Below are 72,089 nucleotides of genomic sequence, written 5' to 3'. Positions count from 1 at the left end.
TGAGCTATTTTACCCGCGGTCGTAGACCAGGGTTGCTTTTGAGCCATTTTTACCCGCGGTCGATTTAGAGATCGGGGTTGCTTTTGAGCCCTTTTACCTGCGGTCGATTGAGAGACCAGGATTGCTATTGAGCCACTTTACTTGCAGTTGATTTAGAGACTAGATTCCCAGAAAGAGCGTCCGTCCGCGGCCGATTTAGAGGCAAGGACAGATCGAAGATGAGGAAGGAACTTGCGACATGGAGGTCAGGTATGCTCCCTCCTACTCTTTACGTGTCTTTTACTTTTATATGTTTTACATTGCATGTGTTACGTTAGCAAAAAACGTTTTCAAAACACACACATCACTGTCAAAATAGAAAAGTAGGGGCAACTGTAGACACCGAGTCGGAGGACCTGTGACGAAAACCTGAAAACAAGACGGTTGAAGCGATTGATTCCGGAAGTTTTGAAAAACAAAAAAAAATATAAAGAATAATAAGCGTATAATAAGGAAAGAAAATTACGGCGGGTCGCTGTTGCCGGTAAGGTGGCTCGCGTATGCTTAGCGGCATGGCGCGGGTGCTTAGCGGCATCCGGCGCGCGGTCGACAATGGTCGAACGCCCGCTCGACGGCACAGGACGTGCGCTCGGCGTCCGTCGGACGCACGCGTCCAACCACGAGTGGCACGTTCTCGACGTCCGAGCAACGCCCGAGTCTGATAGCGCGGGGCACGCTCTCGTTGGCCACTGAGCGTGCGCGCCCGGCAGCGCGGAGCGCGCATGCGGCGGCCGCAACGTGTGAGCGTCTGACGGCGCGGAACGCGCGCTCGGGATCGCGGGGCGCGCGCGCCCGACAGCGCGAGGCACGTCTCGGGGGTTGTCGGACGGGCGCCCAACCACGTCGGGCAAACGCCCAACCTTGCGTTGGGCGCTCGCCCAACACCGTTGGGCGATCGCCCAACAAATGTTGGGCGGCCGCCCAACTTAGTGTTGGGCGGCCGCCCAACGACTTTGGGCGACGCCCAATTTTACTTGGGCGTCGCCCAAAGTTCCGGGATCCGTTTCCCTATATAAGGGCACGAATCCCAATGTAAGAGGGGGAGGATTTTTTGGAGAGAGCTTTCTCACTCTAAACATTTTTAGAGAGAGAGAGTGAATTTTTTTGAGAAAAATATTTTTTTTCTCAAAAATTCCAAATTTCCTAAAGTTCAATTTTTACTAAATTTTCATTAAAAACGGAGGATCGTGGTTCGTGGAATCAATCGGCTTCGACTGTCAGATACCGAATTTAAGGTATTATCCGAGGACTAGACTCTCTTTTATTTTATTTTATTTTATTTATCTTCTTCTCCTATTTATTTTTATGTGATAGTTTTTATTTATTTATTTATGTTGTCACATTTTATTTAATTAGCGTATTTATTTAATTTTCATTTCGTGTTGAATAAAATTCGGTTTTGTTTTAAAATAAAAAACCTCGTTTTGATATCCCAATACGAACCGTGAACCGATAAAAAGGTAGTTCGGGTATCGAAAACGTTGTAATTACAAGTTTTTAATTTAAAAGAAATTTCCAAATAATGATTTGAAATAAAAAACGTCGTTTAGGAACTTCCGTTTTCGACTATGATCCATTTTTTGTAGTTCGGAAATCCAAAACGATTGAATTAGATTTAATTTAAAGCTTTCGAATAAATCTGGAGAATATTGGAGTGCTGCTGTAATTTGTCATTTCTGTCACTAAATGCTGTTTACCGACGGATTTTCCGTCGGTAAATCTGCCAAAACGTAAAAGATGCCATTTCAGTCCCTTTTTCTTAACTTTTAAGCTTTTAATCCTTAATATATATATGTATAGTTATGTAATATATGTTTTTCAAATTATTTTAGACCTTTAGTATATGTAATTATTTTAGAATATTTGTATGCTTTTTTATTATTATTCTATTTTACAATATAAGTATATGTATATATATGTCTTTCTTTTTATCCATTTGGGCTCTATTAGATTCTATTTTGAAGATTATTTACTTGGGTATTTTGGGAAATAATTAATATATATTAGTATGTGTTATTTTTGATATTTAAAACTATAATAGATATGTATATATGTAGTTTTGGGATATTTGGATTATTTTAGTGGTTATTGAAGGAAATTATTTTTGGATGAATATTATTTTCTTAGTTATAGGATTTACTTACTATTTTCACATTTTTAAAGTATAGTATATTGTACCTACTATTTTTATATACATATAGTTTCTTTTGTATAAACTTTTATTTTCTTATTCTATTTTTTGATTTAAATGTATATATATATGCTAGAATTACTTTCTTTATTCCTTTGGACCATTCATGGGTCCATGTTTCAAATGGGCTTTATTTGAGTATGAGTCTTGGTTTAAATGGGTTTATTATTGCAAGTATAATAGGTAGAGAGTCCATTAAATAAGAGAGGAAAATAAATCACAAAAAGAGAGCTTTCAATATAATTATTTAAACTAATGAATTTTTAGAGTTTCCTAATGTAAGTAAATAGAGTTGTTTTTGTTAACATTTCAAATCATTTCTCAAAACACCACGTCTTAAAACCTTAGTCCGTTCCAACGGCAGATTAAGCGAACATTATAATTAAAATCGTTTTCTTTGTGAATAATAGAGTTTTAGAATCATTTTCTTAAAGGATTTGTACAACATGAAATTGACTTGTATGTTTAACCACGTTTTCTCATTAAAAGGTTTTTATCCTAACGTTTTCAAACACTCGAGTCGTTCCAACGGCGATTCGGGTAAAACTTCATCAAACGGGGTTTTAAAACGCACCTAAATCGTTCCAACGATGATTAAGGTGCGAACCATGTAAATAAACTCGTTTTGGGGAAAATAAGTTAGTGTAGAATAAACACACAGCGTGACATGTAAATGAAGTTGTAAATAAATCACTTCTTTCTCCCCCTCCTCTGTGTATGTATAACATAAATGGGTGATTCTTTACTAGTATGGCTTTCCAATAATATATGCTCAAAACGGTTTCTGAAAAAAGAAAGAAAAGGGTTTCAAATGAATTTTAAACTTAAAGAAGTATACGATTAGTCCGTTATCGCCTAACATGCTGAGTAGGAGGCCGGTGGTTCATAACCGGGCGATGTCGGGGTGCCTAGTAGCCTTTCTCCGGAAAGGAGCTAGCCTTCTCAGCTCGTACCTAAGTTTCCCGAACCCACACCGGTCTCCCGCAAGGGATCGGTGTTCATTTTCCCATTCGTGGGTGGCGACTCTTCCATATCTCCGAGCTCCGGTCCTGCCGAGCAGCTTGATTCCACGATTGGTTGCTTTCGGCGCCAATCACCGCTTACGTCGCCATGAGGTTGTCCACCCCCCGGTCCGCCCGGGAGATTAGCCCGCGGCACCTCGTCTAACAGCGTGCAATTCCATAAACTTAACCGTCTTTAATAATTGAGAAGTAATCTTCTCTGGCACGCCCGCACCCTAACCACACGTGACAAGATTGAAATTAGCATATTCGCAAAATATCGCTAATAATTTTTGGCACGCCCAGTGGGACCTTTGTTTTAGGCTTTTGCCAAAAATTCCAATACATTTTTTTTCTAACACGTCCAAATTTTTCACAACACTCTGTTTTTCACTTGTTTTTTCGCCCCACTTTACTTACCAAAATTTATTAGCTAAAGCTAACAATTTTTGGCACGCCCAGTGGGACCTTTTATTTTTTGTTTTGGCTTAGCCAAAAATTTGTAAGACTTGTTTTTTCATACCACGTATATATTCTTCACGCTCATTTTTTAACCCACTTGTTTTTCATGCCTTGCTTTTGTTCCGTTAATAAGCATTTATTTATTTCCTTCTTCTTTCTTTTTTCAACACTAGATTACTAACATAATTTCATAATTTTCACCCATAAGTACTCACGAAGAATGCCTCCTAGGAAGAACACGGGGAAAGATCCCATCCCATCGGACTCCGAGGAAAGTCAAAATCAGAACCGGGATCAGAGCAACGAACCCGGCATGCCTGAAGGTTGTGCGGCTGAGACCATGAACAATAGCGGAGGTGCAAACCAACAACCTCAAGGCCCACCCATATTCGACATGGCACCATTTTTAGCAAAACTAGAGAAGCAGATCGACCAATTTCTACATGGATTTTCGCAATCCATGAGAGAAAGTTATGAGGACGTGTGCAAGGCAATGCAAGCCAACAACGAGGTGGTGAACAATTCCAACAAGGGACCGGCTCTCGAGGAAAGGATCGTTGATTTAACCGGGGAGATCAGCAAAATCCCAGAAAAGTGCGCCGAGCTGTTCACACAAAGGGCGACATCTCAAGGACCGGTGGACGGTGGGAAGAAAACATCGACATTAGGAGCTGGGGAAAGGTATACCCCGCCACCAGCTCGAGAAGAGAATCTCAGGTTCAATGAGCGCGGTGACAGGATCAGCCCAGAACCTATTCAAGTCCCGCCACCTCAACAACAGTTTAGATCTCATACAGGACCTAGTAACCATGCCGAACATTACGAGGAAAGCTATGCTCGTAATGTGGGGGGAAATGTGAGACAAGCCAACTTTCACCCACAACGGACGACGCATACACGCATGGAGCCCACCAACAACTTGGGAGAGGCCCAACGCATAAGAAACATCGTCCAAGAGATCTATGGGCCAGCCGTGAGGGAAGTATACCGACCCGAGTTCCAGAAACCATATCCACGGCACTATGATCAGCTATACCCTTTACCTCACAATTTTAGAGTACCTGATTTCACTTTATTTTCAGGAGAAGAAGGACAATCTACTGTGGAGCACGTGGCACGCTTCACCTTTCAGTGCAGCGGTTTGAGCATGGACACGAACTTCGACATATTACGCTTGCGGCTATTCCCAGGTTCACTAACGGGACCAGCTTTCTCTTGGTACACCACCTTACCATCCGGATCCATTCATGGATGGGAACAAATGGAAAGGCTGTTCCACAACCAGTTCTATCGAATAGAGCCCGAGATCTGTGTTGCGGAGCTGTCCCGAATGACGCAACGACATGGAGAACCGGTTGAAAGTTTTATCAACCGATTCAAAAAGATGCGACATCGGTGTCGAATCAACATCCCCGAGGTCGAGTTCGTGAAGATTGCCCAACGTGGGTTGGAATTCGAAAATCGGAAGAAATTTCAGGGGATAGATTTCCGCGACTATTACGAGTTGGTGGCCAAGGTTTCAGAGTACGAAGAGTTAATGAGGGAAGATCATCGACGCAAGAAGAACTCTGTAGGAAGCTACCAAGGGGATGTACAAACGCATGAGGTAGCCATTGCCGACTTAACGAACACCGGGTCTCAAACATGTCCCGTGTTGGTAAAGAATCCCAAAGCACCCGAGGTAGTTAAAAGGATCCCAACCACCCAATATACGTTTGACGTCTCGAAGACGGAAGAGATATTCGACTACCTGCTAAAGGAGCAGTTCATCACATTGCCTCTTAGACATGTGATCCCATCCAAAGAAGAAATACACGGACGAAACTACTGTAAGTATCACGACAACTGGAGCCACAACACTCAAGCATGTTTTGGTTTTAGAAATGCCGTGCAGGATAGGATTAACCGCGGGATACTCCAATTCTCGAAAAAGAAGGAAAGCATGCTGATCGACGAGGACCCATTCCCAGTAGCCAATATGATCAATGCCACTTCACTAGTGTGGGGGGGCAAAGGGAAGCAATAGGGTGACGTGAGAACCCGATAGATATGGGTACCAAAAGCGACGCCACCAAAGTTGGAGGAAAGCTCAAGGCAATCACAGAATACGAAGATAAGAGACGTGCAACAACAACGGCCACGTTTCGTGACACCCTCGAGCACGTCACCCCTCAATCAATGGCAATTAAATAGCCACAAGAAATTCCCAAGGCCTCTCTCTAGGAATGCAAAGAGAAGATTAAGGAAAAGAGAGACAGAAAAGAGAAATAGTCAAAAGGAGTCATCCAACGTCAACTCCAACGATGCGAAAAGAGGAGGAAGAAACCAAGAGAAGAACCTCCAAATTCGGGTTGGAGATTTCATCATACGGGTAGATTGTGCAGCTACCTCTTTAATCTTACCTTAGGATTTTAGAAGCGAAGACACCAAGAAGGAATGCCCCAAATCCGAGCACAAGGAGCAAGAAGACACAGTCCCGAAGACACCGGGTGAAGAGGGCATGAAGAGGGTTTACTTTGACAAGCCCACTCCAAGGATGACTCGCCATATCAAACCTCTATACGTCAAGGCTCATGTAGATGGCAAACCAATCTCCAGAGTGCTCATCGACAATGGATCAACAGTTAACATCATGCCTATGAAGATGGTCCTAGCCTTAGGGAAATCAGAGGAAGATTTAATCTCATCAGAGGTGTCAGTTTCAGCCTTCACGGGAGAAATTGCAAAGACATACGGCGTCCTACCATTGGAACTCACCATTGGCTCTCACACCACCATGGCCGCCTTCTTCGTGGTAAATTCAACCGCGAGTTATCAGGCACTGTTAGGGAGAGATTGGATTCATTCCAACTCATGCATCCCCTCGTCATTACACCAATTCCTTCTATTTTGGAAAGGAGACGAGGTGGAAGTTGTTCGGGCAAACGAGAAGCCATTCGAAGCTTACTCCGATGTGGTCGAAGCCAGACTCTATGAGGAATCTGTTGGCCCAATCCGAGTTGGGTCCAATCACAAAGAGCAATCATGCGGCAAAGAGATCAAGAATATCCTAAGGCCAACGGCAATCGTGCCCCGTCGAAGGCCATTCCGTGACGAACCAATAATAGAAGAAATTCCATGACTAGCACAACATCGAGAAAAGAAGCGGTAGCTTCAGCCGCTATATCAAAACTGAATGCACAACAACTAGCGGAGAAACTACACCAGGAGGACGACATGAGGGTCTCAGAGATTGAAGCACTCAAAGGAATAGCAGAACTAGATCCTCAAGGAGAAGAAATCCAGTTTCAAGATCTGAAAAGGGCGAACCCGAAGCTAGAAGACGAAGGTTCCATGGCAGTCGACCCTCTAGACGAAGTGAACCTAGGGACAGAAGAGGAACCTCGGGTTACGTTTGTCAGTAGCTTACTACGCCCAACGTTGAAAGAAGCCATTATCACTTTGCTCCAGGAGTTCAAAGACTGTTTTGCATGGAATTATGATGAAATGCCCGGGTTGAGCAAGGACATAGTGGAACATAGATTGCCAATCAAACCGGAGTTCAAACCATTCAAGCAACCAACAAGGAGAATGAGCAAAGAGGTTGAAAGCAAGGTGAAGGAAGAGATAGAAAAGCTTTTCAAAGCTAAGTTCATCAGACCAGCAAAGTACGCTGTATGGCTATCTAACGCCGTGCCTGTAGTGAAAAAGAACGGTAAGCTACGCGTATGCGTAGATTTCCGCGATCTAAATTTAGCCACGCCAAAAGACATCTATGTGATGCCCATAGCCGACATGTTAGTAGATGCTGTGTCTAAAAATGAATTAATATCTCTGTGTGATTGCTATGCGGGATATAACCAAATCCCCATTGCCGAAGAAGACATTGCAAAAACGGCATTTCGATGCCCAGGGTCAATCAGCACGTTCGAATGGGTCGTCATACCGTTCGGTTTAAAGAATGCCGACGCCACATACCAAAGAGCAATGAATGCCATCTTTCACGATTTACTCGGCACCTCTATGGAGGTATACGTGGACGACATCGTTATCAAGTCCAAGCGAGAAATGGAACATGTCGGCCATTTGAGGAAGAGCTTCGAGCGGATGCGTAAGTACAACCTAAAGCTCAACCCTCTAAAGTGCGCCTTCGGGGTCAAAGCAGGGAACTTTCTCGGATTCTTAGTCCACCAAAGAGGAATCGAGATTGACGATAATAAGGCAAAAGCAATCAAAGAAGCACAACCTCCAAAGAACAAGAAGGAGTTGCAGCGGTTCTTGGGCCAAGTAAACTACTTGAGACGATTCATATCAAACTTGGCTGGAAAATCCAGAGCCTTCTCAGATCTGTTAAGACTCAAAGACGAAGAAAGCTTCAAGTGGGACGATAAGCATCAAGCGGCGTTCGAAGAGATCAAAACTTACTTGAGCAACCCACCCGTGTTGATGCCACTAAGGGAGGGTACTCCACTCAAGCTCTATATATCAGCAACCCACCCGTGTTGATGCCACCAAGACAATGCAAACCGTCATGAACAAGCCGTCTACTATCTAAGTCGAACATTGCTGTCGGCAGAAACGAGGTACAGCCTAGTTGAGAAGACATGCTTAGCCCTCTACTTCGCTTGCACAAAGTTGAGGCATTACTTGCTCAAAGAGAGAGTTTATGTGATTGCTAGCACCGACTTGATCAAATACATGCTCAACCAGCCTATCCTCTCAGGAAGAATAGGAAAATGGTCACTAGCACTGGCCGAGTTCACGTTAGTGTATCTCCCGCAATCCTCGATAAAAGGGAAAGCAATTGTAGATTTTATGGCCGACCACCCAACCAACTTTCAATATCCCGAAGAAGCAGAACTGCCAATTTATCTGACGCACAAAGAACCGTGGCAGTTGAAGTTCGATGGCTCAAGCACAGACAGTTCCAACGGGGCAGGAGTGATCATCACAGCCCCATCCGGGACTAAGACAATATTAGCGGTAAACTTGGATTTTGAATGTACGAACAACCAGGCTGAATATGAAGCTCTAATCATCGCCTTAGAAATCTTGATAGACCTAGGAGCGAAAGAGGTCAAGATTTTCGGTGATTCACAATTGGTTATCCGGCACCTAACAGGAGAATATAAATGCTCAAGTTTATCTTTGCTACCTTATTTCGCGTTTGCAATTCAACTTTTGGAAATGTTTGATGAGTTCAGTTTGGAGCATATCCCAAGAAATGACAACTGGGAAGCTGATGAGTTAGCCCAAATCGCTTCTGGAATGAAGATCTCCAAAGAAACAGCATACAAAGTTGTTATCATCAGAAGACAGGGCCATCCTTCCGTGGCGGATAGAGGCGTCCAGTTTGAATCATTCGACATCAATATTAACTTAGCTCAAGATTGGAGGAAACCGTTCATCGATTACCTCAATGATCCTTCCAAAAAAGTAAAATATTCATTGAGCATTCAATCTCGAAATTACATGTTCATGGCAGGTGATTTGTACCGTAAGAGCTACGACGGAATGCTACTCAAATGTCTCGGCTTCCCAAAAGCAATGGAAGTCATGAAGCAAGTCTATGAAGGCATATGCGGAGCTCACCAATCCGGAAGGAGAATGCGGTGGCTTATCAATCGCCATGGATACTTCTGGCCAACGATCCTACGTGATTGCATCACATATGCGAAGGGTTGCAAGAAGTGTCAACTGTATGGCCAAATCCAACGAGTCCCTGCAGAAGAATTACACTCAGTGGTGAAGTCGTGGCCTTTTAGAGGATGGGCTATTGATCTAATAGGGAAAATATTCCCAGCTTCATCAAAAGGTCATTGTTTCATCATAGTTGCCACAGATTACTTTTCCAAATGGGTGGAAGCAGCACCAATGAAACAAGTCGGCCAAACACAAGTGATCCGATTCATCAAAGAGAACTTGATTCATAGATTCGGAATCCCAGAATCCATCACCACGGATCAAGGAACCATGTTCACAGGCGAAGATATGAACGAGTTCGGAGAAGAGTACAGGATTAAGTTGATTCATTCCACCCTATTTTATGCACAAGCGAATGGTCAAGCTGAGGCGTCCAACAAGATCCTGATCCAAATCTTGGAGAAGATGCTAGAAGACAATCCTAGGGAGTGGCATAAAGTTCTCTTGGAAACGCTCTGGGCTATGCGAACGTCTAAGACACGAGCGACCGGAGTGAGTCCATTTTTCCTAACGTTTGGTCATGATGCAGTAATACCATTGGAAGTCATTGTGCCTTCATTACGAGTAATGCGCCAGAATGACTTGGAGCCGGACAATTATGTACAAGCCATGACCATGGAACTAGAAGATCTGGACTACGAAAGGCAGAAAGCGCTCGATTGCATGATGATCCAAAAGAAGAAAGTGGAAGACGTGTACAACAAGAAAGTAAAAAAGAAAAGCTTCAGAGAAGGCGAGCTAGTGTGGAAGCTAATTCTTCCAATCGGGACGAAAGATCGTGAGCTTGGGAAGTGGTCGTCCAACTGGGAAGGACCATTTCAAATCCACAAGGTGCTTCCCGGGAACGCGTATTGGTTGAAGAGCCTGGGCGGAGAACCACACAAGAGATACATTAACGGCAAATACTTGAAGAAATATTTCCAAAGTATGTGGGACGTAATTAACACAGGAACCGATGGGAGCGTCACGCACAACACGTGATGTGTAACGTGCGAAGTAGTCAGCCAACAAGGCGTAGAGGAAGCACATCCCGAAGGACAGCTCAAAAAGCCAAATACGCGGGGCGTCTTTATTTCACGCAGGGCGTGACTCAGGCACGCACGAAAGTCACACCCCAGAGGCTCATTTACGCGCGGCGTAATGCCAAAGACGCCACGCGTAAATTTCTTCTTTAGATGCTCCAAGATCAAAAGCTCAAATACGCAGGGCGTGTTTGACAATACGCGGGGCGTAAACCAGACGTGTGTAAAAGACAGCTCCAGGAGCACGAATACGCGGGGCATGCATTCTCATACGCGGGGCGTGCCCCAAAGAGGCAGGACGTGTATCGGACGTGCATAGAAGATGTACTCCAGTAGCGAGAATACGCGGGGCGTAAAACCACATACGCCACGCGTATTCATCATCGAGAAAGCGCTTCAGGATCATGAGCACAAATACGCGGGGCGTATCCAGGTACACGCAGGGCGTATTCGCTCTTTTTCTGGGCATTTACAATTTTTCAAAGCATTTGTATATTGTCTTCGCAAGTACTATAAATGTTCATCAATAAAAGAATAAGTGTGCCATGGCCACAAATAAAAAAAAAATATAGATGACCTAGCAAACGTTCAAGCGGCAATCAACTCACAAAATAATGTCCATTTGTGCTACACAAATAAATAAATGAAAGAATGAGCGTACAAACTCAAAACAAAGAGGGAAAGTACGGGCAACCCGTGAACATACCTCACGGAAACAAACAAAAATCAGGCTTTGGGTATTTTGCCCAAGATTCACAAAGTTTGGAGGCAGCCTCTTTGTGTTGCTCGCTCTGTCGGTGCCATGCCAGCATCTCATCATAATGATTGGCCAATCGATCTTTCTCACGGGCCAGCTCTTCCTCCATCCGCGGGAAACAAGCTCTAAACCCGGAACTGGCTCTAACCATTTCCGCTTTAGACGCTCGAGCTTCAGCCACCTCCTTCTCCAACACCAAAAGACGCTCCTCTACAGCCGCGATTTTGGCTAACCGTTGCCTATCCGCTTCTTCAACGTCAACCAAAGCATTAAATTTCTTGCTATAGGACTCGAGCTCCGCCATGTTTGATCTAACCCGAGCTGCAAGACCCACTGCCATGTTTTTCTCAGTAACATAGGACTGATAGCAAAACAACACATGGTTCTTGGCGAATTTCAACGGCTCAGTCTTGAAAGGATGAGCACACGCACCCATCATTAGATCAAAATCAGTCATTGCCCTTGCAATACGGGTGGGAGTCCAGGAATCAAGAGGTGAAGCAACGAGCTTCTAAGATTGGCACGAGCGTCACTCAACGAGTCATCACTAGGCAAGGATGAGTCAGCTGCATCAGTAGACGGTCCTTTCAAAAATGAAAAATCCAAACTGGCAAAAGGATTCCTGCCATATTTCAGCAATTCAATCAATCAATCTAAACAATTTATCTCAAACAGGACTCATAAGTAACAGATTAGCAAGATCATACAAACCTGAGACAATGGCGCAAGGACCAGTCGGTTCAGAGAAGACGCGGAAGGAAGATGGGTTCGTGCCGGAAGTTGCAATGGAGTCATAGCCACCTGTCATAGCCACCTCAGTCGAGTCCTCGTCCAGAGACAAAGTGCCGAGCGAAGACGTTAGGTTCCAATGTGCCCCTAGTTGATCCATCGTCTCATCCTCAAAACCGAAGTATAGGCCCTCGTCGGAGTCGTCTTCTTCTTCCATTTGTCTCGCGGAAGGCCCTGCAGCAATAGCCACCCGCTCTCCTTCATCCATCATGATTGCCTTTCCTTTCCCCTTGTCATTGGCGTCAAGCTCATTCGGAGCTAGGGAATTCGGATTGTTGTCTTTCCCTGAGCTACCGCTTGAGTCTACAAAAAAGAGATAAAAAATATAAAATAAAAATATATATATATATATATATAAAACAATAAATAAAAGAGCTTACCAACAGGAGGGATACAATGCTGAAAAACAGTCTCCCACCAAGCGTCAAACGAAGGTTGATCCGATCCAAGCAGAAGTAGGGCTGTAAACGAGCAGAGCCGCTCATGAGCGGCTCGGCGTTCGGCTCGATAAAAGCTCGGCTCGGCTCGATTTCTTAATGAGCCATTCGTGAGCATGATTTTTAGGCTCGATTTGTAAACGAGCCGAGCTTGAACAGACCAAAGCTCGGCTCGAAAGCTCGCGAGCAAGCTCGATTAGAGGCTCGTAAACAAGTTCATGAACAAGCTCGATAAAAGCTCGTGAGCTAACTCAAATATAATATTTATATATTTTAAAAAAATAAAGTTTAGTAATGTGTATAAATTTATATTACAAGTATACCTAATTAATGACCGAATTTGATATTATTTTGTTCGTGAACATCATAAATGAGTTGATAAAGTTTAGTTAAAGAAATTATTATAAGAAAAAATAGTTGAGAAAAAGAATTACTAGCAAAATGAATTGATAAAGAATAAAAAAAAATTAAATGTGTCCACTTAACAAATTATGAATTTTTGATGAAGTGTTGATTTTTTTCCAAAGGTATAATAGTAACTTTAATAATAATAATAATAAATAAATAATGTAACAGCAACATCAGCATATTTTTTCATAGTATTTTATCATAAAAAAATGAAAAGAATAAATTATTAGAAGAAACATTACAAAATAAAAGTGAAAAGAGAGAGTAAAGAAAGAGAAAGAACAAAGAAAGATTCACGTCTCTCACCGTTCATTTCAAGTACTCTAATACATCCCACATCGCCTAAAAACAATTTTATCTTCCAAGAACCACAGTATAAAATGAGGAGCAGTCTACACATCAGGGGCAAAAGGTTTTAAATGGTAAACCGGATTAATTTTGGTTTGCTGGTTTGATGCCAGTATACTGGTTCATTTTGGCCGGTCTGGTCTGATTTTAAAAGCCTTTGTGAGTAAAGTTTGTGAGCACAGTTCACGAACAAATAAAATGAGCTGTTCGTGAACAAGCTCGTGAGCTCGATAAACGAGCTCGGCTCGTGAGCAGCTCGTGAACAATTGAGCTGCTAAATGAGCCGAGCTCGAACAGCAAATTAAGCTCGAACCGAGCTCGAAGCTCGGCTCGAGCTCGGTAAGAAACTGCCGAGCCGAGCTCGAGCAGGTCAAAGCTCGGCTCGGCTCGGCTCGTTTACAGCCCTAAGCAGAAGTGGTCCCTGATCATATCCCGCATCCAGAACCGCAGCCGCTATGTCTTCATCACTAGCCCCACACCGCTGTGAAGGGGTAGGAAATGGGAGTTGCCCCGCTATGTCTTCATCACTGACGTACCCAAAGACAGGGTGCATATAAGGTCAAACCAGGGTTTGATGAGCGAGAGATTCTAGTTCGGTTCACTCCATGATGTAACCGACGTGTCGCACATACCGTCATCCACCATTCAGCACCTTCATGGGGGGCAGCGGACAAGTAAGAGAGAGCCCAAGATGGTAGACACGAGTTATCTTTTTCCCAAAAAAGAAACAGCTTGTTATGAGTAGATGGCACCAAAGTACAAAGAAATCTCACAACTACACTAACAGCCAAACTCGAAGAACTGTAGCAAAGGTCCACGCCAAGATGTCCCGAAGTCTCCATTGACGAGGCGGTGGCCAGATGAGGGAAATAAATAAAAAGCCACAGCTGCAGCAACCACAAACCGCCTCTAGGTTTTATGAATGGCCTATCCTCAACAGTAAGAGCTAGACGGTGGAATGTTGAGGCCAACAACATGGTGCCAAGAGCTAAACAACGGCCCGAAGATAGAGCCTTAGCAATGATCAATATTTCTGCAGTAGGTCTGAGGCCTAACGGCTCAAAAATATAATTGCTAAGCATCATCCACAGAAAATGCACATGATCCTCATTATCCAATTCCCTCTTGTCCAATTTCCTTCTGATCATTTAGACATAAGTCCCGGCCTCTTTGGATAAGATAGCCTTCACTTCAGGAAACACATTCGTCTCAACACAACTCGGGACCTCCTCTCCGATAATAGGCAACCCCGTCAAAGCCACTACATCACGTAAGGTGATAGACATGGGACCCAGCGGAAGGATCAACGAATTACACACCGACGACCAATAATTCAGCACCCCCTCCAGTACATTCACACAAGGAGTAATTTCATGACGGGTCAGACGAATAAAATCCCTAATGCCAACTTGGTTCCAAACACTCGCGTATCTCGGCTCTAGGCGATCTACAAGGTCATTCCATCCAACGTAACAGCGAGGAAATATCAGTCCTTTCTTACTTGCAGGGAATTGATAAGTTTTTCTATGGAGGGCCAATTCGGTAGAACTGTTCATGGGATACGGGGGTAAAGGGGAATTACTCGCAGCAACAGGGCTAATAGTAAAGACACTATCCTGAAATTGAAGTATAAACACAATCAATCAAAGCCTATGGATGCTACCTTCAAATACATGATCATGAAATTACAAAAATTACCTCCTGCAAGCCAAGGGTTATGCCTAGGCGAGAATCAGCGCGAATGGTGTCAGAATATGAGTCCGCAGCTGTGACAGACAGATGCAAATTTCAGCAATACAATTCCATCTCCACGTAATAACTCTAAAATTCTTATGTTTTATTCCAATTCAATTTATTTTCTCATAAAATGTGATTCTACACACACAAAAGCAAAAGAAAAATCAAAAAGAAAGAAATAAAGAAGAAAAATAGATTGCATACCCATGCTTGAGAGACTGAGAGCTTGATTCTGAGTGTTCTTGAGCTTGGGGAAAAGAAAATGGCAGAAACAAAGATAACAAAAAAAAAGAAGAAAAAGAAGAGTTGTAGATTGATTAAGATAGAGAGTTCCAAGGAATTCAAATTCTAAAATCCTGCAGGATTCTTCTCTCTATTATCTTAAAAAAAAAGTATTTAATAAAACTTCTTTTGTACATAAATTTTATTATTACTAATTCATTTATGCACAAAAGTGGGGGGCAATTGTTGGCCCAAAAAATAAAATAATTATTTTTATGTATATAAAAAGCTTGGGTTATGTTTTTAGGATATAGTTTATATTTTCTAGAAAATAATGCACGTGTAAGCTGACCTGCAACCCATGAGAGAGTCCGACAATACGCAGGGCGTATCCTCCATACGCAGCGCGTAAACAAGGCGTCCGGAGAAATCAAACGTCAGAAACTCAAATACACAGCGCGTCCTTCCCGTTACGCGGGGCGTACTTTCTTATGCGGGACGTACTTGCCAATACGTCATGCGTAAGATGCATCCGCTGAGTGTTCCAAGATCAGAAGCTCCAATACGCAGGGCGTATCCACCTATACGCAGGGCGTGCTCTTTCCTACGCGGGACGTAACACCAGAGGCGCCACGCGCAGATACCATCAACGAAATGCACAAGCTTCAGGACCTCCAATACGCAGGGCGTAACCAACGATACGCGGGGCGTATCGCCTCTTCCGGCAACAGTTGGAAGCAGTCAATGGAAGTTGAGGTAGTAGGGTGATGTGGCATGAAGGTAGTTGTGTTAGTTGGTTAATAATTACCAAAATACCACTGAATAATTACCAAAATGCCACTCCAAAATACTATAAATAGACCCCCTCCCCTTCATAAAAAATCACACTCAACACACATACAAACCCCTCTCTAAAGGTTACTCTCAATGCTCTCTTTTTAGTTTTTAGTTCTTAGCTTCTAGTTCTTCAAGTTCTTCCTTTCGTTCTTCGTTTTTCTTAGTTTTAATCCCTCATTTAGCTTCCTTTAGCTTCAATTCAAGTTTCCAAAGCCTTTTTTCAAGTTTCTCAAATCAAATTAGTGTTTTTAAGTCGTTACTCTGCTCGAGTTTTCAATTAGAGTTTCCTTTCTAAAGTAATTTTCCAGATTCGTCCATCCTTTTTCAAAGCTTAATTCTGTCCATCTAAAGTTATTTTTTACCTTCGATCCCTTCGACAAAGTTGTTCCTAACATCCTGAATTTCGATTTAGCCTTTTGATTCATTCAATTCCGTGTCCAGAAACTCCATTTACAAGCTGATCTTTATACCCCAAATTCTTGTAGCTATTCTGCCCAGATTTTTCCAGATTCAACTAGTCATTTTCAATCTTCAATTTCGTATGTTTACCATTCGTTTTGGCCTTCGATCCCTCATACAAAGTTATTCCTGACGTCCCGAAGTTCAATTTACACTATTTATTTGCCCAATTCCGTGTTCTTAAGCACTCCAACCAAGCTCCCCAAAGTCAAGATTAAATCTACCCCATTTGCCTACCAACGTTTAGTCATTGCACAAGGCACATACCGTACGGGCCCGACCGGTTGCAGTTCTCCAAGGACCTCACGCCGACACCAAAATTCAACATCAATCCGAGATAGCTATTGTGGCTCCGAGTTTGTTGTTGAATTCCAATTTGTTTTATTGCATTTCAATTATTCGTATTGATTTGTTCGTTCTAATTCAATTGATTGCCTATATGTTTAATATAGAGATTTCTCAATTGTAATTCATTTCCAATTTTATGTATTCAAACCTTTATTCATCAATAAAATACCAATTTTCACCAAATCTTGTGTCAATTTCGCATCTTTCAATTTCTTTATTTTTCACGTCTTCAATTTATTCACATTAGCTTAAATAAAACAATTTATCTAGCAAAGTTTCTATAACGGCGCTAGAGACCCAAGAGGGACTTTTTCAATCCTTGCGTCCCTCGCCAATCGCTTCGTTTAAGATTTCAAGTTTTGGCGCGCAATTCCATAAACTTAACCGTCTTTAATAATTGAGAAGTAATCTTCTCTGGCACGCCCGCACCCTAACCACACGTGACAAGGTTGAAATTAGCATATTCGCAAAATATCGCTAACAAAAACATTAGGCGCTAGTCGGGATGACATGGTCCTCAAAGATTAATCGAAGATTAATTGGATTTGTAATTTTGTTTTTTTATTTGTAATTAAACAAGTTTGTTATATAAATTCAATTAAAATAGACATTATACTATATAAAACAATGTATATTTGTATCATATCTATTATATATATATATAAGCTGGAAACATAAAGTACCTCTATTATGGTGCTTAATTTGTATTGTAATCACATAAGAATAGTATTATTCTCAGAAAGATGAGGTTTTGGCAATCCATGCAAGTTGAAGCAACTACAAGGTAATTAGATTGTCGGTTTGATGTTATTTGTACATAACTAGGTTCTCACATTTGAACATTGGATTATGACACTTCGTTTTGGATTTCTGGTTTCAGAGATTCTTATACTTACTAGCTTTGATCTTGTGCTATTTATATTATAAGTTTTTTTATTTTAAAACTATCAATATTGGAATATTATTAGATATATAATCTTGAATATATAACATGATACTATTTTTAATATTTCTAAATTAAGTGTTGTTTGATAAAATTGAAAATTAAATATTGAAAAAATAAATACCGAATTTTAAGTGTTAAATATTATAAGTGCTGAAAATATTAAATGGTGTAACCGTTTGATAAATACAAAAAAAAAATAGTGAATATAAAAAATTAGTTGATAATTTAAGATAAATATTTGAATTATCAAAATGAGTGATTTTTAATTGTAACCGGATAATTTAAATGATTAAAGAATTGAAGTTATCAAACAAACTTAAAAGAAATGAGTATTGAATTTATTTTTTTCATTTATTAAACATGATTAAAGGATTGTTGAATTTAATAAAATAATTATTTGATAATATGAAAGATCAAGATGGAGATCAGTAGGTGTTCTATTCACTCATAATCGGTAGAGATATCCAAGTCAAAGTTCTTTTCTCGTTCATGCCTTTGATTAATCACTCCAAAGTCACCTAACACCGAGCTTCACAGCCTTAATTGTGTCTCATACTTACTTGAAACATCTTCAATATATGAAATGTGCATGAAAATCTTTAAGATACAGAATTTGTACAAGAATTATTTACAGGGACGGAGCCAGTCTAGGGCCCGGGGCCAAGGCCGGCCCTGGGCCTAGGGCCCATGACTGTAAGGGGCCCAAATATTATTTTTATTAGATGGCTTTATATATATAGGGCATAAGTGTCCCAATGGTTAAAAAACCAATTGCCTTTCATATAGGTTTATGTTTCGACCCACTCCAAAAGCATATTTTTTTTTCTCAAAAAAAAATTACACAAATATTTAGCTTCTTTTGAAAAAAAATACAAATATTAATATTAAGAAATTTATATAAAAATTCACGTTTAAAAACTTATTCACAATTATATCAAATAATACTTTAAATTAGATCAAACTAATAAAATCATTATTTTTAATATATTTTAAAGATTAAAACATATAAATTAAGTGTCTAGAATATATTTAATAATGTTTAAAATTTATGAATTGAGATCTAAATTTTTTTAATTAGAATATAATATCATACTTTATTTTTTATATATGAAAAATAATAAAACATTGAAAAGTAATTTTGATGATATGATTTAATTATAATTTTGTAACCAATTGTGATATTCATGAAGCCTTAAAAATTATTTAGGTTTTAAAAGGTCTAAATAATTAATATTTTAAACTTAAAACAGGTCCGGTTGATTTTTTTAACATAGATTGATGGTTAATTTAAGAACTTTCGTACCTTGATATCAACCTCAAAGAATGAGTTGTTTCTTTTTTTGGAAAAAAAGATGACTAATTCCTACCACCTTTGTGCCTTTTCCTACATGTTTGCAATTGCTCATGAGGGTACTGAATGGTGGAGGACATCCTGTGTCACCTGAAGAATGCATCATGGGGTAAATCGGACCAAAAACTCACGATCATCAGATCCCGACTTGGTATTATATGCACTGTGTCTCTGGGCTCGTTGGCTAGGTTTCTTTCGGTCTATATAAAAAAATTCCAATCTTCATAAAAAAAAAGTTAAATTCAATTAAATTTTCATATTCATTCCATTTTTCAATACCACATGACTACACTATTTGTAAATTATAAAGGATAAAAGAATATAAAATGATATCACACTACTACCAAGGGGTACACGTGGATCAGATGTGACTTCACTTAAAAGCATAATCGCTAGACACGTGGCCTAATAAAATATAAGACCAATAAAGGACACACATACCCTTATTAACCTCTAGAATAAGCGGAAGCAATAGATACTTCCAAATATAACTGTAATTGATTCATCCACTAAAGCATTGTCATGTGGGAATCTACTAAAATCTAGGGTACACCTAAATCTACTATAAATACCAAGTACAACACTAGAAAAGTATTCACCCACTTATCTATTTCAGCTCACATAATCTTATATATCTCTCAGTACTTTCCTTTAATGACTTAGACATTGGAGCAGGGTCGCCGGTTCCCAGCTCCTCCTTTGACAACTCTTCTGTCTTATTTCAGACAATCTGTACGTCCATTAAGCTTAGTTGAAAAATCCAGACATTATAAGATAAACAGATTAAAAACAAGAAAGAGAATATAAAAAAGAAATGGGCCCATTAAGGTGTTCTATAGTTTATCCTAGGACACTTTAGATCTTCGCCATGTAATAAATTTTCTATCTAATGTCCAAATCATTGAAAACCATACGAAGAACATAACAACTTTCATTAAGACTTTTAAGGCTAATTCTAACACTAGCAAAAAAGTCAATATATGGACAAACTCAAGTTTGATTAGAATTTCTACATATTATGTCTTTTAGACCTGCAAACTAGACCTACTACATGGTGTTAGAAGCCCCATGAGGAGTAGTACGAATCTCGTGAAGACTTTGAAACTTAATTTGATCCCGATAAAAAAAGTCAACTTTTGATCATGGAGGGGTTTGACTATAACTTCCGCACATCATAACTATCTCGTTAGACCTCAAATTAGGTCTACTACATGGTGTTGAAACAATCACGAAGAGTAGATCTGGGCATGGGCCGGGCTCGGGCCGGACCTGTCGGGCTTTTAATAAAGCCTGATGAGCCCAAACCCAGCCCAGCCCGTAAGAAATTTAGTCGGTCTTGGGCTCGGGCTAGGCTCGGGCCTAAGATATGAATCCCAAACCCGCTCGTCTAAGCCCATCTATACATATTAAAAAAATATACAATTAAAATATATTATAATTTATTACAATTAAAAATACAATTAAAGTATATTATAATTTAGGCTTAAAGCTCATATTGGCCCTTAAACTATCTCTTGAAAATCAATTAGGTCCCCAAACAACTAAAATCTCCAATAAAACCCTTAACTTGTTCAGAAATCAGCAATTCACCCCTCCTGTCAACAGCAATCTAAATTAAACACATAATTAAATAAATTCTCTTTTACTCTTAGCTCGTTCCCGTTGTGCGAATATGACCTTAAAAATAAAAATTGAAAAACTCAAGTGAAGAAAAGCTAGCAATTTAATTGACCATGGCAATGGCCTTGTGTAAGACAGAAGTAACAGTATATTCTCCTCTTTTTTGAAAAAATAGAGCTCCAATAATTCAAAATTGAGAAAAATAACTGTGTAAGAGATAAAATAGCAGGAATTAATATTGATTTTTTTTTTTTGAAACTCAAACTCATTCATTAAACGATTGAGGCATTAATATCCTCTTCAATTACATTTATCAGCCAATCCGGTAGGTCAAAAAATGAATAAAAACTAGCATTGGAACGAGCCTGCCTACCTATTTGGTGTGCAGCTCTATTCGCTAGTCGCGGAACATAAGACACAGAAAACGTCTTTTTACTCAACAACTCTTTGCAATCTTCAATAATGTCTCCAAAATTTGATAAATCTGGTTCATTTGCTTTAATCCCTTTAACCACTAATTGGGCATCCATCTCAAATTCTACATTGTCAAGATCCACCTCCAAAGCCCAAAGTAGTCCTTCTCGCAGAGCTAGTGCTTCTACAACCCGAGCCGAGTGAACTCCTCTTACCACTCCACTTGCTCCTGCCATAAACTGACCATCATCCGATCTTACCACTGCCCCCCACCCGCATTGACCCGAGTCCGCAAAAATTGCCCCATCCAAATTACACTTTAGTCCGCCATTTCTCGGTCTTAGCCACCTCCTCACTTGCGGTTGGATCGAATCCCCTAATGACCCATGTATCGCTGCTGCTGCGTACTTCTTTCTGCAGATCTCGCGCCTTGCATCTGCTGCAGCTCTCCTGATCCTGGGTTTTCAATTCCGAGTTCTATCTGTTGTTCGGTACAAGGGTTTTCCTCCTCGGCTATCCTTCGATTCATCCCTCTACTATCCTCTGACCTCACTCTCCTTCCTCGGTCCTCTCTCCAGCCCGATTCCACCCCCGTGCTTCTTACCTGACGCCCCTCCTCCTGATTATCCCTTTCATTTCTACTCTCCCCATTCCCTTCACACTCCTCCCACTTGTCACTTGCCGCCATCTTCCTTCCTTTCTCCTTCGCCTCCTTCCATTCAGTTACATACTGATATGAGAATTAATATTGATTTTACTGGGAAGAAATAAAAAATTCTGGAACAGAATTAGAAAGTAAAGATAATTCAAACTTAGTAGTAATAATAATGATAATAATAAAAAGAATTCCCACAAAAGAGAAGGCCAAAGATGAAGAAAAAAGGAAGGAGTTGTAAAAGGGATATATCTTAATTTTTATATTATTATTAATTGTTAAAAAAGCTAGATCACTGTTGAATGGCTGGTGTGAATCGTTGATTTTTAAATAGTTTAAGGGGTTGATTGATGATTTTAGTAGTTTGGGATCTAATTGATTATCAAGATATAGGTTAGGGATCAACATAAGCTTTAAGCTTATAATTTATTGATTAAAAAAATAGATTATAATTTATTATAATTATATATAATTTATTATAATTTATTATAATTATAATTTATTATAATTTATTATACTTAAAGTTTGCTAAAAGCCCAGCACACACTTTAAGTATAAATAATTTATATTTATAAAAATATATATAAAAATATATTATAATTATAATATATATATATATATATATATATATATATATATCGGGTCGGACGGGCTCATCGGTCCATGCCCAGATCTAACGAAGAGTAGTATATGAATCTCATGAAGGCCGAGGGACCCAATTCGACCACCATCAAAAAGTTAACTTTTTTTTATTGTGTGGGGGTTAACTTTTGACTTAAATATTTTTCTCAATACACTTCTAGGAACATCCATTAATCCACTCTTGTTGGTTATTCCCAAGGCTCAAACTCCAGTATCTACATACCAGTATGTACATTTAGCATTCAATGAAATTTTATTCCAGTCAATAGAATCCAATTCATTTTCAAACTTTAAAATAGTTTTTTCATCAAACAATAGTTGTAGATATATGATTAGTTCTATGCTTGATCATGTACTTGTAGATATTTTATTTTGGCTGCTATAGAACTTTGCATTTAGAATCTAAAATAATATATATGAAGTGAAATTGTTATATTAAATCCATCAAAAAAAAGAAAAAAAAAGAAATTGTTATATTAAAATTGAGATGACTGAAATAGAAATTAGGAAAAGAGAGCATGCTCTGCGTTACAGGTTATTATATATGAAATGATTGCTATTGTATAATATATGAAATTTTAATGACGAGCTGCTGAGTAGATTTTTTTTAAGCATATATTGTAACACTCTGGTCTAATACCACGTAGATATTGTCCGCTCTGGCCCAATTCCAATACATTGGGCCTCACGGCTTTAAAACGCGTCTGCATGTATTGGATTCACATCTTATACTAATAAGCCCGATCACTCCCTCTCCATTTCCGATGTGGATTCAGTTCATTCCTGCCCCTATCGCCATCCCTTAGGGCCGCTCCTTGCTCAGGCCTTTTTACCCCGGCGCCACCCAATCCGGACCGGGTCGTTACAGGCCCACCAGCTTCCGCCTGGTTCGTCCCCGAACCACACATAGTACGTGAAGAGTCGGCTCTGATACCAATTGTAACATCCTAGTTCAATACCATGTAGATATTGTCCGTTCTTTCTTTCCCCGCCTTGAGAATGTTTAAGTTTCCAGAAGATGGCTAATTAATATGTGATGAACATAAAGTATATATAAAATTAGATTAAGTCATGAAAATAAACTTGGTTGGAGTAACGTTTATTTTTTTCATTTCTTATATAAGATATGCTTTTATAAATATGAATACACACATACTTACATGATAACACAAATAATGACAAAAAGCAAAAGAGCAGAAGTTTTGTGTTTTCTCTTACTTATCAGCAACATTCTGCTGCTTAGTACAGTCGCACAGGATGATCGGAAGGCAAATTTCTCTAGCTATCTATTTATAATTGTGTATTTTGTTTGATTTCTGACGTTATATTCTCTAACAAACTCAATATTTTTATTTTATTTTATTAACATAATTATGAATTATGCAGTCGTATATTGTGTATATGGGTGAGAGGCCTCCTAAGGATGAAGTTTCCATGTCATTACTTCACTCCAATATGCTACAAGAAGCCATCGGCAGGTTAATTTCTATACATACTTCTGCATAAATTCGAGACCTAATTTAAACGACTAGAAGCGAATATATTGATTGTACATATGGTTATTTTGTAGCAATTAAGCTATAAGTTTGATGTGGAACTCTAATTTGCAGCAATTTGCCTAGTGATTGTCTAGTTCATAGCTTCAAAAGAACTTTCCATGGATTCGTAGCCAAATTATACGAGAATGAAGTGCAGAAGATTGCAGGTTAATTAATTAATACTATTAATATTAATTTTTGTTCCTTGTAAAGTCCATACATTAATTCATAAATACTATTGAAAAACAGAAATGGCAGGTGTAGTATCTGTATTCCCCAATCAAAAGAACGAATTTCATACGACAAAATCATGGGATTTCATGGGATTTTCCGAACAAGTAAATAGAAGTATTCTGGAAAATGAAGTGATAATTGGTGTAATTGATTCTGGAATTTGGCCAGAATCACATAGCTTTAATGATGAAGGTTTTGGTCCTCCTCCTGCCAAATGGAAGGGTTCTTGTCAACCATCTTCCAATTTCTCTTGCAACAAGTAAGCTCTTCAAATTCAACTATTAATGCTTAGCATAATAATTAACAAATAATTCAACTATTGAAGTCTCTATCAATTATAATTTATGTTTTGAATCATTTCTATCTGCATTTTGACTATATGTGTATAAGATTCATTCTATCTATATATGATATAGACTCAAAATCTGAATTTGGCTCAAAAAAAAAAAAAAACCATTAGCACTCTGAATTTTGACAATGTATTGTTAGCCTTCTAAATTTATTTAAAATGATTTATTGATTTTCTGAACTTATTAAAGGTTGATCTTCTATATTTTTCTTAAAATGACCTAATACTTCTGAATTTGATTAAAATGATATACGCTTCAAGTTTCCCAAATTTCTTATTATTCTGCCACGTTGCAATATAAGTTTAATTATGTCACATGAACCAAATTAAGAGGCTAATGTTACCTTCTTAAAATTCAAAGAGACAATCGATTTTTAAAATCAAGTTCAGGGACCCTTAATGTATTGCAACATATTATATATGTTATTCTCAAAGAACGAGTTGACCCAAAGCTTAAAGGCTAAAGTCCAAGAATATCTTTATTACCATTCAAGAATATCAACGCTCATGCTATTGAGTTTGAAATGTGTACAATATATATCTATCGTATTATGTGCTAAAATTCAATTAATAAATAGTATTGTCAGTATTTAAAATCTCGATCACTTAGTCTAAAAAAATTGGTTATTAGGTCCAAAAATCCATAAGTTTAAGCTGATAATCTAATACCAGTTTTTATTATTATGTCTCACAATTCTAAATCAATATCATATCCAATAACCATTCAACTCAAAAACCTAAACTAATATTAAATTAAAGGATGAATACTCCGTGAGGGTTTTAACATCCACTGGTTATTAGAAAATCCTTAAAAACTATATGAAAACTGTGTATAAAGCTTAAATTTTATATCAAAAAAAAGTATTTCAAGCACACTTTGTCATTGAATCGTGGATCCGTAACCGATAATCTCTAACTTGTATATTGACTATGCAGTAAAATCATCGGTGCAAAAATGTACCGATCAGATGGATTATTTGATGCAAAGGATCTAAAGTCCCCAAGAGATTCAATAGGCCATGGAACACACGTAGCTTCAACTGCAGCAGGAGGGTCAGTAAGCAATGCAAGCCTTTACGGCCTTGGCTTAGGCACTGCTCGCGGCGGGGTTCCATCCGCGAGGATTGCTGTTTACAAAGTATGCTGGTTGGATGGCTGCTGGGATGCTGATATTTTAGCAGCATTCGATGATGCAATTGCTGATGGTGTTGACGTAATTTCAATCTCGATTGGAGCATCGGTTACTCGGCATTATTTCAGAGATTCAATTGGAATTGGAGCTTTTCATGCTATGAGAAAAGGGATTTTGACATCTACTTCTGCTGGAAATAGTGGCCCTGAATTTAGAACACTTAGAAATTTTGCTCCATGGTATGTTTCTGTTGCTGCTAGCACTATTGACAGGAAGTTCATTACAGATGTTCAACTTGGGAATAACAGAGTTTACCAGGTAATTAATTAATTGAAGTATTCTTCTGACTTTGTTTCAATATTTTCACCAAGTCAAAGTCTTTTCCTTTTCTGTTGTCAAATGAAATGTCACTGTCTAATTAGGTGAGTTAAGATTCTCCTTTGAAACTTAAAAAAAAAAACATATTTGATTAATTCCACTTGTTCATTAAGAAAAGATCTATGAATTTTGGATGCTAATAAATTAAAGTTGTAATTAGACTAATACTAGAATTAATTATTTATTATGTTAATCCAAAATAATATATATATGCTACATAATAAGAATATAATTTATCAATTCCATTTTTATTTAATAAATCTAAAAATTAAATACTGAAAAAATAAGTATTAAGTTTTACGGTAAATAATTTATTAGTCCCCATCTTTTTACCTAACACACTGTTTGGTCTCCCTATTTTGAAAAACACATTATAAGGTCCCTATCTTTTGTCAATATTAATCATTTGGTCTTTCTGGCTAGTTTTTTTTAGCTTTCACGACAGCTATAGTAGATACAAAATGGTTATGCTCCTCTGTTATTTTCTCTGTCTGTCTGATTATGCCAAATATAACAATTAAAAAACTAAAAAAAAAATAGACAGAAGGACCAAGAGGTTAATATTGACAAAATATAGGATCTTATAATGTGTTTTTCAAAATAAGGGACTAAATAGTGTGTTAGGTAAAAAGGAGAGGACTAATAAATTATTTACCCTAAATTTTAAGTGTAGAATATTATAAGTGCTGGAAATATTAAATGATGCAATTGTTTGACAAATACTAAAAATAAGTACCGAATATAAAAATATTAGTTAAAAATGTTGAACTTAAAACTTTGAATTAAATATTTTAATTTATTAAAATAAGTAATTTTAACTTAATTGAACATTTAACTGGCAAAACTATTGAATTTATCAAATACACTGAATGTAAATAAGTGTTAAACTATTAAATTAATTGATTTTGAATGCTTATCAAACAAGACAGATTGAACTCTGAGTCAATTATAAGCATATACATTTACTAACAACATAATAAACTGCAGATGTATAAAATCTATTATACTGGATCTTAGCAAGCTTTTAGTTGAATCAGTTTCATTAAGTAACTCTAGTTAAATAAGTACTTGACTTATGTATATTTGTGCTTTGTACATTTAGGGTATATCAATAAATACAGCTAATTCTGAGATGTTTCCTGTAATCTACGGAGGAGATGCTCCAAACACCACCGGAAATTTTAACAACTCTTTATCAAGGTAACTCCTTTGTTCAAGTTTTTCTTATTCCTAAAAGAAGTAGCAGTACCTGAGTAATAATGCAAAATGCAGGTTTTGCACTAAGAATTCACTAGATCCAAGTTTAGTGAAGGGAAAAATAGTTCTTTGCGATGAGCTTGGTACCGGAGAAGTTCCATATTTGGCTGGTGCAACTGGTATTTTGATGCAAGATGGTGACCCCAAAGATGTAGCTGTTTCTTTTCCATTACCTGCATCCTATCTTGACTCACATGATGGTAGAAGTATTCACTCCTACATCAAGTCAACAAGGTATCATGAATTATAAGAACATAAATATTTGACCTAACTCAGAACTTCCATCTTGATTATCAATTTTGATTTGGTGAGTTTAATGAATTACAGAAATGCAAGTGCCACAATATATAAAAGTAAGGAGATGAATGACACATTGGCCCCTTCTGTAGTCTCATTTTCATCAAGAGGCCCCAATCCAATTACACCTGACATTCTTAAGGTAAATTATCACTAAAACATAATTAAGCTTGTTGAAATCATTTGATATACATTAAGTAATGTATATATGGTGCAGCCAGATATAACAGCGCCTGGAGTACACATTATAGCTGCTTGGTCTCCACTTTCTTCAGTTTCAAGAAGAGTTGGGGATAACAGAATTGTAGCTTATAACATACTCTCAGGTACTTCAATGGCTTGTCCACATGTAACTGCAGCAGCTGCATATGTCAAATCATATCATCCAACATGGTCTCCTTCCGCTATCAAGTCTGCCATCATGACCACTGGTGAGTTCTCCAAATTAATTTTCTACCCAAATGTCCGTAACTATCAGCTTAAACTTTTACTTTTACGTCTTTTCCAGCTTTTCCGATGAATGCTGAAACCAATCCTGAAGCTGAATTAGCATATGGAGCAGGTCATTTAGATCCTCTCAAGGCTATAAACCCTGGCTTAGTATATGATGTTGAACCAATGGACTACATAAAATTTCTATGTGGACAAGGATATAACACTAGTCTTCTCCAAATGGTTACTGGGGATAATAGCAGCTGCTCTAAAGCAATAAATGCTACAGTTTGGGATCTAAATTATCCTTCTTTTGCACTTTCTAGTACCTCACCTAAAAAATTCATTAGCCAAGTCTTTAACAGGGTTGTCACCAATGTTGGATTGGATAATTCCACTTACAAAGCAATTGTTAAGTCTCCAGGAGGTTTGAAAGTACAAGTGAATCCTAGCATTTTATCATTTTCCTCTATTGGTGAGAAGATATTTTTGCTCTTACAGTTGAAGGAACAATTGAAAGTTCTATTGTTTCTGCTTCTTTGGTGTGGGATGATGGGGTACACCAAGTTAGGAGCCCAATATCTGTGTATATTGCAGTGACATAAAAGGGAAATAGAAGGTATAAAGTGTATTAACATTGAGAAAGTATTTGTACAACATATGCTAATTAAATTTCAAAGATGGCAACCATCCCCTTCCTTTTTTCTTCGTCTTGTTTTTCTTATTTTCCTTTGCTCTATCATTCTAACTAGATTTACTTCAAGGAGGAAGAAGGAAGCTTGTCTTCCATCTTCCTCCTCTCATCTATGTTTTAGGTTTTAGTTTAGTTTTAGTTTCATATTTCTCATCTATGTTTTAGGTTTTAGTTTAGTTTTAGTTTCATATTTACATTTTCTTGTAGTTTTAGGAGGTTTTAAGAAGAAAAAGTCCACACTTAGCCCAAAGAATAATAATCAAAGAAAAGTCTAGTAGAGGCATGTCCAGCATAAACGTATCAATGGAAAGCTTTTATATATATGGTTTGCTATTGGAAGGTCCAGGTGCTCCAATACAAGTCTGACATGTAAAAAGATGCTAATAGAAAACAGTTATGTAAGGCTTATAACCTATAAATAAAGGGTTTTACAGAATTTTCAAGTATGTTAAAAAAATACTAGCCGCTATTCTTAATTTAGTCTTTTTAGATCTGAGTCAGTAAAAATTAACTTGAGCATCAGAGTGCTTACACCGGTGAACCAACACCTCTCTTATTTTGCAGATTTGTTGAGCTTTTTGAGGAGGGTTTGAGGCTATCCATATCCAAAATTTCCATAATATATCAATTGCTATGGTGAATGTGGAGTTGAGATTCAATCATGGATACATCAGCTCTAAACATGAACACACTTGAGGTAGATTTAAGCAAAAACAATGGAAAACTTTAAATCGAATGGATAAGTGAAGATATTATGGGTCGGGAGGACTTAGATGCTTCAACCAAAGATCTAACGAATTTACATAATATTATATGATGAGGGATATGGGCCAAGCCCATCACACATGTTGTAGGCCCAATGTAAACGACTAAAGTGAGCCATTGGTCATAGCCCGCTGGCCCACTACATCACAACTATACTCTATAAAAGAGACCATCAATGCCTAATAGGAAGGTCCGAATACTCTCTCTACTTTAATACACACACACTCTCTCTCTCTCTCTCTCTCTCTCTCTCTCTCTCTCTCTCTCTCTTCACTTATTACTAACTTGAGCGTCAGAGTGTTCCAAAGGACCGTTACCAGGGCAGGTACCACTCAAGCTCTGAAGACACCTAACATCCCCACATCTTAATTATCTGCTGCAGTGAGCGTGGAGAGCAAGTAATCCTCAACCCAATTTGAATTCCCCACTTATATATGATGAGCGACCTGCAAGCACTGACTCTCGTCAAGGAGATGCTCGTTACCCTACCGGGACCTCCAACCACAGACAGGAGGACTCGCCTCAGAGCCCCGTAGTGGCACCGATAAACTTGACCCCCCTACTCGTAGAGATAGAGCCCAAAGAAGAAGAGGCCAACACCATAACTCAACTGGTTAATGTTATCTGGATCTTCCAAATCACCCAAGCCGTACAAACCGTAGAACATATGAAGATAATAGAGCAGCAGCGGAGCCTACAGGAAGAGAATGTGAGGATCTAGTAATTTCTCAAAAGTCAGACCGGCATACCGGAGCGACTCGACCCCAGAAGCTCTTCGAGCATGGTAGAGCACACCTATGTGCAACCACAGGCCCTGCTCCAGGCAACCACCAACACACCTATCTCACAAGTGGTCCGACAACTTTGACCATGACACCCTAAAAAGTTAATATTTGAACTTTTGAATCATTTAACCAATATACTAGACAGACATTAAAGAACCCATAAACATAAAAGCTAAACGAAATTGATAATTGTATTAAAGATGGAAAGGTAAAGTCACAAGGCTTACAACCAATTCGAAATTCATAGAGAAATTTATAAAAGTGGACAAAAGTAAGCGGGTAAATATTCCTTTTGGAACTTGTCGACTCAAGCAGTCGTCTTTCATAAATTGGTGTAGCAACTTGAGAACTTGTGGTTGGTGATGGATGGAGCTCTTACAGATGATAATTGCATAATATGGAAAGCTCAAACAATTCTCAAGGTGATATGGATTTTACAAATGTACATCTGGATTTTTAATAATGAAATCTAAAATTACATGGGTTACTGGTTAGCTAAAACCTGATTGCCTTTGGGGATGGAAACTCCAGTCTTTAAATAGGCAAAGAAAACAAATCCTAACTATGAAATTCAAATAAAATACATCAGTTGAAATATCTCTAGAGGTTACAAATTTCAATTAGGGGAAGAATCAGTCAATTTTAACTGATTCGGAGGTCCAGCTTGAGCTGGCCTTTAGTTGAAGCCCGAGAGTTTGCTGCTCCCAGCTCAATAAGTTGGGAATCCCAACTCGATGAGATGGGGGTCAGACTGTGCAAAATCCTCTTTTAATGGCCAGCTCGTCGAGCTTGCTGCCATCAAGGCACAATCTTCACAATCTATTAGTCAACTGACTCCTTAGTTGAAAATCCTTAGAAAGCTCCATAAAAATCTCACAAGAAATCACATTATATTAGCACCAATATGCACTTAATTAATTTACCAAATATCGTGTTTAAATACCAAGCCAAATTAATTAGTTTTTGGTAAATTAATTATATGTGGAAATTGTATTAAAATAAATTTAAACTAAATTTTGCATTCTTTTTATTAAAAATGACATAAGTTGAGCATAAACATGAATAAGTGCTATAAAAATAAATGGCTTAATATATCAACCGCCCCTGAACTTGTCTAAAAAACTTGATTGACCCCTTAAGCTTTCAATATGTTCTAATAACCCCTTAAACTTGCATAAAGTGTACTTAATTGATCCTCCAAGTCTGATGTGGCACTGTGTGTGCAATCTATTATATATATAAAGTGTGGAACAAAAGTTACACTTGTCAAAAGAATAGAGATTCAATTGTCCACGTGGCATCATAATAGAGAAGCAGGTGATGTGTCATAATTATAGAATTATTTTTAATCTCTAATTTTCCAAACTTTTCTAAATGAATTATTGATTATTGATAATATTAATAATAGTAACTCTGGGTTCGTAAAAATTAAAAAGAACTCTTCCTTTTATCCATCTCTTCAACTTTCTTTTTGAAAACTCTTCAATTTATCTTATCTCATTTAACTTTCTTTTTGATACGTTGTTTCAAACTCTTCTGAGACAGTTTTAACTACTCCTCCCCATTTATTCTATTTTGAAGCAATTTCTCGCATGGCGGGTGAGTTTGCTCCTGATTGATGTCTTTCTCTGTTGTTCAGTGATTTCATTTTTCCTTCTGTTTTGATTTTATGGTTTGTTGTAGGTTGTGTCAACCAATTTTCCATCTTCCTATATTCTGCTTCGAAGCAGATTTCTCACGGGTTAGTTTGCTGAGCTCTCTCTTTTTCTTAGTGATTTCAGTTTTACTTTTCTTATCGTATTCTTTTAGATTTTATTGGATTTGAATTTCTTACATCAAATTCTTTTCCTCTGCACTCTTTTTATTTTTTTTTGAAGTGCAGCTCTATGCGGGGGTGGGGGACGAGAAAAGAAATCGGAGCTAGAGTAGAGTTTTGGAAATCGGAGCTCTTTCGACCTCACTCACAAGCAGATGGAAAGCTTGAAAAAATCTATTTCAGCAAAGGGAATCAAAGGGAACCTCATTCCCCATGTCGGAATGGAGGACATTTCCCACATTGAGAGGAAAAAGAAATCTCCTTAACTGTGTTGATTCCGAGACTGTTTCTCATTGGTAATCTCTTTCTTTTAGTTTATTCTTTTTAACTTTCTCAGCACTAGAGGGAATGATTCAGTTAAATTACAATGGTGTGGTTTAGCCTGTAACTATTGGAGAATGAGCAGTTGTTCTAATTTGTTGGGCTATGTTGGATGGGTGGGATTTTAAGTTCAACGGGTAATGACTTTTGACATTTAATATTCTTTTTGTTTATACTGGCATGCAAAAGCCACGATTTACAAGGATGCAAAAAATCAATTGCAAGGAGGAGAGACAATTGAAGCTACTTTAATATCTGAGGTTAGTATTTTTTACCTTTATCTGTTTCTTATTTGATCAAGTCCTTTTGTTGGACTTCTTTCAAACCTGAGGTTAATTTTTGCATACTGTTTTTAGTATATTTTCACATATAATATCTAATTGAGTGAAAGTGGAGTGAATTTTAATGATTTTTATAACACACCATTAGTTTCAATGATCTATTAAAATAACGGCACTCTTAAAAATCAAATATGTCTTTTGTGCTCCACTATTTCTTCATGTGAGATTGCTGATGTATTCATTCTTTTACATTATTATTTGATAATAGATTGTTTGTAGTTCTTAAATTAATATTTATGGCTTGATTGGATGGAGGGTTTAAAGGGGTTAGTAAGGGAAGGGTTAGTAAGGGTTGATAGAAACCCTTGTTTGGAAGGAGGAAGGGTTAGTAAGGGTTTCTACAAACCCATGTTTGGAACACAAAAAAATTAGGAGGGTAAGGGTTTGGAGGGGTTTTGAAGGGTTTCTTTTTAACAAATTGCATCCAATTTTGAACCCTCCAATTTGGTGGGTTTGGAAGGGTTAGAAATTACCCTTCCTTCCCTTTCCCTACCTTTCCCTACCCTTCTCTACCATTCTCTACCCTTCCTTTATTAACCATTCTCTACCCTTCATCCAATCAAGCCCTTAAGTGTAGTTAATGAATGGTTGGAAACCATTTATGATTCCTATATTTTAAATGACGATTTGCTTTTCTTCACAGTATATTTTAAAGACGATAAAGGCTCTCCATTTTCGATCCGCCTAAATATTGTTTCAGATGAAATAGAAGAAATTGAAAAGCATTTTGGATGCAGGTCCTCCCAACTTTTCTCTTTACAGGGAAAGTAGAAAACAAATGATATAATAAAAGAAAGAAGCAATGTACAGAGAAGCTAATTTGATATATTTTAGCCAATGTGGTTCGATTTGTATGTATGTAATAAAATGCTAGAAGTAATAGAATGTGATAATTTTACTTAAAAAAAATAGAATGTGATAATTTTCCTAAAAAAAATAACAATTTAGCATTTTGTAGTATCTCTCTTGATAATTTGCCTCCTAATTTCAAATTTTTAATTTGAAGTACATATCATTTTCAATTTTATTTTTTATCTTAGATTTTTAAATTTGAATATCTAAACATAATTAAATTTAATGTATTTAAATCTCACTTGGATTCTGTATCATTCCACGACATATAATTTGAATTTTAATATCAAATAAATTGGATTCTTTATCCTTAACACTTTATCTCATATTCAACTTCGAAAATTTAAGATAAGATATTAAATTAACTAATTAATTTTAAAATAGTATATGTATTTTGAATTAACTATCAATTAATTTAGAAGTCGAATCCCTTTAGAATTTTAATTCGAACAGAGATCTTGAGGATATGTATTTAAATATTAAATAATTTAAAATATGATATCCAATTGAATTTTGTAGTATTTGGAATTTAAAATTCAATGTCATAATTTTTTTGGGGGATAATATTACATTTTAAATCATAGAATATTTGTTAATATTATAAACATCACCCTTAAATTTGTATGTTTATTTTAATCAATTACGTATAATGAAATATGTCTTTTCCATTTGACTATATTAATGAAAAGAAATTAGCGAAAAAAATGTAAAAATTTGATGTAAGAATTATCTTATAATTATTTGTAAATCATTGTTTTGATAACGTTTAAAAATAGACTCAATATTTTGGAAAAGAGTCAATTTAGTCCCACGAATAAAATAATACAATTTTAGTTTTAATATTTGTTAAATGGAATAACTAAAGTCCTTACTAACATAAATTGATACATTGCACAGTTATATTATGTATGTGCCAATTTTTGTTAGTAAGATTAATTGTACCATTTGACAAATGTTAGAATTAAAATCATGCGATTTTATATGTGGACACTAAATTAGTTCTTCTCTAATTTTTTTAAGTGATATTTTGGTATCTCATCTCTTTTAATAATATTGTGTAATTATTTTATTAAATTCAATTATCTTATTGAATCCAATTATCTTATTTAATCCAAGTATTTTAACTTATATATATAATAATATTTAAATATTGACAAATTTTTTATACATCACGTGCATAGCACGGGTACGAAGCTAGTACACACGTAAAAGGCGCATGAACCTCTTAGAATGAGAGGAAAAAACAAATTCTTCCCTTCCCATTACACAATCGATAAAACCCTAAACAAATCCCTAAATCATAAAACTCAATCCATAAATCTCTTCACTTACTCTTACTATGCTGATTCAAAGTTAATCTCTGAAATTGAAAGTTAATCTCTGAAATCGTTAAACACAAAGGTAAGGATTGTTTGTATTTATTTTCTCTTCTTGACTGAATTTCTTTTTTCTTCTTCTGGTCTTCTTCTTCTTTTAAATCCATCAACAATACTGAAAATCATCATCAACAAGACTGAGCAAGACTAATTTAGACAACCAAAATAAAGAATGAAATAGAGTAGAAAAGCTGAGAAACTTAGAACAATGTGATACCTTACCTGGAAGTGGGGGATTTAATGGTTGAGAATCGCAAATGGCAAAGAAAAACGGAGATTGGGTTTATGGATTAACGCCTTCTACGTTTCCTTCTTCGTTTTCCTGTTTTCGTTCTTCCTTTTACTACTGCGTATCTGATTGAAGAAAAGATTTGAGGTTTACATATTTCATGTTTGTGAATTAAAGATCGTTCTTCAGAATGCATTTGTTTTTTATTTTTTAATTGTCTTTCAGCCAATTTTTTGAGTGAGTTTCATACTTGGCATTCACTAATTGGACGGGGCGAGAATTGTTCCTCCAGTTGACTTTTCAATGGGCGCTTGGTCACAAAGTCACGGCTTCAATCTGCAATTCATGAGTTGGGGATCAATTAAATACACTTTATGCAAGTTTAATGTGCTCTTAGAATACTCTGAAAGCCAATTAAATTTTTTGGATAAGTTCAGTGGGGGGTTGATGTATTAAGCCAAAATAAATAAAAACATAGAGTTGACGAAATAGAGGTTAACAATATTAAAATGACACAAAATAACTCAAAATGATACGAAATAATCCTCAAAATCATACTAAAAATTAGGGGTAAAATACCCTTATCATGATGTCTTCGTGTAATCCTTCCTCCATATCGGTTGACATGAAACAAAATCTCAGTATCTCCTTCGACAATCCTTACCATGATTTGATCGAATATTAGACCTGTTCAAAAGCCCACTGACCTGCCCAATCCGTCCAAGCCCGCTCTTCAAAGATTGGGCTTGGACATGTATATTTCGTAATAGGTCTGACTCGGTCCAAGCCCGCTTAGACCCGAATACATAGGAGATTGGGCTAGGGATTTGTCTCAAAACCCAGGCCCAGCCCAGCCCGGTCCGAAATTTTAATAATAACTTTAATTTAATAAATTTTATAGTTTAATAAACTTTATATTCCAACAATAAAAAAATTTAAATTTCTTCAACATAAAATTTTCAAACCATATATTTTTTAGAATTGGTGAACATGTACATATTTTTTTTGTTACTTTTTTATTTATTACTATCAAAGTATTTTTTATTTAGGATTGCGTTAATTGATTTTTATTGAAATAATCCTCCAAAATTTAATTTATTGTATTTTTATTATTTATATTTATAGTATAATTTTTTAGTTTTATTTTAATTTTTAAAAAATACAAATATATTAGTTGGACTGGGCCGGGTTGAGTTTGGAAATTAGTTCTCTTAGCCAGACCGAGCCCAGCCCGATCCAGATGTAATATAGTGCGGGCTAGATTGAGCTTGGATAAAATAATTATGTGAGAAGCCCGGTTAGACCCGGCCCGAGCCCAGCCCATGAATAGGTCTATCGAATATTAGAGCCTCACCGGTGCTTTGCAATACTTGACCCTCACAATACCAGATATATCCTATGTTGTTCAATAGATATGGTTATGCATGCATGATCCTAAAATACAACACATGGCTGCCTTGGAGAGGATTATTGAGTACATCTAGGATACTATGGATCTCGGCCTTCAACTCCCTCCTTCTTCTCTTAGCACACTTGTTTCCTACACCAATGCTGACTCGGATGGGTGTCTCGACACCCACTGACATGTGGTTACTATATTTATCTTTGAGATAATTTAGTCTATTGGTCTGCTAAGTGATAACTAACTTTGTCTTGATCTAGTGTTGAAGCCAAATATATGGGCGTTGCTAATGTGGTCTCTAAGACTTGTTAGATTTGCAATCTTTTTCTAGAACTTCATTGCGCTATCACGAAGTCCACCATGGTTTATTGTGATAATATTTGTGTTGTTTAACTCTCCAGCAATCCAGTTCAACATCAAGGAACAAACACATTGAGACGGACATCAATTTCGTGGGTCAGAAAGTTGCATGAGGTCAAGTTCGTGTTTTACATGTTCATTGGTATCAACTAGCGCCATCTCCACAAAGGTTCTTCCATGCTAGTCTCAACGTCCGCGCTCCTCCCGTTTCATCTACGAGGATGTATTAGATTAGGTAAATAATCATGTATATTCAATAAGTTATTTTTTATGTAAATTAGTCGACAAACTTTAACTAGATTATATGTTTGATTATAGTATGAAATTTGTATATATATTTTCCCCAAGTTAATGAAATCCTCAAGTATTCTAACTTTTTAATTGTAATCTAACTCAGCTTAAGGATGAACTTAAACTCTTCACTTCTAAAATGAGATTCTCTAGTTTAGAAGATAATAGAGTTTTTGGAAAGAAGATGGTTGAGATAAAATATCACTCTTTTATCCCTTTAATATATCGACTTATTGAGTTGATTTTGATCTTACCTATTGCAATAACTTCTATTGAAAGATTTTTCTTTGAAATAAAATTTATTAAGACTAATTTGCAACAAAATGAGTGATGACTTTCTCACATATCGTGTCCGTCGGTTTTGATGATAGGAACCTTAATGACCATGTAGTATTTGGTGATTCCCCGTTAGATCTAGACTTATTAGAATTCTATGATTGAGATTCAAAATATCCTAAGGCTTAAATTTAGTAAACATAGATCTAATAGTGAATGATCAAATTTATTTGACTATGAAGGTCCATGTGAACATTGCTGTCATACGCGAGATACGCGTTAAGGAGATCAATTTTTTTTTCAGTATTGAAAATGAAATGATTGTGCAACATTTCCAGAATATGACATCTCAAATGTAATTTGTCATTTGTCAGGTATTATTGTCTTACTAAAGTTAAAGAAAAACCATTAACTAGCATTTTATATTGTTTATTTTATTTTTATAAATAATTTTGAGTAGTATTTAATTTTTTTATACACAGTCGAGCCTCTCAAAGTTTCGGTTATTGCTCTGCTCTGTCCTGCCACTTCCTTTTGTCAAATAGTACAATTAAAACCCCCACTAATATAAATTGACATTGTACTATTCTACAAAATTTAAAGATTGAAAGATTGGAATTTGTTTTGTTTTGTACGTGAGGATTAAATTAACCCCACAAACCTCGAAGCTATAGATTATTCAAGATTTCCAAGTTCAATTAATTTAGTCAATAATCTCGTATTAAGTATTTTCTATATGTATATATATTGAGATCGGGTACTAATTATTTATTGTAAAAAACAATTATTTATATTAATTTTAGCTATTCACATAGTTGGAAAATAATATAGGCATACATATTTGAGAATGTCTTCTAGGCCGGCTTGAGAGTGAGTCAGTTTTCCAGAAGATGACCATGTCATTTATATGTTGTTAATTATATTAATTAATTCTTCAAAAAAAAGTCTTAAGAATAAAAGCTATATTAAATAATAATAAATAAATAAAAGAAAAACTGAAACTTAGAAGAAATTGAATAAAGTTTGATTATTAATTTCTTATATAACGTTTTATCTTTCAATATATATAGTCACATATAGATTCACTTACATAATAAACCTTATAGTTATAATGACAACTAAAATATCAAAATTAGTTTGGTGTTTTCTGTTTCTGATAAGTTGCATTCTGCTGCCCACAAGCAGTAGCACAGTCGCCGCCGGGCAGGATGATCGGAAGGCAAATATCTTCATCTATCTATAATTCTCTCATTTGTTCCGATACTTCCTCCGTTCTGAATTATATATAGTAAAAACTTAAGTGCAGGTATTTTTTGTATTATTAATTAATTAATATGAGTATGAAATATATATGCAGTCGTATATTGTGTACATGGGTGAGCGATCTAAGGATCAAGTCTCCATATTATCACGTCACACAAGCATGCTCCAAGAAGCCATTGGCAGGTTAATTTCATTACCTACTGTAATATGTTTCTTGCTATGTTGCACGGAAACTCTTTATAATTAGTATTTTCTCATTTCATATCCGTTCTGTTTCCATTACCATTACCATTTCCTAGTTAAATTTTATTAGAAATTCCGCTTTCAAATTTCCATTACTAAGCTTCTCTTTATTTACTAACAATTCGTTTGCAAATTTTAATTTTCAGCGACTTCTCTCCTGATTGTCTGTTGCATAGCTTCAAGAGAACTTTCAATGGTTTTGTGGCGAAACTATATGAGCATCAAGTGGAAAAGATTGCAGGTATATTAATATTTTCGGTTAATTTTAGCTTTCAATATGAATTATCTCTTACGAAATGATATTTAACCCGCTTTTGATCGATTAGTAATATAAGGTTGGTGATTTATACTGTTGAAACACAGGGATGGCAGGTGTAGTGTCTGTATTTCCGAACCAAAAGAACAAACTTCATACGACAAAATCATGGGATTTCATGGGATTTTCCGAACAAGTAAAGAGAAGTAATGTGGAAAGTGATGTAATAATTGGTGTAATTGACACTGGAATATGGCCGGAATCACAGAGCTTTAATGATAAAGGTTTTGGTCCTCCACCTACCAAATGGAAGGGTTCGTGTCAACCATCTTTCAATTTCTCCTGCAACAAGTAAACTCTTCAAAACCATACATTTTATGTTTTCTACTTTAAACAAATTCAACTATATATATATTAAACATGTCAAAAACTATATATTTTTAAAATTTGAGTTGAAATGTTCTTGATATTAATATCAAAACATCATAATTAAAAATTAAAGTCAAATTTTAAAAATATATAGTTTTTGACATGTTTAATATATATATAGTAATTCCATTGATTTATTTACATTTCTTTTTATTAATTACATTTTTATATTCATTAGGGTAAAGTAAAAAAAAAAAAAATTATGGTTTGATTGTTCTTTTCATGTTTTAAAATCTTCTAAAAATGAATTATGGTTTGTGGAATTTGCAAACTTACACAAGGTGGCTATTTATTTCCCAAAGCCAAAACCAGCTATTAAAAATAATTAGAAAAACTAACTTTATAAATTAATTAAATCATAATTGTTTTTCAACACAAAAAAATTACTTACAGATCAATTAACTACTAAATGCACAAATAATAAATCCACAGTTGCAAACTTCTAAACTAGGGATAATATATTAAAAATCTACCAAAAAAGGGATAATATATTAAAATAGTTCTATAGTTTTTGGAAAGTATTAATTTAGGTTTTACGTACAAAATACCACCAATAATGGTTTAACCTTTAAAAAAGGGTTCCAATTTAGTTATCAATAACGGAACGTGACACATCATTCATGTTATTTCGTTAAGTTCTGTCAATTGTATGTGGTGAGAGAAATCAGAACTTAACTGAGTAATATGAATAACGAAATTTCAATTGGTATGAACATTTAACGAAATCGTTATAAGTAACGATATTTTGACACTTGAACTTATCATGAGATATTTCTTAAATTTTTTTTGCCACGTTATGTGAAAATATTTAATTAGATTAAAAACAAAAAATAAAAAAAACCCCTAAATTAAAATCTATTAAAATTCAAATGTCAAAATATCATTATTTATTACCGATATCCGTTAAGTTTTAATACAAATTGGCTGAAATCTCATCAATTGTGATAAATCAGGATCAACTATGACCAAATAATAGGTAACAAATCGAAATAACAAAATTTTAGATAGACCAGTATCAAATAGTGCTTTAAGTCTTTGATATATTTTTCAAATTGTATTTTTAGGTTTCCTTCCCATCAAACATATCATAAACCACTTTGAAAATATTAAGACTTCGCTTTATTTGTCGAAACTTGATTTTTCAATTTAGAAAAAAAGTTGAACCCAAAATTTTATATTTATCAATAGAAAATTATATAAAGAAGATGAAGAAAAAGACATAAAAGCTCTTGAAACTTTATTAATTCTTTCTTACCTTTTTTTCATCCATCATGTTTTTTTGAACGAATCATTTCTTTTTAAGTGTTGTGATCAAACATTGAATAATATTTTGTTTTCAAACCAATTTTTAATCTGTTATCCAAAAAAATTCAAGACAAAGGAGCATACCGATATGTTTCATAGAGTTTTATTATTACGTTAAAGCTAACTTTTTTATGCTAATCAAATGCATAAAACGAAAAAAAGAAAAGCTTAGTTCATCTCCATTCCACTAAAATAGTAAAAACCATCCAGTCCGTTGGAAAACAATAAATAGTTAACATATTGATATAATGCAGTAAACTCCTGGGTGCACAATATTATCGAGCGGACGGCTTATTTGGAATAAATGATATCGAGTCCCCAAGAGATTCAGAAGGACATGGAACGCATACAGCATCAACTGCGGTAGGAGGATTAGTTACCGGCGCAAGCCTCTATGGTCTTGCCTCAGGCACTGCTCGCGGCGGGGTTCCATCGGCTAGGTTTGCTACTTACAAAGTCTGCTGGTCCGATGGCTGCTGGGATGCTGATATCCTTGCTGCATTTGATGATGCAATCGCCGATGGAGTTGACATTATTTCTATCTCCGTCGGATGGAATTCAGCTCGTTTTTATTTCGATGATTCGATCGCAATTGGGGCTTTTCATGCTATGAGGAAAGGGATTTTGACTTCAGCTTCTGCTGGAAATGATGGTCCTGATTATCAAACTGTTAGAAATTTTGCTCCGTGGTTTGTTTCTGTTGCTGCTAGTACCATGGATAGAAAGTTCATCACAAAGGTTCAACTTGGGAATAACAAGATTTACCAGGTACTTACTTACTTAATTAATTAATTCGTAAGTATTGCCAATACAATTTTTTTTGAATATTGATTTATGTGCTTTGTTTGTATAGGGTACTTCAATAAATACAGATAATCCAAAGATGTTCCCTGTTATCTATGGGGGAGATGCTCCAAACACCAAAGGAAAATTTAACAAATCTGTCTCAAGGTAACTCATCTGAGCTGAGATGATCCGATGAATTACTTAATTGTTAGAAATCAAATCATATATGCAAAACAACACTAATTAGTAGTTGTAGTTTGATGATTAGTTTAGGAACTATTTAAATTGTAAAACATAGAAATGATTATGTGACAATGAAAATGTAGGTTTTGCACAAGGAACTCATTGGATCCAAGTTTAGTGAAGGGAAAAATAGTTGTTTGTGATCAATTAATTAGGGGAGATGTTCCATATTCAGCTGGAGCAACTGGTATTCTGATGCAAGATAATGGCCCGAAAGACTCTGCTTTTTTGTTTCCATTGCCTGCATCTTATCTTGACCCTCTTGAAGCTCGCCCCATTCTCTCCTACATCAATTCAACACAGTATGGAATTCAATATATTATTAATCAATCACCGGAACATTATCATGGGCGATTCTAACATGTATACTAACTGTGTATTCATTGCAGAAATGCAACTGCCATGATATATAAAAGCAACGAGGTAAAAGACACATTGGCTCCTTATGTGGTCTCATTTTCATCAAGAGGTCCTAATCCGGTTACACCTGATATTCTTAAGGTAATTAAAACATGGATGTTCAAATCAATGAATGTCTCTCACTTTGATGCCACCTAGAAAGGTAGAAAGAAAGAAACGTTGAATCTATAAGTTTAAACTGATAGAATTTGAGAATAGTTTTATTATGTTTAATGCTAAGTAATCTATCTATATTGCAGCCAGATATAACTGCACCTGGAGTTCACATTCTAGCTGCATGGACTTTGCTTGGTTCGGTTTCCGGAACTAATGGGGATAATAGACTAGTACCTTATAATATACTCTCAGGGACTTCAATGGCTTGCCCTCATGTAACTGCAGCAGCTGCATATGTCAAATCGTATCATCCGACATGGTCTCCTTCTGCTATTAAGTCTTCCCTTATGACTACTGGTGAGTTCTCATACTGAAAATATAATTTTGGCCCTTAATCGCGGCACAATCAGTCATGAGTTGAGCCTTGAAGATGATAATGTTTGGTTTGCAAAAGAACTAATTAACTAACTTGAACATCGCCTATTTTTCCAGCTTCTCCTATGAATGCTAAAATCAATCCTGAAGCTGAATTTGCATACGGAGCAGGTCATTTAGATCCGCTTAAGGCTGTAGACCCCGGTTTAGTATATGATGCTAAACCAATCGACTACGTAAAATTTCTGTGTGGACAAGGATATAATACTAGTGTTCTCCAAATAGTTACCGGGGATAATAGCAGTTGCTCTAAAGCCATCAATGCAACAGTTTGGGATCTAAATTATCCTTCTTTTGCACTTTCTACCTCATCTTCAAAACACATTACTCGTGTCTTCAACAGGGTTGTTACGAACGTTGGCTCGCCAACTTCCACATACAAAGCTATTATTAGTTCTCCACAAGGTTTAAAAGTACAAGTGAATCCTACCGTCTTATCGTTCTCCTCTATCAATCAGGAGCTATCTTTTGCTCTTACAGTTGAAGGAACAATTGACAGTTCCATTGTTTCTGCTTCTTTGGTGTGGGATGATGGAGTACACAAAGTCAGGAGCCCAATAACTGTGTATATTGCAATGACAAAAAGAAAATAGAAGCTCTAAAAAGTACATTTAACATTTAGACAAGTATTTGTACAATGTATGCCGATTAAATTTCAAATAATTCCCAATTCTCTACTAATTCATGTAATGTACTTCAAAGAGTATCCAGTATACACAAATTTTCCATATGTTGTTTGCTTTTACCATATAATGCAAAGCCTTAAACTTCTACAGCTAATAACCTATTAAAAAAACATTCAAATATTAATTTTATCACATCATATAGATTATATATAAATATTCATATTCATGGGGCACTATCGAAATAAGAAGAAAGACTTGCATATGGTTTTCATTGACTTGGAGAAAGCATATGATAAGGTACCAAGGGAAGTACTTTGGTGGGCCTTGACAAGGAAAGGCATTTCGCGGAAATATATTGACATCATAAAGGACATGTATGAGGGAGTATGCACGAGTGTACGTACTAGTGTTAGGAAGACTGAAGAGTTTCCTATTACGATTGGAGTGCATCAAGGTTCCGCACTAAGCCCATTTCTTTTTGCCATCGTTATGGATGAACTAACAAGTTCACTTCAAGATGGTATACCATGGTGCATGCTGTTTGCAGATGATATTGTGTTGGTTGATGAGACGAAAGAAGGAGTGGAGATGAAGTTGGAACTATGGAGGCAAACTCTAGAATCTAGAGGCTTTAAGTTGAGTCGAAGTAAGACAGAATATTTGGAGTGTAAGTTTAGCGGCCGTAGGAGTAGGGAGGCAGGGACAATCACCCTAGATGGGAGAGTTGTTCAGGCCTCGGATTGCTTCCGGTATTTAGGATCTATTATCCAAACGGATGGAGAAGTAGATGGAGATGTTGCTCATAGGATTAAAGCTGGTTGGTCGAAGTGGAAGAGTGCTACGGGTTTCCTTTGTGATCCCGGCATGCCTAATAGATTGAAGGGAAAATTCTACCGGACGACAATTAGACCAGCATTGTTATATGGTACGGAGTGTTGGGCAGTGAAACACTGCCACATCCATAAGATGTCGGTGGCGGAGATGCGTATGTTGAGATGGATGTGTGGTCACACGAGAAAGGACCGGGTGCGTAATGAAATAATTAGGACAAAAGTAGGGGTCACATCTATTGAGAATAAAATGAGAACCGACTAAGGTGGTTTGGCCATGTGAGACGTAGAACGCTTGATGCGCCGGTTAGGAGAACCGAAGAGTGGCAAAGGGATGTAGTGGTGAGGGGTAGGGGAAGACCTAAGCAAACTTGGAGGAGGGTGATCGAGAGTGATATGAGTTTATTGAGAATTGAGGAAAATATGGTAGTGGATAGGACAGAGTGGAGGGAGCGAATCTGTGTCGCTGACACGACTTGATTTTCACGGTCTTATATGATGGTTCATGTTAGCCGACCCCGAATCATTTCGGGACAGGCTTTGTTGTTGTTGTTGTTGTTGTATTCATATTCATGGGGATTCCGGTGGAAAAACTGAACGAGGATCGCAGTACTACTGTCCATCCTGTTATAAACAACAGGGGACAATTCTATCTTCCTCTATCTTTGTGGAACAAAATTTCAGCGATTTTCCATCTCGAACAGGAAGGATTCCCTGACATATTACAGAATCTCTGTCCCATTGTCATCCCTAACCTTGATTAGAGTTATCATCTCTGCTTCTTTTGGTTTCTGCTTCTTTTGGTTTCAGACGATGGATTGCAAGAAATAGCAAGATCTCGTGGAACACATTGTTTCTTATTTCTTGGAAACTGAATGAACAAATAAGTGCTATATTATTTGCTATCTTTTCTGTTTTATTGAAGTTCAATAAGATTTCACACTTAAAGTTGAAGCAGATAATTGCCGGGATAATAAGGACTAAACATAACCCTATCGTTTTTTGCGAAGTTAAAATGTACTCCTAAACATATCAAAAAGCTCAAATATTAGGCCTTACGTTTATATTTGAGATCAATTTCAGCTATATTGTTAATAATCATAGTTACACAGTACTTAGTCTAACTAAAATCTAATTTGAAGTGATACCTGATATTAACATACTAGAATCTAAATTTGTTGACATGAGAATGTTTGATATGTTAACAGTTATACAAATGTGTTTTTTTTTAATATAAATATGTATAATGCTAACATATTTGAATATAAATTGATCCCAAATATAAACATTAGGCCTAATACTGGATTTTTTCATAAGTTAGTTGTATATTTGAACTTCACCAAAAGTTTTAGGGGGCATATTTGGTCCTTATCTAAAGAAAGATGATATTGGAATCTAATTATCACAAGTGAAACATTAGGATCATATTTTGGTTTGTTCCAACGAAAGAATAGAAAAGCAAGAGGCTGAATGCAACTGTTAAATTTGCAGGCGAAGGGCAACACTCTCATAATATTTTAGTCCAGCTTTGTATGGAATTGTGCTTGGTGGACTTAACAATGAAAAATACTCAAACTATGTATTAAGGACAAATCTGCAAAACAATAGTCAAACTATGTACTTGGTTAAATTTTGTTTCTATAAAATCCATCCTTAATCTATTTTTCAAACATACAAAGTCAGAAGCTGCAATGACAAACCTGAATTCATCTCTGCTGCAGCTTATTCTTTTCGGTTGCTTCCTCGTTAGCTGCTTCAGCACACCTGATGGAGATAGAAAGGTAGTAGTTAGTTCTTTCGGTTACTTCCACGAACATATAATGTAAGCATGAAAAATGGCAAGTATTTCATGCTAATGTTATATTGTATACATGGGAGACCGTCTAAATGGGGATTTTTAATGTTACCAAGCCTTTTATTTCTGCTGCAGACATATATTGTATACATGGGCGACCGTCTTAAGGGCGATTTTTCTGCAGCAGCTGCTCATACCAACATTCTACAAGATGTAGTTGGAAGGTACATAATTACAATTTCAGATTCTGATGTTCAAAAAGAAGGTAATTTGAGATATAAGACACTAACTTAGTTATTGGATTCAATTGATCAGTGGTGCATCAGACTTTTTGCTCCACAGCTACCACAGGAGCTTCAATGGGTTCGTCGCCAAGTTGACTGTAGCAGAGAAGAGGAAGCTGGAAGGTGAGCATAAACATTAACTATCTATATAGTAACATTTAATTCAGTTAAAAGAGCGTTACTCATTGTATCCGTAATGTGTTCTTGTGCAATTTTAGGCAAGGAGGGTGTAGTGTCTGTGTTCCGAAGTAGAAAGAAGCAACTCCACACAACAAGATCCTGGGATTTTATGAGATTTCCCTTGAATGTAGCAAGAGCTACTAATGGAAGTGATGTCATTATCGGAATGCTTGACACCGGAATTTGGCCTGAATCCGAAAGTTTCATTGATGAAGGATTCGGTCCGCCTCCAACCAAATGGAAGGGCACTTGCCAAGGAAACTCAAATTTCACCTGCAACAAGTAAATCTTATAAGCCCTTGCAAAGGAACTTCTATGGATTGTTTTAGATTTTTTTTTTCCTTTATTTTTGACAATTTTGTATTTGATATTTAATAGCAAAGTGATCGGAGCTCGATACTACAATAGTGAAGGAGATTTGGAACCAGAAGATATCCTTTCACCAAGGGATACAGAAGGACATGGAACTCACACTGCATCGACAGCAGCAGGAAGCATTGTCCAAAAGGCAAGCTTGCTAGGCCTTGGTGAAGGAATAGCTCGAGGAGGTCTTCCTTCTGCTCGTATTGCTGTGTACAAAATATGTTGGTCTGATGGCTGTTCAGATGCTGATATTCTAGCAGCATTTGATGATGCTATTGCGGATGGAGTCGATATAATCTCTCTATCCGTCGGTGGCCTGCCTCAGTACTATTTTCAAGATACTATCGCGATTGGAGCTTTCCATGCCATGAAGAATGGTGTCCTCACATCAAATTCTGCTGGAAATGGAGGTCCTTTATCTGAAACACTCTCAAATTTCGCACCTTGGGCACTATCCGTCGCTGCTAGCACCATAGATAGAATGTTTGTTAGCCAAGTGAAGCTAGGCAATGGAGCAACTTTTGAGGTGAGCTTGCAAATATTAGTTTGTTTTGTTCAAAGTATCATCCGAAGATTATGACCATAAACATATAACTTTGTTTTATTTCAGGGCATGTCCTTAAATACATTCGATACCGGGAATACAATGTACCCTATCATTTACGGCGGAGATGCACCAAACATAGAAGGAGATCAGTTTGGTGCAATGTAAAAAAGACTACTAAAGAGATAGCATTCCAATTCTTCAACTTTTATAAAATTGGATGATAATTGACATGTTCTTGCCTACACCGAAATGCAGGTTGTGCATCCCAGGCAACTTGAATAGGACTCTAGTCGAAGGAAAAATTGTTCTCTGCGATGTTGCCTCAGACACAGAAGGGGTTATAGATGCTGGTGCAGCTGGCACTATAATGCGAGTCGGAGATTTCAAAGATATCGCGAGAGCTTATGATTTACCAGCCACTTCATTAAGCATGAGTGATCAAGCTGATATAATGGACTACCTGAAATCAACTAGGTATCTATGATTCTTTTTTTTTTTTTTTCAGTTTAATCTATGATCGCAGATTAATTGCATTCTTATGATATATTTCTTCAGCGAGCCGACTGCAACAATATTGAAGAGTGGTACATATGAAAATGAATTAGCCCCAGTTATGGCTAGCTTTTCTTCAAGAGGGCCTAATCCAGTAACAAGAGACATTATCAAAGTACATACAAGAAACTTCTCTATAATTTCTTCTTTCTATACCGAAATCTCCTTGTGATTTTGATGACTTCTTACCCTATGCACAGCCTGATCTTACAGCTCCTGGAGTAAACATTTTAGCAGCATGGACAGAAGCTGGTCCGGTAAGTGGATCGAATAATGCAACTGTTCCATTCTACATAATATCTGGCACATCCATGTCTTGCCCGCACGCGTCTGCTGCAGCTGCTTATGTCAAGTCAATGCACCCAACTTGGTCTCCTGATGCCATTAGGTCTGCTCTAATGACAACAGGTAATGGTTTTTTCTTATCATAAATTTCATATCTAAGAATCGTTTATCGAGAGTAACTGACAGTTTTTGGATTTAATCTTCTTTGTAGCTTACACCATGGATGTTGCTACCAACCCGGATGCAGAATTTGGTTACGGATCAGGTCATATAAATCCGGCTAAAGCAGCTAACCCTGGATTAGTATATGATGCTGGAGAGGCTGATTATGTAAAGTTTCTGTGTGGAGAAGGATACACCAGTAAACAGCTGCAGCTTATAACAGGAGATGCTAACACATGCTCTGAAGGAACAAATGGAACTGTATGGGATCTGAATTACCCTTCTTTTGCTCTGTCTACCAAATATGAGGAATCAATAACCCGAATCTTTCACCGAACTGTGACTAATATTGGGGCAGCAAAATCAAGTTACAAAGCCATTATATTTGCTCCAGAAGGAGTTCAAATTGAAGTTGAACCAGCAGTTCTATCCTTCCAATCTGTTGGGGAGAAGCAAGCCTTTGTTGTGACGGTTAAAGCTACCATGATTAAGCCTATGATCTCCGGTGCTCTAATTTGGGACGATGGGGTTCATCTAGTGAGAAGTCCCATAGTTGCACATATTAACTATCCTTGATACATGTTTGAGGCAGCAATTTTCTTCTTTCAAGCTAAATGAACTAATTAATAAACACTGTTCTTTGTATCTTTTGTGTTAAATACACATTTGTTTCTTCATATGGCCTTACTCTAATTGATAATGAATAATACAAGTCTCATTTTTTACTTGAAGATATTCATGAAGAGTTTAATACTACAGATGATTTTAAATGTTCCAATCATATATCTTTTCTTATATAAGAAATCGGAGATCAATTTATCTTTGAATTGCAGTCTAATTAAGGAAGCAAATTATTTGACAGTTCCAAGAAGTATTAAATCAAGCATCGATCAAGTTCAACATCAATCATGTCTTTATCATGAATATATTCTCTGGTTCAATCCTCAAACCACAAAGTATGAATGAGAGCTTCCAAATATTCAATCTCAAATAAAGCTCCATAAATCATTTAAGGGTTTCATGTCACTAGATATCTCAAGTTCTAGTACGTGTGATACGATTAAATTTGTGGGTAGAGCTCTTACTAGAGTTGAGATCTCATTCCGTCTTACTGAAGTAAGACGGAAAAATAATCAAGAAGGGATCTATGACCACCGGCGACGGCATTCAGATGCTTAAGTTAGTAGAGTTTAGGTAGATAAATATTAAACAATTAAGTATGAATTGTAAAAGATGTATGTATGTACCTTAACCGTGTGACATTGCATTCTATTTATAGATGTCAGCGAGATTCTGGTAGTCGGTCTAAAATATGCGTCCTAGTGTATCTTGAGGACAGGTTTCGACTCCTAGATGACAAATGTAATTTAGGCAGTTTGTAAAAGCATGTCTAATGGGTGTTACAAGTCTGTTACTTGTAACACCCAACTGTTAGAGAGGTCGTGTTTTTGTTGTTATAATTTGAAGTGAGTTACTTGCAGCAGTAACAAAGAAATTAGTGGGATCAATTGGAAAAACTTGAGCTGCAGGAGGTAGTTTGTAATTCACGCAGTGGTTGATGCATCGCATATGGTGTACACGCGCGCAACTTAGATCTGTAATTACAAATTCTATTCAATTTTTTTTAATTGACAAATGGACTCTACAACTTTTGAAGTAACAAGCATTGTACTGGAGTGTTTTCTGTAAGAGCATCTCCAATAGAGGGTGCCCAAAAGAGTGCCAGCTGATGTGACATCAGGTTTGATAACTTGTAAAGGGTACTCACTATTGGAGTGATCGTGGGTGCCAAGGAAAGTTGCCAATTTTTGGCAACATCTTGGCAACCTTGTTTATTATTTTTTTAATATAAAATATGTGGTCCCTCCCCTAGAAATAATAAAATCTGGAGCCTTTTATTTTTAATATTTATAATAAAATAATAATGTGTAGGATTATAATGGCAACTTTTCAAGCAACCTCTATTGGAGCATTTTTTAAGTAAAGGTTGCCAAAAGTGATGTGGATTAAAGAGACAATAAAATATTATATTTTGGGATCATGTGTTAAGTTTTGACACTCTTTTAGGCACCCTCTATTGGAAATGCTCTAAGAGTTTATTTTGCTTAGTTGGCACCTCAATGTAACAAACAAATGTTACAACCAGTATACATGCTCTAATGTGCCCAAATGGGATCGTATCCCGAGATGCATTTGGAATATCTCTTAATTATTGATCCAAGTGCCCCGAATAAGTCAACCTATAAAATGACCCGGCTTGAATAAGTCAACCTATAAAATATATATAATTTTTAAGGGTCTCATGGCACTTAACCTAGATATCTTAAAGTTCTAGTACATGTGATATAAATGAATTTGTGGGTAACCTCTAACGAGAGTTTCTATGCTTGAAGTAAGACAGAAAAAAGATTAAGGAGGTATCGGTGACCGACCATCCTATTCTGATACTTAAATTAGCAGAATTTAGAAAGATGAGCACTAAGCAATTAAGTATGAATCGCAAAGGATGTGTAACATCCCAAAATTTTCATAAATTTATATATAATATATAGACATTAATTCCAATGTTTTAAATAAGAGCTTGTTAGTAATTTCTCTTAAAAAAACATCGTACATCTTTTTAAGGATTTTTGGTTTTTAGGGTTTCTATATTTCATGATTTGACCTTCAAATTGTTCTTTTGATAATGTAAAAGCCTATTTTAATCAAGTATTCATGTCGCTAGAAAGATTTTATACCATTAATTTTGTTTTAATTTATTTTGGTCAAATTTGGTGACCATCAAAATTGAAATTGGGCTGAATTTGATTTTATTTTTCTTATTCGTGATTTATTTCATACAAACTCCAATTAGAGAGATTCAAATTACAGAATAAATGTTAGACATAGCTTTACAAAATGATACTTGGATTCTAAATTCGAACTCTAAAAGCGTCAAAATTGAATCGTATTTAGATGCATATGCTGAAACTTTGTTTTTGGTTTTCACTATTTTTGTCCATTTTAATTTCATACTTGTCCGATCGATCTGAAATTTATCTTGAAAAAATTCTAAAACCTTAAATAGAACTTCTTATATGTTTTCAAGGGTATTGCATGTTTGTTTTGACATGTATAAGCATCTTTAGTTTGACATATAAAATTGATTAATTATTAATTATAGAAAATACATTCTATGTTTATAGGAGAGCAAGTGACCGGTCAACTGGAACCCGAACAATTTGTGATACGGACGAAGCTGCGACTAACAAGGGGGTTACCAACATGGACACAACAATACGACGATCCAAGAGCAACGTGAAACCGTCTCGCTATTTGGAGCCTGATTACATTAAATAGGAGATACTAGTTAAGGTTGATTATTTTTCCTTGTTTGTTTAGGATTAATTATGTTTACTTATCTGTTTAGGATTAGATTTACAATTCCTTTACCTAGTTAAATTACAATTATTCTTGCCTATTTAAACCCTTACTTTGTTAAACTTTAGGCATTAAATTATCAATCTAATTTGCTATTCTCTGAAAGTTGAAAAAAGTTGGTGTTTTGTTTCCTTCCACCCAAAAGAATTCATGATGATACTCCCTAAGGCGTATCAACTAGTACATTCATTATGTCTACACCACGTACTACCGAATCCGAATTTCATGCACTATGCCTCACCCTCGAACTATACATCCAAAACACGTTACAACAAAGCCTCAAGGATTTCAAAACCAAAATTCGACATTCTGAGAAACCACCCTGCTCCTCCTCCTTCCAACATTCGCTCACATCTCGCATGAAACCTGAAGGCCCACGGTTCTCCGGTATCGGCCCCATCAACTGACTTTTTAAGATCGATACTTCGACTTCTAAGAAACTTCCCCCGATAACCGCGTTAAAATTTCACATGGATGGAATCGCCCTAGAATGGTTTTAGTGGATGTGACAAAATACGATGCCGATTCGGCCTTCTCAAATCGAACAGCTACAAGGACGCCTATTCGAACTCATGCAAACCAACACCTTAGACAACTTTATAGCACAATTCGAGAAATTAATGAACCAAGTTACTGGTTTTATCGAAGCACAGCTCCTTTCGTGTTTTATCCTCGGCTTGAAACTCACACTGAGTAGGAAAGTCCGTATGGCCAGACCTGCTAATTTACTCGAGGCCATTGATCTCGCCAAAGAATACGTCGATTGCGTGGGAACTTCGTCAAAAACACTTCAGTACTAACCGAACCAACTGAAAGCCTTAGCTTAATATTAAACCATTACTTTATGAACTAGGTATGGAGTATTCCCAATAGCTAATGGGACATGATTGAATGTGTATGAATACTTTACTCAATTAATATTCACATGTATATTTTTTTATCATTCAAAATTGATTTTTATCATATTGTTTTAAAATTATACCTAATAAATTAATATTTTCCACTAGTTTGTGTATTTTTACCATTAAATGATTGGTATGGAATTAACAATTAATATTAGGAAAAAAAAAATTAATATCAGAGCCAGGTTTCGATCCTGGGACCTGTGGATTATGGGCCCACCACGCTTCCGTTGCGCCACTCTGATTTGATGTTAGAACAAATGAAATTAAATGTAATATATAATATGAAATATGGGATATTTAACATATTCATCTCATGCCCATTCATTTGGAGCGTGAAGCTAATAAACATGGGCTCCAGGAGGAGGTGTTAGAGGGGTCTTCGATCCATTTTTTTTATAAAATACAAAAGTAATTTTAATTATAATACCATAATTATTGAGATCTTAATTATTAAAAAATTTATCAACATCAATAATTATTATACCGTATCTAAAATTTAATAGTATTCATATATAGAAATTATAATACACTCTGCTAAATGGAATCGAAAATTGACAACAATAACACACATTGTCTTTTTTTTTAATCACGGCCTCTTAGCAATAATAGCACAACAAGGGGCTCCAAAATTTATTTCAGAATTTTTCTCTTAATAATAATTACAAATTTAGTCATATAGTTATTGAGGAGAGCAGATTTAATCTCTACGTACAAAACAATACAGTTTTAAGCCTAACATTTACTAGATGGTACAATTTCAACCTCATCAACAGAATATGAGTTTTTTTAATTAACAAGTATCTGCAATTTCAAACCTTAATAGGTGATCAGAATGCTAGAAGGTTGGAAGATAGTCAAAACATAAATAACACATTAAAAAAAAATACTCATCTTTCATTAATAAAACTTGAAATCGCATTGTTTTGTACATTGGGTTAAACATATTTTCCCTTAGTACTATAAATTACCAAAAACTTTAATCTTCAATTGGTTTTTCTTGGATGAGTCAAGAATTAATTATATATATATATATATATATATATATATATATATTAAATTTATAGAAAAATGGAGTATGAAAATGTCTAGGACCTCTAAAATACTAGAGTCGTCCTGCTAATTAATATCATCGAGAGACCAACAAATAAACCATGTATTTGATACCATGTAAACAGAGACATAACTTAGCTCAAAAAGTACCTCAAAGGCATAAGATTGTCTCACATATATAAGGAGTTTTTTACCCACAAAAAATAATTTTTTACGGAATGATTGAATTTGCAAATGACAGAAATTAAACATACCTGACTCTTTTTTTCAAGGATATGTTGGTGCTAGATGAAATTAACTTGGCTAGAATTTTAGAGGTAAATTTCATCAATGGTGTACAACCTTTGCACCATTTCACACTTTGGTGTACAACCTTCGTTTTGTCTCACTAATATATATGAACTTATAGGTGACCTCCCAATATAGTGTACAGCAGGTAAAAATGACCTGTCAACGCCTGGTCAACGTGCCACATCAGCATTTTTTAACTCCTACAAAAATAAATTGTGGGACCACCAATTAGAATTACTTTTATACCATTCTCTTGTTCACCAATTAAAAAATTATGCTTTCTACCGTCAAAAAAAAATATGCTTTCTTCCTCCTCCAACTTGTCCCTCTTCCTCTCTCTCTCTCTAACTCCTCTCTCTCTATGTTATTTCATATTCATTCCATTCCTCTCTCTTACACGCACTCTTTAACTCCTCTCTTCTTCATGTGATTGTGGTCATTAAGCTTCTTTACTTCGAATTAAGTTGCACCTTCGATTCCAATGGCACATTCCAGAGCAAAATAAATCATATTGACGACCAAAAAATTCTGGGCAGGCTTAAGATCCAGCTTTTCCACAAATCCTTTTGTTGTTTCTAGACATGAGCGAAACCAGAGATTCATTTTATATAAAAAAATTGGGGACTGTAAGTTTAAGTCTAACTGCAAAACCAGAGATTCATTTTATATGTTTGTTTTGAACGATTCATTGACTTCCAAAAGTAAATATTAAATATACCCTTCTTTGCATTCGTTGAATAAAATGAAATCAACAGCAGAGGAGAACGTAGTTCTTCCGATCGATGAAATCTATTTAATCTATATTAACTCTTAGTTACTGGATTGCAGAAGAAATTTGGGGGAAAAATTGGAATTTAAGGAAATTTGGGGAAAAGGTTGTTTGGATTTTTAATCTAGAAAGATGGATGTCAAAGAAAGGAGAAATTGTTCATGTCCAGTCCGCTGATTGTGGAGTTCTAGAATTGATGCATTAATTGACAAAGATATGCCGCCGGTAGTGAAAGTGCAGAGTGAGATGGCGTTCAGCGAAGAAGGGGAAGGGATAAGATAGAGACAACGTTCGTCGTTCAGAGAAGAAGGAGAAGGGATAGCTGCTCAAATTCCAGATCTTCTTCTTAGAGGGAGAGGATTAGAGAGAGAAAGGGAAGGATGGAGAGATGAGTTGTGTAAGGCTATTTTAATAATTGCATTAAGAATAAGGTTATTTTAGTAATTGTATAAGGGATGGGTCCCATTTTTTAAATGAATATGACAAAAAATGCTGACGTGGCACGTTGACCGGTCATTTTTACCTGTTGTACACTATATTAGGAGGTCACCTATAAGTTCTTATATATATTAGTGAGACCAAATGAAGGTTGTACACCAAAGTATGAAATGGTGCAAAGGTTGTACACCATTGATGAAATTTACCCAAAATTTTAGTGAAGAGTCATGTTATTTAGTGATGTATCGCGTGTTTTAGTGAAGAGTTGTGTATTTTAATGAATAATCATCTTTGACTATAAATATTTACATTGTAATTGAGTCAAGTTGAGAAAATTAGACTAATCACAAAACAATCTATTTTTACCTTTTATTATTCTTTGTTTATTCTCTGAATTTCAGTTTAACTTTAACAGGATAATGTAACTGAATTCTGTGCAATGTAAGGGTAATCTAACAAAATGTTGTGCAAATTACCTCAGGTTAGTGTAAAGACATTATGTAAACCAAAACAAGTGGTAGAATATTAATATTTATCTAAAAATATATAAATTTGATATAGTTTTTAGGAGACTTTGTAAAAAAAAGTTAGTAAAAATCTCTATCCTTTCGGATATTTCAAGATCCACCACTAGAAGCATGTATAAATTTTATACATGGACGACCGTCCCAATGAGCTTCAATGGATTTGTTGTCAAGTTAACTGAAGCAGAGAAAAAGAAACTTGAAGGTATGTAATCAGTAAATTGATATCTATAAATTGATTAATTCTCCATCTTTGAGCTTGAGAATCTCAAACTCCCTCTTCAAATGAAGTACCTTGATTGTTCCAACCCTTTTGGACCCTTGAAATTTTTTTAATATACAACAAATGAAGATTTTCTGAATACACAATAAGTTTTACATAACAAAAAGCTACTTTTCCAAGTATAAAAAATCTCTACAATTTTAATTTTTCAGTAATATATAGTATGATCGTTCAACATTCATAACACATCCCCGACTCTATAAAAAAGGTATCGCATATTCCCTATAGCTAATGGGACATGACTCAATGAGTGTGAACACTACTTACTCCATTAATAGACGTACTTCAAACTCTATTTTTTCACATTTTCAATTTTATTTATGTGGTTGTTACAATAATTCTTCTCCAACCCATTACTTCATAAATATTTTATTATTTTCATTATATCAATATTAAGTTTAAAAAGAACTAATATCAGAGCCAAGTTTCGATTCTGAAACTTATGAGTTATGAGCCCACCATGTTTCTGATGTGCCACTCTGATTTGATTGTATAATTAATCAAATTAAATACAATATATAATACGTATATAAGAGTGTCAACAATACAATATTTGATTAAAGAAGAGAGATGGAATTTCTTGAGATCTCTTTGTATCACTTTATCGTTTATGATAGTAGTGTTAAATTAGTCGAGGAGGTTATATAATAGTGGTTGACTAATTTCATTTTATTAAAAAAATTATTGAGACAATATTTTGATTTTACCAATTCCACGACAGTAAATGTGAATGTGAAAATTTTGTTATCACCACCAAACTTGCATCTAGAGACAGGTATGCATGGTCTGTTTGGACCTATTTGAGACCCTATGCGAGATACGAATTGTAAGCTTTTCATACATAAGAAAATTTATATATATATATATATATATATATGTGTGTGTGTGTGTGTGTGTGTGTGTGATGTCGTAATGTCGAATCACCAAGCCTTAAGACATGTAAAACAGAACACTGTCAGATAGGGAGCCGGTGACCAGCGAACCCTCTCCGAAGCTTAAGTCAATATGTGAATAAAGGACTTAAGATGGAAACTATTAGTTGTAGAGTATAGAAATAATGTGTACCTTGCTCCTTGTGCTAAGCCTCTATTTATAGTAATTCAGGTTTTAACTCATGTACACGTGTCAGCATCATATTAATCCGGAACCTAAATTCCCTCCCTAATTGAGCTTGGTGTGTTTATGAGGTCCGAAACCTTATTTCGTAACTGGACCCTTTTGGGGACCCTAAATGAGCCGGTTCAAAGAGTAAGTTATGGGCTTTCCGAAGGCCCATCCGATATTATTTACCATATCAGGAGTCCCCCCCCCCAAACTTATTCTGAATACATCCTTTAGGATTTACTTTATTGATCTGTCATTAATGTAGCCGTTCTGCCTACGTCACCTGCATTGAATGAAGACAAACCTGGTCTTTTGTCATCATTACTGCCGCTACCTTACTCTTCCTATTAATACTAAAGAGACGCTTTGACAAGAACTCTCCATTTATCGTTTTTAGAAAGAAAAAGCAGAAAAAGCTTTCCTCTTCAACTTCTTCGATCCCAACTGTAAGTTCTCTTCTTCTTCTTCCTTTATTTCCATGGCACCTAGAGCTGTTACGAAAAAGGTTCGTGAACCTAAAACCTTACTCCTTCTTCCGAATCCCCCATAGAAGTAGATGAAGAAATTCCCGAGATACCTAATAAAACCAAGAAATTAAACCCTAGGGTTCTTGACCAACCATCCATTCTTACTGAAAAAGATTTAACGAATTTGAAGCAACAATACGAATGGTTAAATACTATGACTTTATCTCTTCCGTCTCCAAATGAAAGAGCCAATCTTCCCCCTTCCCCTTTGAAACTAGGCATCCTTTCCCAATTTTTGGAATGGGAAATAACCTTTCCCTAGCCGATGGTGTGGTTTCTGTGCTCAATGAGTTTAATCTTAGCCCCTGTCAAATCACTCGGAATGTTTAGCTGGAGCTGTTAAGTTTCAATGAAGTTTGTCTTGATATGAGTTTGGAGCTTACTGGTTCTCTTTTTTGTTTTTACTGGAAACCCATAAAAAAGGGAAATGACGATATGATATACTGGAAATATCATACCAGACGCGGAGGTTTTATTAAAGACAAGGTTCTGAGCCATAAGGATTTCAAACCGAAATGCTTTTAGATTGAACCCAATGGTTTAGACCTCAGCCGAAACCCCTATGCCGTTCCCGGATACCCTTTCTCCACCAAATGGAATACCAACCCAACTTCCTCTACATCCTGAAAACCCGAACGTCCTTTGTCTGATGCTGAAGAAGCTTCTTGCTCTCTTATTGAATACTATAAATATGATTGGAACTATAAAGAGATGCTGAGAGTCCTTCAGACCCGAGGCCGAACTTGTTTTTACTCTCGGCGATTCGGGATTATCTACCCCAAAACTCAAATGTTTATTGACGCCGAAGGTGACCTTCTCAATTTAATTCTTAATTCTCCTTTTACCTTTTATTTTGCAGGTCATTCTGACCATGTCTACTCGTGCGACCATATTAGATCGTATGAGGAAGGCGCAGAAACGAGAAGAAGTAGCAAAGAAAAATCTACCACCTGCCACCGAGAATCAACCTCTGAATTTGGATGCAACTAATCCTACCTCCAAAAGAACTCCTCCAGAAACTGCGAAGACCAAACCAGCGAAGGCGGCCGAAGCTGCTCCTGCCAATAAAACGAAGAAACCTTCTCTTCCGAAGCCTGTCCCTCCTTCGGTTCCAAAACCCACTACTCCTGAGATTGTTATCCCAACAGTAGATTTTTCAACTCCACCTACCAGAAGTAATATCCAAATGGACACTCCTCCATCTCTTGGTCCTTTTGGTGCCACACCCATAATTCCGGAGGTTGAAACAGGAATGGAAATGGAGGTTTCTGCTCAACTTCCTGAAAGCTCAAGCTTGATTGCTCCTTCTCTGAAGGTCAATCTTCAACCTTCGAAACCCCAACCTCAACTTTCGAAGAAAGACTTTGCTTCCTCCTCCAGAGCTCCAGAGCCTGCTTTTGATGAAGGTATTCTTTCAGATACCGACTCTGATGTATCTGATACCGAAAAATACGTTCGGCTGGAGTGTTTCACTGAAAGAGAAATGGAACAAAGTGCTATTCTAAAAGGTATAATAACGAAGCCATCCAAAAGGGCAATTTCAATCTCTACTAACGAGCCTTCTACCAAGAGAAGAAAATCCTTGAAAGGGGTGAATTACCGAATAGTGAATCAGATTACTGATACTGTTGATTTGAACGAACTTTTCAAATTCCATCAATATGATCGGCCTGAGGTAAGCTACCCTTTCTTCTTACTTCCTTTGCTTGCTTAATCCTTTTATATATTTTATAAAAAATCAAATTTTTGCAGCTTTGGAAGAAACTCTTTGAGAACCAAGTGTCACTTGATGTTCCGGGGATAGTAAGAGACATCTCCCGTCTCTCTGTTATGCCCCAGGATACAGAGCTTTTTGAACAGATTAACGTCCTCTCTTCCTGTGAAGAGGTTCTGAAGAGAAAAGCTTTGGTAATTCCTTCGTCTGTTTTCCTTCTCTTTTTTTTTTTACATTTATATTCTAAGTTTTTAACTTTTCTTCTCCTTCTAGGATCAAGCAGTTACCACCATCCTAGTGGATCAATACTGGACCACTGCTGAAAAATACAGCGAACTTCATCGAATCAACCAAAAACAAGCTGCAAACATCTTTCGTTTGAAGAAAGAGCTGGCCGAAGCTAAGGCGGAAAAAGCTTCCACCAAAAGGAGGGAAAAGCTTGCTTTGCAGAAAGCAAAAGATGTAGATGATCTCAATGAGCTTGTTAGGGAAATGGATGAACTTGTCCGAAAACAACTACACAATCTCCAAGCCCTTCAAGCAGATTATGATGAAGTGTTGAAGAAAATAAACACTGCTCAAGATAAGGTTGTCGAACTCAATATTGAGTTGAATACCTTATCTGAAAAGTGTGGAAACTTGGAACTTCTGCTTTTTAAGGCACAAGAGGAAATGGACGCTGAAAAAGGACGAACTGAGCTTCTGAAGAAGGGTATTAATCTTGCCAGAGACTCTAATTCGGCACTTCTTGCTAAAATTGAGTTGCTCAGCAGTTATTCGATCCATGAAATTTAGAGTTCGGTTTTTGCGTCAACTTTGTGAAATATACCCTGATGCTGATTTTGACTTCTGGGTAAACGTATTTCCTCCAGAAGATCATGAAGACGTTCCCGAAGTTCCTTTACCCGATGAATTTTCTGATCCTCGTGATCTTTGAAGTGTATTTGTATCTTTGTTTTGCCCAAACTCTTTCTAATTTTATTACCCTTAATTAGAATGTTTTTTTTTTTGCTTTATGATTATTGCTAGAATCCTTTTAGCATGCATATGATTAGCTTTTTAATTTAACCATTAAGTAACTCTAATTATGGATGTTTAAAATTGATAGAAAGAATATTCTCATTGAATCAACTACTTAAAAAAGTAGGATTTGACAATATTTATTGAACTTATAAAGATGAGCAAATTTAAACAAAGCCTGAATCAAACTATCTTTTTGATAGGTCTACTGATAAAACTTTCTTAGCGTAACTGCATTCCAAGTTCTAAGAATAGACTTTCCATTCAGTTCCCGAAGCTTATAGGCATAAGTATCCACACATTCTTCAATCTGAAATGATCCTTCCCAGTTTCTTCCCAGTTTTCCTTTATCTTGCTTAGACTGCGAGGCTTCGACATTTCTCATTACCAAATCTCTGTGAAATAATTGTCTAGGCCGAACCCGTTTGTCATGAGTTGCCTTGATTTTCTGTTTATAAGCTGCTGTTTTGATAGCTGCTTGCTCTATTCTTTCCTCCAAGTAATCAAGTTTCATCCTCATTCTTTCCTCATTGTCTTCTTCGGAATGATAAGTTGCCCTTGGGCTTAAACTCCCAATTTCTACCGGTACGAAGGCTTCAGCTCCATATGTCAAAGAGAAAGGCGTTTCCCCTGTTGCTGCCCGTGGAGTTGTTCTATATGCCCATAGAACATGTTGTAATTCTTCCACCCATGAACCTTTTACCTTGCCTAAATGCTTCTTCAACCCTTGGATAATGGTTCAGTTCGTTACCTCAGTCATCCCATTACTCTGCAGATGAGCTACTGAAGTGAACTGAAGTTTAATATGCAAAGAATTGCAAAATTCCCGAAATGCTTTACAATCAAATGGTTTGCCATTGTCCGTTATAATAGTGTGAGGGACACCGAACTTGCAAAAAATGATTTTTTCCACAAAAGTTATAATTTGTGTTGAAGTAATGGAAGCTACTGCTTCAGCCTCTGCCCATTTTGTGAAATGATCGACTGCTACTATTAAGAATTTCTTGTGATTCTTAGCTTTTGGGAAAGCTCCGACGATATCAATTCCCCAAGTTGCAAATGGCCATGCCGGTTGAATTACCCTCATACCTGCCACTGGTGATTGAACAATTGGTGCAAATTGTTGACATTGTTCACATTTTTAACCAAATCAGCAGCATCTACAACCATCTGAGGCCAATAAAACCCATGTAGTTGTGCATTTCTTGCTAGAGTATCTCTTCCTTCATGTGCCCCACATATTCCTTCATGAATTTCTTGTAAGATGAGCTTTCCCTCATTAAATCCGATACATTTCAATCATTGTCGATCGAATGACCTTCGGTATAAAAGCATTCAACAACCGAATACCTTCCCGGCTTTCTTTGGATCTTTACGTTTTTCAACTTATCACTAGGTAAAACACTTGTAAGCAGATAAGTAAGAATAGGATAGTACCATTTAGAAGACTCATCAATGGCCATGACTTCAGCTTGATTAATGCTCGTGCAAGGATTCGTTCGATTCTACAAGCACAACTCTTGGACCCATCTGGGATCGAACCAAGCTTCGCCAAATAATCAGCCTCCTCATTTTCTTCCCTTGGAATTCTTTGAACCTCTAAGCTTCGCCCTTCGACCTTACTCTCGACCAGCAAATTTTTGACCAATGCCAAGTATTTCTTCATTGATTCAGTGCGAGTTTCAAAATTTTCCATTAATTGGCAGACCACTAATTGTGAATCACTTTTCAAAACCGCCCTGTCCGGCTTAATAATGTTCAAGATTTGTAATCCATGCAACAAAGCTTCATACTCTGCCATATTATTAGAAGCCGTGAAACCCAATGAAGCCGCATATCGAAACCTGATTCCTTGAGGTCCTCGCACATAAACACTAGTTCTTGATCCATCTTTATTAGAACTTCTATCAACAAAAATTTCCCAAACCTTTGTCTTATCAGAAATTAAATTTGTATCCTCCGGTATTTGTATAAAAAAATCTGCCAAGGCCTGAGCCTTAAAAGCCTTCCTTGGTTCATACCTGATATCAAACTCAGTGAGCTTTAAAGCCCATTCGACAATCCTTCCCGAGGCTTCAGGCTTTTGTAAAACCTTCCGAAGCGGCATATCTATTCGTACCACAATGGAATGGCTCTGAAAATAGTGTCTCAACTTCTGAACCGTAAATACCACCCCAAACGCTAACTTTTCCAACTTCGGATACCGAACCTCAGCTGACCTTAAAACCTTGCTTACATAATAAACAGGAAATTGTTTTGATCCTTCTTCTCTAACCAGAACCGTGCCCACTGCCTCCTCCGAAACACTAATATATAAATATAATGTTTCGTTCGGCAAGGGCCTGCTCAAAAGTGGTGGTGTTGCTAAAAATTCTTTCAACTTATCAAAAGATGCTTGGCACTCACTAGTCCACTTAAAATTCTTCATCCCCTTTAAACTTTTATAGAATGATATACATCTTCTTGTAGAACAAGAGATGAAGCGTCCTAAAGCATTTATCTTACCATTCAACTTTTGAACATCGTTGATCTATTTAGGTGCCTCCATGTTGATTAGAGGTGGCAATTTCTGACACGAAAACACGAAAACAGAGCCAACCCGACTGACACGACACGATTGACACGAAAGTCATTTTTCTAACATTTATAACATATAAAACCATATAGAACATAAATATGAGATAACACGATTTTGACACGAAACACGACAATTGCCAGGTCTAATGTTGATGATCGTCTAAATTTTGTCTGGATTCGCCTCGATTCCTCTCTGCGAAATCATAAAACCCAAAAAATTTCCTGACGATACGCCGAAGGTACACTTCTCGGGATTTAGTTTCAAGTTATGCTCTTGTAATGTAGCAAAAACTTTAGCCAAATCCGTTGCATGTTCCTCAACCGATCTACTTTTAACGATCATATCATCAACATACACATCCACTTTATCCCCAATAACATCTCCAAAAATCTTATTTACCAGTCTCTGGTAAGTTGCACCTGCATTCTTTAACCCAAAGGGCATCACGTTGTAACCATAAGTTCCCTCATCAATCCGAAAGCAAACATTCGTGGGGTCTTTGGGATTCATACGAATCTGATGGTACCCAGCTGCAGCATCCAGAAGTGAATAGATTGCATATCCAGCGGTTGAATCAATCAAAATATCAATGCAGGGAAGAGGATACGAATCCTTCGGACATGCCTTATTTAAATCAGTAAAGTCAACACACATCCTCCATTTCCCATTCGCTTTTTTCACCAATACCACGCTAGCGATCCACTATGCATAAACCACCTCCTTAATATGCTTACAATCTACATCTTTTTCACTTCAGCTTTAATCACTTGTTGCTTTTCAAGGCTATGATTTCTCAACTTTTGCTTTATTGACTTGGCTCCTTCCTGGATATTTAACGAGTGCATCATCAGATCCGGTGAGACACCCGTAATATCCGCAGGACACCAAGCAAAATCTTTCACATTTGCCTTCAGAGTATCAATAATATCCACCTTCGGTTTCTCTAGAATATCCGAAGCCATTTGTACTGATTTGCCTTCGGCCAACCACACAGTTTCCAAATCGCCGACAAGTTTCGCACGCTCCCGATCCTCAATCATAGAATCCTCAATAAGTTTCCTGCACCACAACCTGTTTTCCCTGAGCAACTACCATGCCCTCCTTAGTTGGAATCTGCCATGCCAAATGATGAATTGACAGAGCCCCTTCCGATTCAGCCAAGAGCGGTCGCCCTATGATGATGTTGTAAGGTGACACAGAATCAATAACAAAAAATTCTGCCCTTGATCTCCATTTAACCAGTCCATCACCAATGGAAATTTGCAAATACACACTTCCCAACAAAGGCACCGAATGACCGGAAATTCCTACCAATGGGGAGATGATAGGAATAAGCCGATCATGCTCGAGATTTAAAACCTCAAAAGCCTTTCTTGCAATAATATTTACTGAGCTCCCTATATCGATGAAGACTCTGCGCACTTTGAATTCTTCAACAATGGCCTCAATCACTAAGGCATCGTTATGTGCCTGTCGAGTAAAATTTTCAAAAGAGAAATCTGCCCTTGAGTCAGCAATCTCTCCTTTTCCTTTTTCTACCCTCCAACGCTTTGCAGAGTGATCCACTCTAGTTCCTCCAGCGATCACATTGATCACCCCCCTTGGAGGACGATCATTCAGTTGCTTCTCCTTCGGCTCTTTGGTTCCGATAGCATTTTTGAGAAACCTATCCAGTTTTCCCTCTTCTGCCATCTTGTTCAACTCTGCTGCCAACTATTTACAATCTTCAGTATCATGCCATTGACTCTTATGAAATTCACAACGTAAGCCATTGTGCCTTCGTCCGGATGACTTGAGCTTAGGAGGATACTGAATATGCTTCCTGTTACTTTCCACCCAATACAAAACTTCCTTTCTAGGGGCATTTAAGGGAGTGTAGTTGCGCTCAACATGCTCTTTGGCCTTCTTACTTTCTTCCCTGCCCCTGTCACCTCTTCCTTCATTCGGTTGATGAACCGAACTCAACCTGTCTTTTAGCAAATGATTCAGACGATGACCATCCCACTTAACAAAATCTCTAGCCCTTCTCATGAGATCAGGGAATGTGTGAGGTCTTCTGGTGGTCAACTCCTTTAACAAATCTTTACTACGGCAATTCTCGGCCATCGCCTCAACTGCTCCATCAACATTGATACTTTTAATTTGAATTGCCACCTTCTGGAACCTTTTCACCCATTCCTTCAATGACTCATTTGACTCTTGAACCAAAATAATTCAAATCTTGCATGGTTTTGCTCTCAGGAATGGATGTAATAAAGTGATCACAAAATTCTTGAGACATTTGCTTAAAAGACCGAATGGATCCTGGTAAAAGCTGATCATACCAATAAGCTGCTGAATCTCGAAGAGTTGTATAAAAGAGTCTACACATTACAGCGTCTGTAGTCGTAGTAGTCTGAAGTACTCTCTGAAATTTCTTTACATGCAAAGTAGGATCTGTCATCCCGTTGTAATCCTTCAAAACCGGATATTAAAATCCCTTAGGCATGGGTTGGCCCATGATATCCGCGCTCAAAGGACTCTCCGTCTCAACTGCCACCACTCCTTTGGACACTAAACCCTCATCCTTCATTGCCTGCTTCAACTCTCCTCTCAATAGATTTAACATTTCTTCCTTTAATGATAGCTCTCCTGAAGCCTGCTTCGGCACGGCAGGCCTTCGGTTACCATGAGATTCAGATTCTTCCCGACCTCTTCTTCGAGGATTGCCCTGCCTTCTTTCTTCGGGAGAATCTTTACGAGAATATCGTTGTTTCTTTGGAGACCTCGAACCTCGCTCTTCACTTGTCACTCTAATCGGCGAAGGAGAATTATATCTCCGATGATAAGGACTGATTGACTTGTCCTTAGATCGACCTCTTCTCCCTTCACGCCAATGCTCCACTAAAAGCTCTCGCTTTCTTAGACATGTTCTCATGTCATGATGTCCCGTAGTGCACGCTATAGAACTTCCATCTCCCTCGTTCTTTCCTGCTCTTCTTGCTTCTAATAACTCCAACCGCATTGCCTCCATCTGTGAAGCATGCTTAGCTCTCAATATATTCACCGACTCTAGAATCAAGCCCATATTATATATGAGCTGCTTCGTGAGTCCATCCATAAAACACCTCTGTTGAGGATCCATAGATCCCAGACATGCCTCTATTTGCTGATCCAAAGCTGGCGTTACAAACAAAGGTGTAATCGGATGATTACTAGCATCCACCAAACCCCTAGGAAGAACAACAGAAGAACTTGGGATATCCTCCACTCCCTGACTGACGGCAGGTTGAACAACCTGGACATTTGCTGGTAGAAGCAAAGGCTCCACCACTGAATGGATTATAGAAGATTGAACATAAACCATTCTGAAATGAGTTTCAATCCACGTTCACCGCACCAAATGATGTTGTAATGTCGAATCACCACGCCTTAAGACCTGTAAAACAGAACACTGTCAGATAGGGAGCCGGTGACCGGCGAACCCTCTCCGAAGCTTAAGTCAATATGTGAATAAAGGACTTAAGATGGAAACTATTAATTGCAGAGTATAGAAATAATGTGTACCTTTCTCCTTGTGCTAAGCCTCTATTTATAGTAATTCGGGCTTCAACTCATGTACACGTGTCAGCATCATATTAATTCGGAACCTAAATTCCCTCCCTAATTGAGCTTAGCGTGTTTATGAGGTCCGAAACCTTATTTCGTAACTGGACCCTTTTGGGGACCCTAAATGAGCCGGCCCAAAGAGTAAGTTATGGGCTTTCCGGAGGCCCATCCGATATTATTTACCATATCAATATGTATTCTCTTTTGACGAAAAAATACCTTAGAAATTTTATAAATACATAAAATTATACAAAAATGAAAAAAAAAATAATATATTCATGTGAAATTAAAATTATCAATTGTACGCTCATTCATTTGAAGCGTGAAGCTAATATCATCGAGCATCAATGCATAATATTTAACACACTCCCTTATACCCATTCATTTGGAGCGTGAAGCTAATTAATATCATGGGAGATCCAACACTGAACCATGTATTTGATACTATGTAAACGGAGACCTAACTCATCTCAAAGGCCAGAAATTACCTCACACATATAAAGTCTTTTAGCCCACAACAACAATTTTGTACAGAACGACGCAATTTGCAAATGACAGAAATTGCATATATAAGTTTTAAACCATATACCTGACCTGAATTATTTTTATTTTATTTTCAAGGATAATCTAACTAAATGTTGTGCAAATTAAACCATGTTTAGTGTAAAGACATTATGTAAACCAAAGCCAGAGGCAGAAATATCCAGACTGTTTTGCACATAAAGGACAATGGTCTGATTATGTGTAAAGACATCAACTTTTTCCCTAAGAGTTGGGCGGCTTTATAAGGAATCCTATATTCTTGGACTTAACATTGGAAACTAGTCAAACTATTAAGGACAAATATGAAAAGTCCTGATTGACCATTCACCATCATTCAGGAATATTTATTTTGTTTCTATAAAACCCATCCTTTCTTACTCACAATCATATATTCTTCCTCAAATGGCAACCCTGAATTCCTCATTTCTGCACCTTATCCTTTTTTGTTGCTGTCTTATTACCTGCTACAGCACAAGTGATGGAGATAGAAAGGTAGACTAATCACTTCTTTCTGCTACTTCTATCAATCTCATTACTTCATTTGTACGGGTTAATCACGCCCATCCAACTATCAGAAATCGAACAAAAATGCTATAAATCTTGAGTTCTTAATGTAAAACATTGTCGAAGATGTCATGTGGATAACATGTCATAAAAAATGTGACACGGAATTAACATTTTTTTTTTTCTGAAGCAGGTATATATCGTATACATGGGCAACCGTCCAAAGGGTGATTTTTCCGCAACAGATTTTCATACCAACATTCTACAAGAAGTTGTTGGAAGGTAATCAACATTTTAGTGCAGTAGTGTTAAATTTCTAAGCATTGAGAACATAATTAAGAGGCTAACATAGTTAGTGTATTGCATTAATCAGTAGTGCATCAGATTTCTTGCTCCACAGCTATCATAGGAGCTTCAATGGGTTTGTTGCCAAGTTGACTCAAGCAGAGAAGAAGAAACTTGAAGGTAGGAACATACATTACTAAATTGATTATCCATAAACTAAGTAATGTTTGTGATATCTTTTTAGGAAGAGAAGGTGTAGTGTCCGTGTTCCGAAGTAGAAAGAAACAACTCCAAACAACAAGGTCCTGGGATTTTATGAGTTTCCCACAGAATGTAACAAGATCAACTTATGAAAGTGATATCATTATTGGAATGCTTGATACCGGAATTTGGCCTGAATCCGGAAGTTTCAATGATGAACAATTTGGTCCACCTCCAACCAAATGGAAGGGAACTTGCCAAGGAAACTCAAATTTCACTTGCAACAAGTAAATCTTAAGCCCTTTCAAACAAACATTCATAGGTCTATATACAAGGATTATGTTCTGACGATTTCAATTTGATAATAGCAAAATCGTAGGAGCTCGATATTACCATAGAGAAGGAGAAATACCTCTAGGAGACATTCCTTCACCAAGGGATTCAGCAGGGCATGGGACTCACACCTCATCAATAGCAGCAGGAGGCATTGTCGAAATGGCAAGCTTTTTAGGCTATGGTGAAGGGACAGCTCGAGGAGGCCTTCCTTCTGCTCGTATCGCTGTGTACAAGATATGTTGGCTTTATGGCTGTTCTGATGTTGATATTCTTGCTGCATTTGATGATGCTATTGCAGATGGAGTTGATATAATCTCTCTTTCCGTTGGTATCACACCTCCTGTGGACTATTTCCAGGATAGTATTTCTATTGGAGCTTTCCATGCCATGAAGAATGGTATCCTCACATCAAATTCTGCTGGGAATGGAGGTCCTTTATCCGAAACACTACTAAATTTTGCACCTTGGGCTCTTTCTGTTGCTGCTAGCACCATTGATCGAAAGTTCGTAAGCAAGGTGAAGCTAGGTAATGGAGCAATTTATGAGGTGAGTGAGCTTGCAGGCCTGTTTAACACACAGAAATGATACTTCAATTCAACAATGTACTTATCTTTCTTTCAATGTAGGGCCTCGCGATACATACAGTTGACATGGAGGATAAAATGTACCCTATCATTTATGGTCCAGATGCAGAAAACATAACAAATGGGGGAAACCCATGGTAAAATAAAAAATTAAAGATTCTGAAACTAAATTAGATGATTCAAATGTTTATGCCTATACTGAAAATGCAGGTATTGCACCAAAGGCAGCTTGAATAAGACTATGGTTGAAGGAAAAATTGTTGTCTGTGATGATGCCTCAAGTGTATCAGGAGCTATATATGCTGGTGCAGTTGGCTCTATAATGAGAAACGGACGATTAAACGATATGGAAAGAATTTATGATTTACCAGCTTCTGTAATAAGCATGAGTGATGAAGCTGACATATTACAGTACCTTGGATCCACTAGGTATCTATAATTCTACTATTTATATTAATGATCATAAATGAGTTGTATTCTTATGATGTATCTCTTCAGTGAACCAACTGCAACAATATTGAAGAGTACTGAATATAAGAATGAATTAGCCCCAAATGTAGCTAGCTTTTCTTCAAGGGGACCTAATCCAGTAACAAGGGACATTATCAAAGTATACTTATCTACTTTTTTTTTTTCTTTCTGTACCCGAATCTCGTTGCAGTTTTGTTGACATTTTACCCCTCATTGACAGCCTGATCTGACTGCTCCTGGGGTGAACATTTTAGCAGCGTGGACAGCAGCTGGTCCGGTGTCAGAATCGAATAATAGAACTGTTCCGTTCTACATAATATCTGGCACATCCATGTCTTGCCCGCACGCGTCTGCTGCAGCTGCGTATGTCAAGTCATTTCACCCAACTTGGTCGCCTGATGCAATTAAGTCTGCTCTAATGACAACAGGTAATGGTTTGTTGATCATAATTTAACAGATTACAGAGAGTAACTAACAGTTTTTGGATTTAATCTTCTTTGTAGCCTACACCATGAATGCTGATACCAACCCGGATGCAGAGTTTGGTTACGGATCAGGTCATATAAATCCTGCTAAAGCAGCTGACCCCGGATTAGTATATGATGCTGGAGAGGCTGATTATGTTAAATTTCTGTGTGGAGAAGGATATAGCAATAGACAGCTAAAGCTTATAACAGGAGATGATAAGACATGTTCTGAAGGAACAAATGGAACTGTATGGGATCTGAATTACCCTTCTTTTGCTCTGTCTACCAAATACAAGGAATCAATAACACGAATCTTTCACCGAACTGTGACTAATGTTGGATCAGCAGGATCTTCTTACAAGACAATTGTAAAAGCTCCTGCAGGACTTCAAATTCAAGTTCAACCAGCAGTTCTATCTTTCAAAAATGTTGGGGAGAAGCAATCCTTTGTTGTGACAGTTAAAGCTACCATGATTAAACCTATGATCTCTGGTTCTTTAGTTTGGGATGATGGTTTTCATAAAGTAAGAAGTCCTATAGTTGCACATATTACCTATCCTTGATTCAAGTTTGAGGCAGAAATTTCTTGCAAGCTAAATGAAGTAGAGATGCATCGTTCTAACGTAGATTTTCAATCAAATCTATCCGATTATGCAATTTTCAATCTTAATGCCAAACAAGCTGAATATTGAAGAAAAATCTGATCATATTTTATTGAGAAATGTGAAATTACATTTAGTGTTACATGATTATTGAACAATTTGATTAGAGAAAGAATAACGTACCAAAAGGGCCAATAGAGTTAACATTACATCTGAGGATTTCAAAATCCACTAGTGAGAAAAACCATAGGCAGTTTTTAGTTGGATGCATATGTCAAAAACCGAAAATTTCAACACTTAGGAAGATCAGCTGGTTGAGGAAGCAACTTCTGATTGGGGAGTCTCCATCCAAGACAAGCCATGTCATCTTCACTTCCCAAACACAAACCAGGAAGTTGTTTTTTCTTTCCAATTGTTATATTACACAATCAGCTGATAGAGAAATTGAAATTGCAGCAGGCTGATGACAGCAAATTTATAACATTTTCTAATGACCCTTGGAATACATATCATGAAATCTAAATGTCTATAAAAAAAAAAACTTCAAGATTCCAAATTGGCAAATTAATCCATATAAATAAATTCATGTACTCACTAACTGAAACTATTAAGAAATTGAAATCAGTAATCCATATGCACAATGCTATTTTCAATTTACCGAAAAAAATAACAGTTAAGGGAATGCTAACGAGAAAGTCAGTGGATAAAAGATGATAAAAAAATGTAAGAAATATATTACCATTTGTGAAAGAGGAATGAGAACCTCAATTCTGGAATTCTCCAAATCTCTCATTGAGGCTTCAATTGTTGGTTATCTTTCATCAATGCACAGACTGCTTTAGTTCAATAAGACAACTTACTTGAAAACAGAAGGAAGTGAGAACACTGAAAAGAAATACGATGAACCTACTCTGAATCCGTTTTATCGACGACTAGAGAATGGAAACTCATGTGGATTAAAACAATAGGCTATTTTGATAGCTTATCCTAAAACAAAAGGTTTAATCTGTTATAATTGAATAATCCACAGTAATTGACCATTTGTGTAATTTAGTATAACCTTTTCTCAGCTGTGCAGCACATGAGAATATGCAGAGGTGAAAATCATATAATATTGCAATTGGCAATATCTATGTATCTTCAATTAATTGATATTTTTCCCCTCACATCGCTGGTCAGGATCACGACCAAGTATATAAAAAAGCAAAAGATTTAAGAATGTTTTTGTAAGTAGTTGTTTTCTATCACTTACTGATGATGCTGAGTCAACAAGTCAGCATTGTAAGTCGTTGT

General features: G+C 36.8%; 3 protein-coding genes across 5 annotated transcripts; all 3 read left to right on the top strand.

Annotated features, from left to right (window-relative positions):
• The first annotated feature begins 23,768 nt into the window (after positions 1-23,768).
• Positions 23,769-28,584, top strand: LOC136226994 (cucumisin-like). Its single transcript, XM_066015714.1, has 9 exons — positions 23,769-23,845; positions 23,978-24,072; positions 24,155-24,398; positions 25,425-25,938; positions 27,101-27,198; positions 27,271-27,489; positions 27,583-27,694; positions 27,770-27,983; positions 28,061-28,584. The coding sequence occupies exons 1-9, from the start codon at positions 23,769-23,771 to the stop codon at positions 28,582-28,584; spliced, it is 2,097 nt and encodes a 698-aa protein (XP_065871786.1).
• A 9,994-nt stretch (positions 28,585-38,578) lies between these two features.
• LOC136227337 (cucumisin-like) lies at positions 38,579-49,373 on the top strand. 3 transcript variants are annotated; one of them, XR_010688012.1, is made up of 12 exons: positions 38,579-38,711; positions 38,850-38,938; positions 39,145-39,239; positions 39,362-39,605; positions 41,243-41,756; positions 41,842-41,939; positions 42,101-42,319; positions 42,407-42,518; positions 42,677-42,890; positions 46,146-46,205; positions 46,355-46,443; positions 46,535-46,582. XR_010688012.1 is itself a non-coding variant. In XM_066015980.1 (11 exons), exons 3-11 carry the CDS (start codon positions 46,370-46,372, stop codon positions 49,166-49,168), a joined length of 2,085 nt encoding a protein of 694 aa, XP_065872052.1. In that variant the 5' UTR covers positions 42,817-42,890; positions 46,146-46,205; positions 46,355-46,369; the 3' UTR covers positions 49,169-49,373. The 3 variants fall into 3 exon arrangements, 2 of the variants coding, with proteins under 2 accessions (XP_065872051.1, XP_065872052.1); XM_066015980.1 differs by lacking the exons at positions 38,579-38,711; positions 38,850-38,938; positions 39,145-39,239; ... (3 more) ...; positions 42,101-42,319; positions 42,407-42,518 and adding exons at positions 46,722-46,965; positions 47,062-47,572; positions 47,657-47,754; ... (2 more) ...; positions 48,346-48,553; positions 48,642-49,373 and having other exon boundaries at positions 42,817-42,890; positions 46,535-46,626; XM_066015979.1 differs by lacking the exons at positions 46,146-46,205; positions 46,355-46,443; positions 46,535-46,582 and adding an exon at positions 43,026-43,679.
• Positions 49,374-68,058: 18,685 nt separating this feature from the next.
• On the top strand, positions 68,059-70,811 carry LOC136227239 (cucumisin-like). The gene is made up of 9 exons (XM_066015907.1): positions 68,059-68,132; positions 68,224-68,315; positions 68,380-68,623; positions 68,705-69,234; positions 69,318-69,393; positions 69,467-69,685; positions 69,755-69,866; positions 69,948-70,155; positions 70,231-70,811. Exons 1-9 carry the CDS (start codon positions 68,059-68,061, stop codon positions 70,755-70,757), a joined length of 2,082 nt encoding a protein of 693 aa, XP_065871979.1. The 3' UTR covers positions 70,758-70,811.
• Positions 70,812-72,089: the final 1,278 nt, after the last annotated feature.

The sequence above is a fragment of the Euphorbia lathyris genome, chromosome 4 (assembly GCF_963576675.1).
Source record: "Euphorbia lathyris chromosome 4, ddEupLath1.1, whole genome shotgun sequence".
Taxonomy (NCBI): Eukaryota; Viridiplantae; Streptophyta; class Magnoliopsida; order Malpighiales; family Euphorbiaceae; genus Euphorbia; species Euphorbia lathyris.
This window is presented reverse-complemented; position numbering and strand designations above follow the sequence as displayed.

What these genes read in the sequence shown, in the direction of transcription:
- LOC136226994 (XM_066015714.1), top strand. Translation starts at nt 23,769, where the DNA reads ATGGGTGAGAGGCCTCCTAAGGATGAAGTTTCCATGTCATTACTTCAC. An exon ending in GGAATAACAGAGTTTACCAG is followed by an intron (nt 25,939 to 27,100) that starts GTAATTAATTAA and finishes TTGTACATTTAG; the next exon opens with GGTATATCAATAAATACAGC. An exon ending in GTCTGCCATCATGACCACTG is followed by an intron (nt 27,984 to 28,060) that starts GTGAGTTCTCCA and finishes CGTCTTTTCCAG; the next exon opens with CTTTTCCGATGAATGCTGAA.
- LOC136227337 (XM_066015979.1), top strand. Translation starts at nt 38,604, where the DNA reads ATGACAACTAAAATATCAAAATTAGTTTGGTGTTTTCTGTTTCTGATA. An exon ending in CCGGGCAGGATGATCGGAAG is followed by an intron (nt 38,712 to 38,849) that starts GCAAATATCTTC and finishes ATATATATGCAG; the next exon opens with TCGTATATTGTGTACATGGG. An exon ending in GTCTTCCCTTATGACTACTG is followed by an intron (nt 42,891 to 43,025) that starts GTGAGTTCTCAT and finishes CTATTTTTCCAG; the next exon opens with CTTCTCCTATGAATGCTAAA.
- LOC136227239 (XM_066015907.1), top strand. Translation starts at nt 68,059, where the DNA reads ATGGGCAACCGTCCAAAGGGTGATTTTTCCGCAACAGATTTTCATACC. An exon ending in CTACAAGAAGTTGTTGGAAG is followed by an intron (nt 68,133 to 68,223) that starts GTAATCAACATT and finishes TGCATTAATCAG; the next exon opens with TAGTGCATCAGATTTCTTGC. An exon ending in TGAGGTGAGTGAGCTTGCAG is followed by an intron (nt 69,235 to 69,317) that starts GCCTGTTTAACA and finishes CGATACATACAG; the next exon opens with TTGACATGGAGGATAAAATG.